The 72,089-nt window shown below is 35.8% G+C and overlaps 1 long non-coding RNA gene across 1 annotated transcript; it reads left to right on the top strand.

The window, feature by feature from the left end:
* The first annotated feature begins 14,451 nt into the window (after nt 1-14,451).
* Nucleotides 14,452-15,134, top strand: LOC128133056 (uncharacterized). Its single transcript, XR_008231247.1, has 3 exons — nt 14,452-14,632; nt 14,720-14,807; nt 14,930-15,134. It is a non-coding gene; the product is annotated as an uncharacterized LOC128133056 (long non-coding RNA).
* The last annotated feature ends 56,955 nt before the right edge of the window (nt 15,135-72,089 follow it).

Genomic DNA, 72,089 nt, shown 5'->3' on the forward strand with positions numbered 1-72,089 from the left:
ATTATCTCCGATCGAGATAGTAGATTCACTTCAAGATTCTGGCAGTCACTACAAAGTTCCCTGGGAACTAGGCTAGACATGAGTACAGCCTACCACCCACAAACAGACGGACAAAGTGAGAGAACAATACAAACTTTAGAAGATATGCTGAGAGCCTGTGTGATTGACTTTGGAAAGGCATGGGATATCCATTTACCCCTTGTCGAATTTTCATACAACAATAGTTATCATACAAGCATAAAGGCTGCTCCGTTTGAAGCCCTCTATGGTCGAAAGTGCAGATCCCCTCTATGCTGGACTGAAGTTAGCGATACCCAGTTAGCTAGAGGAAGAGTTCCTAAAAGCACTCTCACCGATCCGGAAATCATACGAGAAACGACAGAGAAGATCGTTCAGATTCATGAACAATTGACAGCCTCTAGAGACCGACAGAAAAGCTACGCTGACCAAAGGAGGAAACCTTTGGAATTCCAGGTAGGAGACCACGTCTTATTAAAGGTCTCACCGTGGAAGGGTTTAATACGCTTTGGAAAGCGTGGGAAACTAAATCCAAGATACATAGGGCCTTTCGAGATTCTTGCCAGAATCGGCCCTGTGGCTTACAAGCTTAACCTACCGCGCGAACTTAGTAACATCCATCCAACCTTCCACGTCTCAAACTTGAAAAAGTGTCTATCCGATGAGACTCTTGTTATTCCACTCGAAGAGATCGAGATCAACGAGAGCCTCAACTTTGTGGAAGAACCAGCAGAAATCATGGACCGAGAGGTCAAACAAGCAAAACAAAGTCGCATACCCATCGTGAAGGTTCGCTGGAACGCCAAGCGGGGACCTGAATTCACATGGGAACGCGAAGATCAGATGAAACAAAAGTACCCTCATCTCTTTCATGTTCACTAGTATCTTTACTACTTTAAATTTCGGGACGAAATTCTCTCTAACAGAGGGATGATGTGACAACCCGATATTTCAACTCTTTGTAATGACCTAAAAAGGTCAAAGTATTGTAACCACTTTTGAGTAATAAAATTTACTTTCATAATAAAATATACAAATAGTTCTATTTAAATTCCTTCTATGTTTAAATTTCTTTAAACCATGATCGTACGTAAAAAGAACGCCCAAATCTGACTTCATATATCGAAGTTATGATTTTTCCAAGTTCAGCTTAGCATCAGACAGCTAAAAACTCGAATCGGAGATCGAGCGACTTTTGGCCGGAATGACCTAAACGAGAATCGAAGGTCTCGGCAATGGTATTTCAGCGGTAAAAAGTCTGGCAAAAACCGACATCAGATAAAGAAGTTATGAATTTTCAAAGAAATTCCTTAAACACGATGAGTTATAAAATAAATAATAAAAAAATAATTTCGGAATTTGCCAACGAAGTCTAAACGAAAGTTGTGGAGCGTAGTCTCACCTATGCGTGGATATAAAGACCATCGAAAACGGAGTTCGTATGAAGAAGATATGAATTTTTGAAGTTTATTAAATAAATTATATATTTATTTAAATCAAAATTCAAGCCTTATCCGAAGAGGAGTCAGCGTCCTCATCCGAGGTACGCGCTGCATACCCCTGTACGCCCTGCGTACCCGAGAGACTTCGCCTCTGATCGTCCACGTCGCCCTATCCGAGGCTTCCGACCCGTCCGACCGACCCGTCCGACCCGCTGTCCCATCCGACCCGCCGTCCCATCCGACCCGCCGCCCCATCCGATCCGTCCCATCCGAAGCCGAGGCAGTCGAGGCTTCGGTCATGCATGACGTACGCGTACGCGCTGCGTACGAGCGTACGCCCCGCGTACGAGGCTTCTCAGACCCTCCTATAAATAGAATGCGAGGGCTTCCGAGAAAAATGCTCATTTCTCTCCTTTCTCTCACAATCCTGCCTCGTTTTCCGTGCCCGTTCAAACCCGAAGCTCTAGTCTTTTTGCTCAAGTCCCGAGGGTCGATTTTACTCCCGAGATTCCCGAGAATCCCGAGAGAAATCCGTTTCCCGAGACGAAACTCTGCCCGATTTTCCATCTCGCTATCTCCAAACTTTCAAGTGAGTTCATACCCCTTAATTTACCTTTTAAATATTTTATAAGTTCTTTTATATGCTTTCAAGGGGGGATTACAAGTAAAACACACGAGTATTATCGTGTGTTACATAAAGAACTCTTTTATATGCTTTCATATATTCAAATCACATGCGATTTACAAACTTTTAAGGAACTTTCATATATATAACATATGTTAAAATAGCATTCTATCTTTTGAAATATAAATTTGTTGTAATGCATGTAATAACTAAACTTTTCGTAGATTATACTTGTCTATCTTAGACTCTACACCAAAAATCTATGCTTTCATAAACAAATGATTCCTTTTCTAGGTATTTCTAAACAAACGAGACACACTGTTAGAAAACTATAATAGGTATAGTTTTACGAACAAATTTCTAACTCTTATGTACTAGAGACATGAATTTCAAGAAGTCACTTTCATATACAAGAACAAACGTAACATTTTAACAAGTAGATCTGTTTTTATACCACGGTTTTGTGAGACACTAACTTCATGTACGTTCGAGTACACATTTCAAGTCCTGTATTATATACCAGAATCCCTTGGAGGGGGAGCATGGTGTTTGTGTATAGATCTATAAGGGCTTGACAACCCGCACCCTGACTGTTAGCTGCAGTCCACCGTTTGGGGTGACAAACGTCATAACATTCCAACGCCTGAAGAACGTTGTGTATAGGCATTCCGAGTCAATAGTATGGTTATAAAACTCACAAGGGGTATTAAAAATGCATTGATTTACGAGGTTTTCAAACACATTGATTATTTTACACTTACATACATTCTAGAAACAAACAATGGTCTTGAGTGAAGGCTACTTTTATACTAGTAGAAAATATAGGATTTTCTAAACACAAACAAACAAAGACAAAACATTTCATTTCATACAAACATTGTCACTTAAATACTTATGAAACTCACCAGCTTAAATGCTGATCTACTCTTTCAAAATTACTTGTATGTCCCAGGAAATCAGTAATTTCAGGTATTCATTACGCTTTTGATGAAGGGATGCTGCGGCGCCAGTTTAATCTCGTATTTGACATCATATTGTAATTGGTTTTGAACACTTAACTTTTGACAAATGTAAACTTTCAATTATATATATGATGGTTGTATTGCTTTCTTTACTATGTAATCAATTGTTACGTTACCACATGAAGTCATCCGCTCCCGAACGTTTCCGCCGTTCAGGTTTGGGGGTGTGACAAAAGTCTAAACCCTAACCTAGTACAAGTGAAACCCAAATTTCAATCCTTGATGCAAAGTATTCTCTATACCTTTAGGGCTTGTTTATAAGCTTGTATTGAAACCTAAGTTAATTTATTGTAGTATAATGCAACTTATGAAAAAAAGCTAAGGTTTAAAACCAAAATAAACACCATTTTAGGTTGCGTTCGGTTTTGGGAATCAAATCCCATTGCAAAACCAAATTCCTTTCCTTCCATTGAATAGAAACCGAAATCACCTCATTAAGCCATGCTAAAACCGAATCCCCACTTCCTTTTGACTTGAAATAGATGTCATGTAAATCATTCACTAGAAACTGATTTCTAGTGAATGTATCACACTTTAGGGCTGAATTCTTCATGAATTTGATCATGTAGGACCGAATTCCCACCCTTAGAAGCCCATTAAGTCCGAATTCACTTCTTATATTTAAGGTTTCAACCTAATTCTAAACTCATTTCTCACATTTCTCAACCGAATTCACTTCATTTAGCTCTCGAGTATCATCCGAATTCCCTTCATTTTCCCTCAACTATCATCTACTTTACCCAAAAACCCTTGAAGATTTATGCAAAACACCCATAACACACCAAAAACACCAAGAACAATCTTCAAGTCTTCAAACCTTGACCGAAAACCCTAATTTCTCACCGAAAACGCTTGGAACTTATTCCAATTAATTTCTAAGGTTATTGTAAGTATTTCTTAAATACTTTAGTGTTTTCTAACACTTTAAATTAATATGTTATTAATTTAAGTACGATATCGTGTATAATTATTACTAGGATACGACTACAACTACGTATTCTAACCTGAGGATCATTCGCAATCCCTTCGAGTCCGATCAAACACACACATTCGAGGTGAGTTCATACCCCTATGTTTTTACTATTTTTCAATGTTCAGGGGGGTGGGGGTAATACAAGTAAAATAGAAGAATCTATTGTGTTAATATTAAAATTATTTCCAACTGATTTAAACTACTTTAAAAGAATGTTTCAAACTACTTAAATTGTTCTATACTTTTACTTTTCCAAAATACATGTTTATATATATATATATATATATATATATATATATATATATATATATATATATATATATATATATATATATATATATATATATAATTAGGATCCAACAGGCTTAGGACTGAGGTTTCCACCTTAACTCTTGCTCCTTGTCTGGTTGTGAACTAGGCATAGAAGCACTTGTCCAACTGTCCTATTGATCTCAATTGTATATGTTATATATATATATATATATATATATATATATATATATATATATATATATATATATATATATATATATATATTAATACAAAAATTATTTAAATAAAGATTTTAAAACCTTTTGTAACTTGTCGAGCAAAAGATATTTTTCCTCAAATTATTTCATTTTGTTATACAAACTGTTAAATTACTGAGATGAATAGTTAGCACAAGCATATAAGTTGAAGTTAATCTGTTCCTTTTATCCTATGAGGATTAAAAGCGATATCTTGGGCCCCTCGACGATTTTGTTTTGACTTATGTGTTGGGCCCAGTCAGAACTTTATTGATATGTTCAACTAAGTTCTATGTCAGACAAATCGGAAATCGGGAAACAAACTGAGGAAAATAAGTATGACTATGTTCCATGTATTTTTCTGCATGATATCTTGTAGAACAGAGGATTATATGATCACTTATCTAATGGACGCATCAGAGTTCGACAACGGTCTTTTGAGAGCTACGATTGCTAATCGGATTTTAAGGTACATTGGCAATTATAGTTATTAGACTTACCCAAGTGGGAGACTGTTAGAAAAGGTGTCTATGACCATAACTATAATTGGTATGTACTTGACCCGATAGTAGTATGGTCCATTTGGGTTGCATTCATCAAAGCAATATGTTAGGAAGGATATTTGAGTAAGAGGTTAATTATGATTATATATATATATATATATATATATATATATATATATATATATATATATATATATATATATATAATACATAAGCGTATGATCCAACCATTTGATTTGGATAACCACTTCATGGACTAACCCATAAGCCCATCACAAATCAATCATGGATCATTAGCCCAATCCATATGTATTAATTTTATTAGTCTTTTTTGATCACTAATTTAATTCTTAAATTAATTCTTGATCAGTACTAATTAAATAATATGATTCCTTAATTAATATATTATACTTAATATATATATATATATATATATATATATATATATATATATATATATATATATATATATATATATATATATATATATATATATATATATGTGATGGGCTTATAGACTAGGGTTACCCATGACCTTTGGACTAATGATCCATGATTGATTTGTGATGGGCTTATGAGTTAGTCCATGAAGTGGTTATCCAAATCAAATGGGTGGATCATACGCTTTTGGGTATGGACTAGGGTTAGCCATGACCCTTGGAATTATATATATATATATATATATATATATATATATATATATATATATATATATATATACATGTACTAAAATCGGTTACACGATATACTCCAAGAAAAGAGAACCGATTGTTAGTCTCCATAACCTCACCATATTCATCCTAGTTGTTCTTCGTGTTTTCTGATTGTATTTGAGACATCACACTATTGGTGTTAAGCTTTCTAGAGGCCAATTTATTCAAGCTACTACACAAGGTAATATTCTAACTAGTTTTTATGATTCAAATATCACCTTACATGCTAGTTTAGGCTTCATGCTTTGGAAAATGTTTATTGCATCTATAATTATAGAAAACTTAGATCTAAAACATTAGGCTTGTATGTGCACCATAGGAATGTTAGAGTACATAAAACCTAACAAAATGAAGAGGAGGAAGAAAAATATTACCATGGTACACAGTTGGACTATGATGATATAGGTACTCATGGTTTGGAGGGGGAATTTGGGCGTACACCTACGCATGTTGAGCCGTCATCGGACGTGGGTGAACATCACACAAAAGAAATGACTCCTATTGTTAGGTCACAACAAAAGAGGGGTGTTGCATGGTATTAGCGGATTTCGTTCACAATGGTACAAAACTCATCTTTTAAATTTGGTATATTTATAAAATATTATGTTGTTTATAATTATTTAACATGTTAATCTTTTAGTTGCAATCCACACCAAAATTGAAGAAAATCACCAAAACAAAGAAAAAAAAAGTAGTGGAGGTCTGTCAACTCAGTTATGTGGAATGACAAGTCAGTAACGCGGACTGTCAAGTTAGTTATGCGGACTTTGAAGTTAGTTATGAGGCCTTTCAACTCACTTATGCGGACTGACAAGTCAGTAACGTGGACTGAAAAGTCAGTAACGTGGACTGCCAAATCCGTTATGCGGACTGATAAGTCAGTTATGCGGACTGACAAGTCAGTTATGCAGACTGAAAAGTCAGTAACGCAGACTGGTAACTCGTTTTTGCGGAGTAATGAATACTAATTCCTTTTAAATTGCACAATCATTTTCATTTTTCTCAATGTGTCGAAAGTTGTCAAAATGAGTTCAATGAATGAGGTATTCAGAAAAAGTTTCTCCAACCTCCTAAATTTTTTCCATAAATGAGGGTCGGCGAACTTTTCGAGCCTCGGGAGCTTGGGTTTCCTTGTAATTATACGATTTTAGTAGTTTGTTAGTTAATTTATTGCGCGAGCCCGATTCTCATTTTTAGATATTTTGCTCTTTTCTCCTACTAAATTCCTAATTTTGTGAATATAGTTTTCTTTTTCTCAGGTAAATTGAAGAAAGAGGTATAATGTTTCATGAAATTGACGAAAAATATGAATATGGCTTACTACCTTACGAATATAACATTAGAGTCAAGTTGTTATGATGATGCGATTATCATTTTGTGAATACGACTACGTGGAAATGCTAAGAGGTTTATGTTGGTTTTTCACTAAGTAAATTAAAAAAATGGGTTAGAAAAGCATGTGTGTTTTGAATTCAAAATAAACGCAACTATTTCTGGTAAGCAGTTTTGACTTTAGTCGAAATCTATACGTTTGAAAAGAATAAGATCACGGACTAATTATTTGATGTTGCATCGGAGTTAAAGCTATTTTGACTAAATTAAAAAGAACCATTTTTCTTTTAGAGATAAAACCTAGGTGAACCGGGAGGGGAAGGGAATGTAGGGCCTATTTTTTAAAATAAAAAAAAAATAAACACTTAAAGATGAATAAATTAATAAGAGGACTATATATTCATTCATCTTTACGATGGACCAAAAATGTGACATAAAAAATAGCAAAGGATGTTCTATAATAAAAAATTGAAAACTAGTGACTTGATAGAAAAAACAAGTACATAAACATAGGGACCATTTTGTATTTTAACTTGAATTGAAATATGGCGTGTGCTTGTCTATGTTAAATATGAAGATCCACTGGTGATTTGCATAAATGCATGCTATGCAGAAACCATGGTGGCGATGATTAACAGAGAAAAAGTTTGGCTCTGTGCTCATCTCGACGACGAAAGGTAACATCAACCTGAGTTTCTTATTTCAGAAACATTCGTCGTTTAGAAAAATGTGGCAAGAGAAACTGATTTTAGCAAAATTTATTTCAAAATGAGGATGATAATGTTAAAATGTTTGTGGCGATGAAAGATAAGCGTCCGTTGCCTTCAATAGCTGATTTTAACCGGTTATTGCATGCTTTTGGCCAAAAGGAGAAGCATGATTACTATTTAAATGCTTTCAAAGAGCTAATAGCTCTTCAAGTGTCTGTTTCTCACTTCAATATCAGCATAGTGCTGAAGAATTGCTTCCATATAAACTCAAAAGTTACATATACAATCTTCGGGTACACTACAAAGAAACGGACCTATGCAAACGACACTTATCCTGATGACACATGTCGTCGCTAAAAGTACCCCTATGAAGACGACATGTCGTCGCCATACCTTTTGCGAACTTTGACCAATTTATTTTGACCTGGAACCTATGTCGACGACATGTCTATGGAAAAAGTCTGGCGGGAACGATGAAAATACTGGCAGTATTCTTAAATTGAATACCGACAACAAGTCGTCGGTATAAGAATCAAAATATATATTTTCCATTTATTTTTAATCCATGTTCTAGAAAAATAAAACGATGTAGTTTTGCGATGTTGGAGGGAGAGTTTAATTGTTTGATGGACACATCTTCCATTTATGTGCCTAACAGGCTTCCTCAGGCTAAGGACGTGAAACGTCCTCCATTATAATTTGTTTTTTTATTAGATAATTTTTATGCAGTCGAGGAAGTAATTGCAACAATTATATATATATATATATATATATATATATATATATATATATATATATATATATATATATATATATTTAAAATTTTTGAGCTCAAACAAAATCCAAATTGAACTTTATGTGAACAATAAAATCCAGCGTTGCGTATAAGTTTTCATTAAATACAAAATGAATATTTCGAAATTATTTTTGCGAATAGTATCAAAGGTTAACGTTTTTTATTTATTTACTTTTTTTTCAGTTTATGTAATAAAATTGTCATTTTTGAAAATATGCGACTTTAATTATGATTTTTTTTTCTTTTTTCTATTTAATTCAATTTTTACCAATTAGATAAATTGAAGGGTAAATTTCATAAATGGTCCATATGGTTATATTTATTTTTTTGAATTAAATCCCAAGTTTTCAATTTGAACATGAAACGTCCTTATGGTATTTTTCTGTCATAGTTTTGGTCATTGACAAAGATAAAATGACTATTTTTTCCTTTTTAGTTTTTTTTATTTGTTTTTATTTTGTTTATTATTTTTATGTGAAAAACATGATGGACCCCACCCTCCCATCCAACCCCTCCTCCGTCTCTTTGCTTCTTCCTTCTGTCTTCTGGTTTATCTCCATTACAAAATCGAAGACTCTCCTTCTCCCTTCGATGCTGCTGACAATAAATGAGGGTCGGCGAACTTTTCGAGCCTAGGGAGCTTGGGTTTCCTTGTAATTATACGATTTTAGTAGTTTGTTAGTTAATTTATTGTGCGAGCCCGATTCTCATTTTTAGATATTTTGCTATTTTCTCCGATTGAATTCCTAATTTTGTGAATATGGTTTTCTTTTCTCAGGTAAATTGAAGAAAGAGGTATAATGTTTCATGAAATTGACGAAAAATATGAATATGGCTTACTACCTTACGAATATAACATTAGAGTTTGATTGTTTGATGGACACATCTTCCATTTATGTGCCTAACAGGCTTTCTCAAGCTAAGAACCTGAAATGTCCTCCATTATAATTTGTTTTTTTATTAGACAATTTATATGCAGTCGAGGAGTTAATCATCAACAATCTTATATATTGTTTTAAAATTTTTGAGGTTAAACAAAATCCAAATTGAACTTTAGGTGAACAATAAAATCCGGCGTGGGGTATAAGTTTTCATTAAATACAAAATGACTATTCTGAAATTATTTTTGCGAAGTATCAAAGACTAACGTTTTCTATTTATATACTTTTTTTTTAGTTTATGTAATAAAATGGTAATTTTAGAAAATATGCGACTTTAATTATGTTTTGTTTCTTATTTTTTAATTCATTTTTTGCCAATTAGATAAATTGAAGGGTAAATTTCATAAATGGTCCCGACGGTTATATATTTTTTGAATTAAATCCCAAGTTTTCAATTTGAACATGAAACGTCCTTATAGTATTTTTCTGTCATAGTTTTGGTCCTTGACAAAGATAAAATGACTATTTTTAGATTCTTAGTTTTTTTTATTTGTTTTGAATTTGATTATTATTTTTATGTGAAAAACATGATGGACCCCCCCTCCCATCCAACCTCTCCTCCGTCCCTATGCTTCTTCCTTCCGCCTTCTAGTTTATCTCCATTACAAAACCGAAGACTCTCCTTCTCCCTCCGATACTGCTGACAAAAGCTCTTTTTATTACTAGTTTTTTAGCAACAGGTTGGTTAATGGTTGAATTTGACACAAGAAAAAAACGGAACAATAAATGAGGGTCGGCGAACTTTTCGAGCCTCGTGAGCTTGGTTTTCCTTGTAATGATTCGATTTTAGTAGTTTCTTAGTTAATTTATTGCACGAGCCGTTCTTTTTTAGATATTTTGTTATCTTCTCCGACTAAATTCCTAATTTTGTGAATATGGTTTTCTTTTTCTCAGGTAAATGGAAGAAAGAGGTATGATGTTTCATGAAATTGACGAACAATATGAATATGACTTACTAGCTTACGAATATAACATTAGAGTCAAGTGGTTATGATTATGCGATTTTCATGTTGTGAATACGACTATGTGGAGATGCTAAGAGGTTTATGTTGGTTATTCACTAAGTAAATTAAAAAAATGGTTTAAAAAAGCATGTGTGTTTTGAATTTAAAATAAACGCAACTATTTCGAGTAAGCAGTTTTGACTTTAGTCGAAATCTATATGTTAGAAAAGAATAAGATCACGGACTAATTATTTGATGTTGCATCAGATTTAAAGCTATCTTGACTAAATTAAAAAGAACCATTTTTCTTTTAGAGATAAAACCTAGGTGAACTAGAAGGGGGAAGGGAATGTAGGGCCTATTTTTTAAAATAAAAAATATAAAATCTTAAAAATGAATAAATTAATAAGAGGGCTATATAGGCATTCATCTTTAAAGATGGACCAAAACCGTGACATAAAAAGTAGCAAAGGATGTTCCATAATAAAAAAATTTTAAACTAGTGACTTGATTGAAAAAAATAAAAAGTACATAAACAGAGGGACCATTTTGTAATTTAACTAGAATTGAAATATGACATGTGCTTGTGTCTGTTAAATATGAAGATCCTCTGTTGATTTGCATAAACGCATGCTGTGTAGAAACCATGGTGGTGATGATTTAAAGAATAAAGTTTGGTTATGTGCTCATCTCGACGGCTAAAGGTATCATCAACCCGAGTTTTTTAGTTCATAAACATTCGTCGTTTAGAAAAATGTGGCAAGAGAAACTGATTTTAGCAAAATTTATTTCAAATTCGTGTGGCGAGTTTGGGTTAGATAAGTCTAGGTCTAGGTCTACAAATTGGGATATTGTAAATGAGAATGATAATGTCAAAATGTTTATGGCGATGAAGGATAAGCGTCCATTGCCTTCGATAGTTGCTTTTAACCGGTTATTGCATGCTTTTGGCAAAAAGGGGAATCATGATTACTGTGTAAATGCTTTCAAGGAGCTAATAGCTCTTCAAGTCTCTGTTACTCACTTCACTATCAGCATAGTGCTGCTGAAGAGTTGCTTCCATATAAACTCAAAAGTTACATATACAGTCTTCGGATACACTACAAAGAAACGGACCTATGCAGACGACACTTATCTCGACGACACATGTCGTCACTAAAAGTACCCCTATGCAGACGACATGTCGTCATCATACCTTTTACGAACTTTGACCAATTTACTTTGACCTGGACCCCTATGCGGACGACATGTCGTCGGCAAAAGTCTGACGGGAACGATGAAAATACCGGCGGTATTCTTAAATTCAATATCGACGACAATATCGACGACAAAGTCGTCGGTATAGGTATCAAAATATATATTTTCCATTTATTTTTAATCCATGTGCTAGAAAAATAAAACAACGTAGTTTTGCGATGTTGGAGGGAAAGTTTAATTGTTTGATGGACACATCTTACATTTATGTGCCTAACAGATTTCCTCAAGCTAAGGACGTGAAATGTCCTCCATTATAATTTGTTTTTTTATTAGACAATTTATATGCAGTCGAGGAAGTAATCGTCAACAAACTTATTTATATTTTTAAAATTTTTGAGCTTAAACAAAATCCAAATTGAACTTCAGGTGAACAATAAAATCCGGATTTGAGTATAAGTTTTCATTAAATACAAAATGAATATTCTGAAATTATTTTTGCGAATACTATCAAAGGTTAACGTTTTCTATTTATTTACTTTTTTTAAGTTTATGTAACAAAATGGTCATTTTAGAAAATATGCGACTTTAATTATGTTTTTTTTTTTTTTTTTCAATTCATTTTTTGCCAATTAGATAAATTGAAGGGTAAATTTCATAAATGGTCCATACGGTTATATATTTTTTGAATTAAATCCCAAGTTTTCAATTTGAACATGAAACGTCTTTATGGTATTTTTCTATCATAGTTTTGGTCCTTGACAAAGAGAAAATGACTATTTTTTCATTCTTAGTTTTTTTTTATTTGTTTTGAATTTGTTTATTATTTTTATGTGAAAAACATGATGGACCCCACCCTCCCATCCAACCCCTCCTCCATCCCTATGCTTCTTCCTTCCGCCTTCTGGTTTATCTTCATCACAAAATCGAAGACTCTCTCCGATGCTGCTGACAAAAGCTCTTTTTATTACTAGTTTTTTTGGCAACAGGTTGGTTAATGGTTGAATTTGACACAAGAAAAAAGGAACAATAAATGAGGGTCGGCGAACTTTTCGAGCGTCAGGAGCTTGGTTTTCCTTGTAATTATACGATTTTAGTAGTTTGTTAGTTAATTTATTGCACGAGCCCGGTTATGTTTTTAGATATTTTGTTATTTTCTCTGACTGAATTCCTAATTTTGTGAATATGGTTTTCTTTTCTCAGGTAAATTGAAGAAAGAGGTATGATGTTTCATGAAATTGACGAACAATATGAATATGGCTTACTAGCTTACAAATATAACATTAGAGTCAAGTTGTTATGATTATGCGATTTTCATGTTGTGAATACGACTACGTGGAGATGCTAAGAGGTTTATGTTGGTTTTTGACTAAGTAAATTAAAAAAATGGGTTCGAAAAGCATGTGTGTTTTGAAATTAAAATAAACGCAAGTATTTCTGGTAAGCAGCTTTTAGTTTAGTCGAAATCTATATGTTTGAAAAGAATAAGATCACGAACTAATTATTTGATGTTGCATCGGAGTTAAAGCTACTTTGACTAAATTAAAAAGAACCATTTTTCTTTTAGAGATAAAACCTAGGTGAACTAGAGAAGGGGGAAGGGAATGTAGGGCCTATTTTTTAAAATAAAAAAAATATAAAAACTTAAAGATGAATAAATTAATAAGAGGGCTATATAGGCATTCATCTTTAAAGATGGACAAAAACCGTGACATAAAAATAGCAAAGGATGTTCCATAATAAAAAATTGAAAACTAATGACTTGATTGAAAAAAAAGTACATAAACATAGGGACCATTTTGTAATTTAACTTGAACTGAAATATGGTGTGTGCTTCTGTCGGTTAAATATGAAGATCCTCTGGGTATTTGCATAAACGCATGATGTGCAGAAATCATGTCAGCGATGATTTACAGAGAAAAGTGTGGTTCTGTGCTCATGTCGACGGTGAAAGGTATCATCAACCCGAGTTTCTTATTTCATAAACATTCGTCGTTTAGAAAAATGTGGCAAGAGAATCTGATTTTAGCAAAATTTATTTCAAATTCGTGTGGCAAGTTTGGGTTATATCATTCTAGGTCTAGGTCTACAAATGGGGATTTTTAAAATGAGGATGATAATGTTAAAATGTTTGTGGCGATGAAGGATAAGCGTCCATTGCCTTCAATAGTTGCTTTTAACCGGTTATTGCATGCTTTTGGCCAAAAGGGGAAACATGATTACTGTGTAAATGCTTTCAAGGAGCTAATAGCTCTTCAAGTCTCTGTTTCTCACTTTACTATCAACATAGTGCTAAGAGTTACTTCCATATAAACCCAAAAGTTACATATACAGTCTTCGGGTACACTTTAAAGAAACGGACCAATGCAGACGACACTTATCCCGACGACACATGTCGTCGCTAAAAGTACCCTATGCTGACGACATGTCGTTGCCATACCTTTTGCGAACTTTGACCAACTTACGATACCTTTTGCGAAATTTGACCAATTTACTTTCACCTGGACCCCTATGCCGACGACATGTCGTCGGCAAAAGTCTGGCGGGAACGATGAAAGCGGTATTCTTAGATTCAATACTGACGACAAGTCGTTGGTATAGGTGTCGAAAAATATATTTTCCATTTATTTTTAATCCATGTGCTAGAAAAATAAAACGATGTAGTTTTGTGTACCTTATACCCGACGCCTGTCGTTGCCATAGGATTTTAATTTTTAATATTTTTTTTTTGTTTCAGCAAATAATTGAAACGACATCGTTTATGTGACCCTATACGGACGACTTGTCGTCGACATAGGGGTTTACCCTAAAGAATGATGCAGCGTTCGTTCATTTGCACAACGACACAGATGTTTCTATCCCTCTGACGAAAAAACGATTCCAGCCCTCTTAGCCAACGATTAGCCCCAGGTAAACCTTTTCTACTCCTATTTCATTGAATATTGATGTGTGCTAATGATTTTTACCCCCAATTTGAGTGTTTTTTTTGGTGTTTAGATGTTTTCACCGGTGGTGAAGCACCACCATCCATTCTGCCGCCAGAAGCTTCCCACCGCGAGTTGTTCACCGACGCCCATCGTTCCAGGTTATTTCCTCACCACCCTTCGTATTTTATTGTTGGAACCCAACATTGATTTTGAACGTTCGGAGGAACAACTCGTGAACTTGTTTTTTTTTCTGATTTTTTTTATCTCTCATGACCACCAGCCACTCACCATCGATCTTCACAAGAGGAGTCCCCATCACAGCAAGAAGAACTACAAGAAAAACAACCACAGGTTGTTTTTTTTTATTGAAATTGAAATTGAAATTATATATATGCATAAGTTTTCATAAAATTGAAATTGAAATTGAAATTGTTCCTCTTTTGGTTATAGACTTATGTTGTTTGGTTGGTATATGTATGATTGTGTTGTTCGTTTGGTATATGTTTGATTGTTGTTTTTTGTTTGGTATATGTATATTGATTGTTGGTTTGGTATATGTATATTGTTTGTTTGTGTTGGTTTATATGAAATTGAAATTGTATGAAAATCAAATTTGTTTAGGTACATATGAAATTGTGGTTAAAATATTATATGAAATTCAAATTTGTTTAGGTTCATATGAAATTGAAATTGTATATATACAATGTTATGGTTGTGTTATTTCGTTAGTTTATTAGCTTAAGTGCATCAAAGTACAATGTTGTAATTGAAAAAAAAATAAAATGTATATATACTATAAATACAATTTAATGACGTTTGACAAGAGTTTTTTTTTTCTGTAATTGAAAAAAAAAATGTATATATATTAAAAGTACAATGCTGTAATTGAAAAAAAAAACAAAATAATATTCCGTCCGTTTTTTTCTCAAACAATAAGTCATACAATTTAACTTTGTATGCAATCTAATTTTTAAGTTAAAATGTTTTTCATTAAGAACAAACGTTCTTAATAGCAACATAAAATAAAATATAAAAATATTTAAACTAATAAAAATACGTTTATTGAGAGTAAAGTTTATTAAGTAAAAAATATTTAAACTAAAAAAGTTATTAATAGCAACATACTCTTTTATATTGTTTATTAAAGTATTTTATTTTCATTTCTATTAGAAAGTTATAACATAAAACAGAATAATAAAATCACGTTGTTATTAAAAGTATGGTGCTATAAAAAAACAAAAAAAAAACAAAATAATATTAAAAGTACAATGCTGTAATTGAAAAAAAAAATGTAGATATACTATAAATACAATATAATGACAATCGATAAGAGTTTTTTTTCTGTAATTGAAAAAAAAATGTATATATATTAAAAGTACAATGCTGTAATTGAAAAAAAAACAAAATAATATTCCGTCCGCTTTGTTCTCAAACAAAAAGTCATACAATTTAACTTTGTATACAATCTAATTTTTAAATTAAAATGTTTTTCATTAAGAACAAACGTTACTAATAGGAATATAAAACAAAATATAAAGATATTTAAACTAATAAAAGTACGTTTATTGAGAGTAAAGTTTATTAAGTAAAAATATTTCAACTACAAAAGTTATTAATAGCAACATACTTTTTTTTATTGTTTATTAAAGTATATTATTTTCATTTTTATTTGAAAGTTATAACATAAAACTGAATAATAAAATCACGTTGATATTAAAAGTATGGTGCTATTAAAAAAAACAAAATAATATTTAAAGTACAATGTTGTAATTGAAAAAAAAATAAAATGTATATATATACTATAAATACAATCTCATGACGATCGATAAGAGTTGTTTTTCCGTAATTGAAAAAAAAATATGTATATATATTATAAGTACAATGCTGTAATTGAAAAAAATACAAAATAATATTCTGTCCGCTTTTTTCTCAAACAAAAAGTCATACAATTTAACTTTGTATACAATCTAATTTTTAAGTTAAAATGTTTTTCATTAAGAACAAACGTTACTAATAGCAACATAAAACAAAATATAAAAATATTTAAACTAATAAAAGTATGTTTATTGAGAGTAAAGTTTATTAAGTAAAAAATATTTCAACTACAAAAGTTATTAATAGCAACATACTTTTTTTTATATCGTTTATTAAAGTATTTTATTGTCATTTCTATTTGAAAGTTATAACATAAAACAAAATAATAAAATCACGTTGTTATTAAAAGTATGGTGCTATAAAAAAACAAAATAATATTTAAAGTACAAAGCTGTAATTGAAAAAAAATAAAATGTATATATACTATAAATACAATTTAATGACGATTGATAAGAGTTTTTTTTTCTGTAATTGCAAAAATATAAAATGTATATATATTAAAAGTACAATGCTGTAATTGAAAAAAAAAACAAAATAATATTCCGTCCGTTTTTTTTCTCAAACAAAAAGTCATACAATTTAACTTTGTATACAATCTAATTTTTAAGTTAAAATGTTTTTCATTAAGAACAAACGTTACTAATAGCAACATAAAATAAAATATAAAAACATTTAAACTAATAAAAATAGGTTTATTGAGAGTAAAAGTTTATTAAGTAAAAATATTTAAACTACAAAAGTTATTAATAGCAACATACTTTTTTTTATATTGTTTATTAAAGTATTTTATTTTCATTTCTATTTGAAAGTTATAACATAAAACATAATAATAAAATCATGTTGTTATTAAAAGTATGGTGCTATAAAAAACAAAAAAGAAAACAAAATAATATTAAAACTAGAATGTTGTAATTGAAAAAAATAAAATGTATATATACTATAAATACAATCTAATGACGATCGATAAGAGTTTTTTTTCTGTAATTGAAAAAAATAAAATGTATATATATTAAAAGTACAATGCTGTAATTGAAAAAAAAAAAAACAAAATAATATTCCGTCCGCTTCTTTCTCAAACAAAAAGTCATACAATTTAACTTTGTATACAATCTAATTTATAAGTTAAAATGTTTTTCATTAAGAACAAACGCTACTAATAGCAACATAAAACAAAATATAAAAATATTTAAACTAATAAAAGTACGTTTATTGAGAGTAAAGTTTATTAAGTAAAAAAATATTTCAACTACAAAAGTTATTAATAGCAACATACTTTTTTTTATATTGTTTATTAAAGTATATTATTTTCATTTCTATTTGAAAGTTATAACATAAAACAGAATAATAAAATCACGTTGTTATTAAAAGTATGGTGCGATTAAAAAAAACAAAATAATATTTAAAGTATAATGCTGTAATTGAAAAAAAATAAAATGTATATATACTATAAATACAATCTAATGACGATCGGTAAGATTTTTTTTCTGTAATTGAAAAAAAAAATATGTATATATATTCAAAGTACAATATTGTAATTGAAAAAAAAAAACAAAATAATATTTCGTCCGCTTTTTTCTCAAACAAAAAGTCATACAATTTAACTTTGTATACAATCTAATTTTTAAGTTAAAAGGTTTTTCATTAAGAACAAACGTTACTAATAGCAACATAAAACAAAATATAAAAATATTTAAACTAATAAAAGTATGTTTATTGAGAGTAAAGTTTATTAAGTAAAAAATATTTCAACTACAAAAGTTATTAATAGCAACATACTTTTTTTATATTGTTTATTAAAGTATTTTATTTTCATTTCTATTTGAAAGTTATAACATAAAACAAAATAATAAAATCATGTTGTTATTAAAAGTATGGTGCTATAAAAAAACGAAATAATATTAAAAGTACAATGCTGTAATTGAAAAAAAAATGTATATATACTATAAATACAATGTAATGACGATCAATAAGAGTTTTTTTTCTGTAATTGAAAAAAAATGAAATGTATATATATTAAAAGTACAATGCTATAACTGAAAAAAAAAACAAAATAATATTTCGTCCGCTTTTTTCTCAAACAAAAATATAAAAATATTTAAACTAATAAAACTACGTTTATTAAGAGTAAAGTTTATTAAGTAAAAAGTATTTAAATTACAAAAGTTATTAATAGCAACATACTTTTTTATATTGTTTATTATAGTATTTTATTTTCATTTCTATTTTAAAGTTATAACATAAAACAAAATAAATAAATCATGTTGTTATTAAAAGTATGGTGCTATGAAAAAAAAAATATATTAAAAGTACAATGCTGTAATTGAAAAAAATAATATGTATATATATACTATTGCAACATAAAATCTTTTTCATTAAGAACAACCGTTACTAATAGCAACATAAAACAAAATATAAAAATATTTAAACTAATAAAAGTACGTTTATTGAGAGTAAACAAAATATAAAAATATTTAAACTAATAAAAGTACATTTATTGTAACTATGTATACAATCTAATTTTTTATAATGAAACAGTTGACTCTGAAGACAAAGTGCGTTGTCCGTGCATAAAGTGTGTGAATATGTGTCGACAGTTGTTGAGTACGGTTTACGCTCATATACATGACCGTAGGTTTCTAAAATCATATACTATATGAATTTATCACGGTGAGAAGCATTTTGTTTCGGATTTGGGCTACAATTCGACTCCAATAAACATTCCAACAACTAATGAGATGTTTGATGTAATTAATGATGTTATGGTGGAACAAAATACAAATGAAGAAAATACATATGATGAAGGACTAGGCATGGGCCCAAAATTTGATCTTTTGTTTGAGGAGCTCAATACCAAGTTATACCTTGATTGTGAGATGTCTTCTTTAAACTTTTTGGCAAAGTTGTTGCATATTAAAGTGATCAATAAATGGACAAATAGTTCATTTGACCAACTTGGAGAGTTGCTTTCCCAAAGAGCAAGATTCCAACTTCACACGATGAAGCTAAGAAAAAGTTGTGAAAGATAGGGTTAGGATATGAGTCCATCCATGCTTGCAAATATGATTGTGCTTTGTTTTGGAAGGAGAATGATTCCATGCAGAATTGCCCGATTTGTAACGAGAGTAGATGGGTGGACACAACCACAAAGGGGAAGCGAGTACCACAAAAAGTGTTGCGGTACTTTCCTTTGACTCCAAGACTTCGACGGATGTATAATTCCAGATTCACAGCTTAAGATATGATTTGGCATAATACTGGAAGATCAACGGATGGTATGATGTATCATCCGGTAGATGGGAAGTCATGGCAAGAATTTGATAAGAGATATCCGGGGTTTCCCAAAGAACTAGAAATGTTCGTCTAGGTTTAGCTGCTGATGGCTTTAATCCATTCGGCAACTTTAATAACAATTATAGTATTTGGCCGGTTATATTGACTACCTACAATACACCACCATGGATATGTATGAAAGAGTCTTCTTTCATGCTAACTTTGCTGATTCCTGGTCCTAGATCACCCGCAAAGGACATTGATGTTTACTTGAGGGCTTTGGTGGATGAGTTGAAAATGTTGTGGGTCGAAGGAGTCCAAATGAGAGATGCATCAACCAATACTGTATTCAATATGTGTGCGATGTTGTTATGGACTATCAATGATTTCCCAGCACGTAGCAGTCTGACTGGATGGAGTGGTCAAGGTTATTTAGCATGCCCTACTTGTAACGAAGACACATCTTCCATTTATGTGACCAACAAGATATCTTATGTTGGTCACAGAAGATTCTTGAATATAAACCATAGTTGGAGGGAGAGTTTATTGTTTGATGGTCAACCTGAGACAAGACCGCGTCCTAGACGATTCAGTAATGCAACTATATTAAAGCAAGTAAATTGTCTCTTTGATCGAATTCCAGGGAATTATCCTGATTATGGGGGTAAAAAAAGAAAGCGCGACGATGAAAGAAAAAATAGAGAGTTAAATTGGACGAAACGAAGTATCTTCTTTGAGCTTGAGTATTGGTCTTCCCTCGACCTAAAACACAATTATGATGTTATGCATGTTTCAAAGAATGTGAATGAGAGTGTGTTGAATACTGCACTGATGAACGATAAAAGCAAAGACAAAAAAGAAGCAAGAATTGACTTGAAAAATATGGGCCTTAGACCAGATTAATGGCTAAAAGAGAAAGTCAAGAAGATGAAGAAACACAACAAGGAAGAAAACAAGAAGAAAGAAATACTCCCACATGCTTCTTATTCTTTCAAACCAATTGATCGACAACGTTTCTGTCAATTCATTAAAGGAGTGAGACTACCTAATGGTTTTGGATCGAACTTTAAGAAGAAGGTTAATGACACTGAATCAAATTTGGTTGGGATGAAGTCTCACTATCATCACGTCCTCATGCAACGATTGCTACCTATAGGGGTTCGAGCATGTCTCCCACCAAATGTTTCAAGAACAATCATTGACATGTGTACATTCTTTAAAAAAAAATTGTGCACGGTTATTGGATGTTAACGACATGAGAAATGCCAGAACAGAAGTGGTGAAGATCTTATGCAATCTTGAGTTGATATATCCTCCAACATTTTTCGACACACTGATTCATCTTATTCCTCATTTACTTGATGAAGCCATTCTTGGAGGGTCTGTACACATGAGATGGATGTATCCTTTTGAAATATATATGAAAAACTTAAAAATTATGTCAGAAACAAAGCCAAACCAGAAGGTTCAATAGAAGAGGGTTATGTTGCAGACGAAGCTTTGACATTCTGCTCTATGTATCTTGATGGTATGCAAACTAAATTCAACCGTGCTGATAGAAATGATGATACTGGCCTTCCAAAAAGGCAATTTTCTGTGTTCTCATCACAATGTCGAACAATGTCGGCTAAGAAAATCGTTGAACTGTGTAAAGAGGCCAAAAAAAATCATTGGATTGGTTTGTACTAAACAATTGCGATGAGGATGATATGAGAAGCTACAAATCGTAAGTTTCTGATCTATTAACTACCTTTTCGATAGTGTTTTAACTACTCTAATTATTTTGTCCCATATTCAGTGAATTCAAATCCGAATTGCCTCAAAGTGATTTCAAAAAGGAATTTCCTTCATGGTTCAAAGAAAAGGTAAGTATGTTATATATTTATATTGTAAAACTAATTTATTACTTAAACATACAATCTTATATTTCCTTACAGATTTATTGTCTCCAAAAAGATGTGCCTTCGGATTGTACTGACGAATTAAAGGCGTTGGCATATGGTCCGTTGCGTGCATATTCTTACACTGCGTGCATAGTAAATGGTGTCCGATTTGTCGTGAATGGTATGTCGGTAAAATGTGGTATGATGATCAACAATACATCTTAGCCACACAAGCTAAACAAGTATTTTATCTCCAAGATCCCACTCAAAACAATAACCAGAGAGTTGTGGAAGAGGTTCATCATCGAAAACTTTGGAATCATCCAAGTATCGGTGTTGTGAATGAGATAGATGTCGTGAACAACACTCAATCAACTGATTTTACCTTGGTTGTCGACTTAGGCACCTTACCTATGCAAGCGACTTTAGGTGAAGTTGGTGAATCAAGTGTGGTTGCTAGGAGGAATGTTGCTCCTAATATAAACGATGGCGATTTCATTAACGGTGACAATGACGATGATGATAGATACTCTTCAGATGAAGAAATAAATAATGAAAACTATGACAGTGATGATGATGTTGTACATGTATATTGTTCTAGTGATGAATCTGATTGACGGTATGTTATTGTTAATATATATCCTGATTGCTTATAATATTTGTTAACTTTTGAAATGTTTCTTATTTGTAGCTTTATTATATATTCTGAATGTTTATAATATTTGTTAAACAGATGACAAAAGTCGTGAGGGGACACAGAGGAGACGGTGGGGATAGACCTCCACACAGGATTGCACGCGGTGTACCATCGGGTTGCCAATCTTGTAAGTTATATGAAATTTTTAAGTATTAGATATATTAAAGTTTTAAATTTTTAAATTTTTTAATTGTATATGTAAATATAGCACAAGCGAAGAATGTGAATGTGAATGTGCGTGGCAAAGGGAGAAACTTAAATTTGTACGATGAGTATGAAAAAAACAAGTGTAGGCCTTTGGATTTGAGAATTGATATCTCCGGGCAAATGTTTGTCAGAATGATCTCAAATCTGGTGGGATCAAAGGTACCGTTGCATTATCATACTTGGCGTCGTGTTCCTACCAAGTACAAAGATGATTTATATCCCGAGCTAGAGGTAAGTATACAATATATTTTATATGTATTGAATTTTACACTCATTAAATATTTTTTACTAATCAAATATGTTTTTCCTTTTGCAGACTTATTTTGATATTAATACGTATCGGGGCACAAACTTGTGGGAACCCCTTCGAGTGGGTATCCAAGCAGATATACAAAGAGCTTATCGAGAGCGCAAGTATCAGATAAAAAAACAATTTGAAAGAGTTGGTGGATATCATAATGTGGAAAGGGAAAGAAGACATCCACCGCCTGATTGGACCACCCAAGTTTGGAACGATATGATTGATTTGTTGTTTTTGACCGAGGAATACAGATGCACGTCGGACAAAAATAAAGTTACTAGGTCGAAACTTCCGCACATAAGTGCTCACAGATGTAGACCCTATGCGCAACGACGTTATTTAGAGGTAATAAAATACATTAGTATTATTTAAAATTGTTATTAACATTTGTACAAATATATTTATTGTTTTTTCACTTATTATAGGAAAAAATGGGAATCAAGCCGCAACATATTGAGGGTTGGAGACAAATGCGCTACAAAGAAGGTTCGGGTTGGTGTACAAGTCGAGTAGAAGAAGACTGGGTAAGTGATAAACGAAATGAATATTTAGTTGTTTGTTTTAATTAACGTATGTTAATTGTTTTTTTTTAGGAGAAAATTCAAAATGAATATGAGCAAATGCAAAAGGAGGTTGGGGAAGGAGGAGAAGTAAACGAGAAAGAATGTTTAGAACGTGCCCTTGGGACGAGACGTGGACATGCTCGCGGGGTGGGTAGGAGACCAACTGCCAACTTCGGTTTAATTCCAAATGAACGGCCTTCCACTTCCAAATCGTCTCAATCTCAATCCCAGTTTGATGCACAACAAATGCAAAAATATTTGCAACAATATAATGCATCATTGGCGGCATGTATTATGAACTTCCAACCACCACCATTTCCTAACTTTCTATTCAACTATAACACACAAGCAAGTACCTCTCAACAATTTGCCGAAAGGATGGAAGAAGAAGAAGAAGGAGAAGACAATTATGACAATGATGGTTGATGTTTTTTAGTATTATGAACAATGTTAGTTAACTACTTATTGTAATATTAAACTTGAATTTGATGTTTTGAATTTGAACAATGATACCTAGTTAATGTATTTCAATTTATATATGCTGCAATGTTTTTTGGATTTGTTAAAAATGCAGGAATAGTAATGTACAAAACCTGTAAATCTAAAAAAAAAAAAAAAAAAACAACCAGTAGCTATCCCGACAACAATTCGTCGCTATAGGTCCATAACTAACAACTGTTAAAAACCCAATAGCGACGACATGGCGTCGTAATAGCTTTAACCTGTCGCGACGACTTGTCGTCGCTATAGGTTTCCCGATGACATGTCGTCGCCACAGGTTTTGAATAAAACTTTATTTTTTTTCCCCGAAAATATCGTTGACAAAAGCTATACTAACAACATGTTGTTGCAATAGGAGTTTTTTTTGTAAAAGTAGGAGTTTTTTGTAAAAGTAGGGTGATGTTTAAATCAATTGGTAGAAATAGGTTTGTTCGGAAAACCTTTGTAGAAATAGGTTGTTTTTTTAAAATGGACCCACCAGTTTTATCAATCTAAGGGTCCTGACTCTTATTTCTGACGTTTCTAATTAAAAACTATATATATATATATATATATATATATATATATATATATATATATATATATATATATATATATATATATATATATATATATATATATATATATATTTCTAACCTTCATATGTTATAATGTTATAATTTTTGCCCTTCAAAATTTATCTACTTTTTATTTGCCTTTTTTATTATTAAAAACACCAAGTTTTACCATTGTTATTAATTACGCACAATTAATTTATTTAAAGTATATAATTATAATTTATATATTATTTTTAACAAGTTAAATAATAAAATATATCTCATCAATAACTTAAAATACACAACAATATTAATAAAAGATTAATTAAAACATTAGAAACTCTGTGAAATGTCTGAAATTAATGTTTGAAATGTGTTTAATTTATTTAAAGTGAATAATTATAATTTATATATTATTTTTAACAAATTAAATAATAAAACATATCTCATCAATAGCTTGAAATACACAACAATATTAATAAAAGATTAATTAAAACATTAGAAACCTGTGAAATGTTTGAAATTAATGTTTGAAATGTGTTTAATTTATTGTAAAAAATGTCCGAAATGTATTCCTAATGATATAACTATTTAAAAATATACCAAATGAAGCAAAAACACTATATTATAATTTTTTACGATTTTGAAACTATATTTAAAAAAAAAATTGAATATCACATTTTTCCGATTTTGTTCCATATTGACATTTTCATTTTTGTTCGATGGCACAAAAGACACGTCGTTTCCTCCTTTTTCGACTATGACATCATATTATCCAAAAAAATTTTTAAATTCATTTTTTCATTTTTTTATTTTGGCGATATTGACATTATATTTTCCAAATCACCATGAGAGGTCTCGATAAAATAGTCAATATATAACAAAATTAGAAAATACGATATCAAATTAAAAAAAAAATAATAATGCAATGCCACAATCAAAAAAATAAAAACATGTCATCTTTTTTTTTTTTTTTTTTTTTTTTTATTTTGTTTTCTTTGAAAAATAATACATAAATTGTAATATTTGTTATATATAATTAAACTTTATGTATTATTTTTAACAAGTTGTATCATTAAATATATCTCATCAACAAATTCAAATAGATATCACTAGTGAATATATTAAAATGTTACAAAATTACATTATCAAATAAAATAAAATAACAATACAAAATAAACATCAAATTTAACTAAAAACTATATTATAAGAATTGTAAGGGCGGGTTTTTTCATTATGGTTAATTCGAAATATGAGAAAATCTTGATTCCGAAATGTTCGATATGTATACTCTAAAATGTCCAAAATACACTTCTATAGTCTGAAAACGTATGAAGTGTCGGTAATTTATAGTCAGAAACGTCTGAAATATATATTCGTAAGAGAGATAATGTGGTTTTATTAATATTGTATTCCAAGCCGAGCGGTATCAAGTGGTATCCTCCTTCTTGAGGTCGAGTGTTCAAGTCTCGTCATGAATATAGGTGAATTTAGGAATAGATTCTATATTATATTTGTCGGTTCAAAAAAAATACTGTAATTTAAAGCTTACTTCTTATGATATTGTGGTTTTAAGATCTTTTAATCAATAGTGGTATGTATTTAAGATGTATTTTATGACTTGGTTTGTTAAAAAACAATATATAAATTATAATTATATATTTTAAATAGATTAAATTATTCATGATATATAATAGAGGTAAAGGTTGAAGTTTTATATATTAAAAGAGGTAAATGAAGAGTAAGATCAAATTTGAAGGGCTGAAATTGTAAAATGTTAGTGTTGAATATGCAAATACATATCATTTTTTAGTTACATCGTTAGTAAGTAACAGGGGTTATAACCGATAGAATTGTGGGTCCCTTTAACAACTAACCTATATCTACAGAGGTTTTTTAAACAAACCTATTTCTACCAACTAATTCAAAAAAAACCTATTTTTACAAAAAACTCGTTGCAATAGAGTAAGCTATGCCGACGACATCTATTCCGACGACGTAACAGACCTATGCCTACACGCCTGTGCCGACGACCCTTTTCCAACGACTTGTCGTCGCCATACCCTATACCGACGACTTGTCGTCTCGATACGGTCTGAATTTGTGGTCTCCATATGGTCGGATTGTTGTAGTGGTATAGCATAAAGGCTGGTTTACCTAACGTTCCTGTATATACCACTATGCTCCATGGACTGCTAAAGAACTATGGACTCAATAGTGCTCAAGTATTCTTCAACAAAATCTTGAGGGAGGGGTTATGCGAGCCTGATCAACACATGTACAGTGTAATGATCGGAGCGCTGTGTGATAGGAATCTATTTGGTACGGCCAATCGTATGTTACAAACCATGTAGGAAACGGGTTGTGAGCCAAACTTAGTTACTTACAGCACGATCATCAATGGCTTGTGCCTGAATGACAGGGTACAAGATGCATTGGACCTGTTTAGGCTTAGTATATACATCCTTAATCAGAGGTTTATGCATTAAAGGGTGGTGGGATGATTTATTGGAACTCATGAAGGAAATGGAAGAAAGGTTTATCCCCTTTGACGTCAAAGCTTATAACGTCTTAGTTGATGGATTGTGCATGGAGGGAAGGATCGAAGATTATGTACGTGCATATTCAAACTCTTTGAAAAACTTTTGGGTGTAAATTTAAGGCAATGGTCATTATCATTATCATCACATCACTTCACCTTCAGTGTATACTTTAAGAATTTCTAGAAATTTCATCCGAATACAAAACCAAATTTCACTCTAACTTACATGTGTAGATTTCGTTGCCCTAGTCACAAAATCTTCAAAATTTGATGCTATTTCTTTAAGATTATTATTAACTTGCAAAGATTATGCATTACAAAAAAACTAAAATGGCAACATTTTATTAACGTGCTTAACTTGTATACATTACTAACTATAAAAATTACAAAAACAAAAAACCCAAAAATGCATTGTTTTATTAACATTCTTAACTTGTAACTATAAAGTATAATTTACAAAAGTTTTTCAATTAAAAAAAATGCATTTGCTTTGAAAAGACAAACAAAAAACCAAGAAAGCATTATTAACAAAATAGTGTGCAAAGGCCTTCCAGCATAGAAAAATAAAGTCCATCAAAAGCCCATTTACTTCAACTTATTTCGGGATGTAAGTAATGTGTTCAAACACCATTATCCATGCCAGTTGCCACCTTGAGTCCTTGACCTTGTTGGGTATCCTCAAAGCTTTATGCAAACTTACATACACAAATTGCATAACTATTACAATAGTATTAAATCAAATGTTTGTTTCTCCTTTATTTGCATTGGGCTTTAGTTTTACTCTAAGATCAAAGTCGGGTTACTCGCAAATTTGAATCAAAAATTGACTTTCTCGGCCTTTATACCCATACTAGGCGAATGTCCGCGCGTTGCGCAGAAACATCTATATAGTTGAAGTCTTTACAAATATATGATTTTTTTAAATATAACAATAACGTTGTTGTTAAATTTGATATAATAATTTGTATATACTAAATTGATATAACATATTGATTATTTTGAATTATATGATAATATATACATTTATTATAACTTCATAATCTCAATTGTTTGAATGACTTTTACCCGCGAGTTACACATGAATAAAATTAAATATAATATATGATTTGATGTTATTTATAGTTGTTTTTATTGTTAATTGATTTTTTTTTAAATTTATTTGCTTAATGTTTTAATTTCTATCATTATAATTATTTAAAACATCAAACATTGTTTTTTTATTTTAAAGCCAACAATATAATCATTTATATAGAGTTGTTTTTAACTATTGTTATTGTAAGTTATTTTAAGTTAATTATTTGGAAACTTTTAACGATTATAAAAATATATTTAAGAAGTATTTTAGTGAAATTAAGATTACAATTTAGTTTTTTTTTCTTTTATCACTACAATTTATCACTTTTTCCTATTTACAAAATATTCTTTAGTTTTTTAAATGGAACTGAAATTTATATTTGAGTTGACATTGTAATGCGCAGAAAAACTTATATAATTGAAGTCTTTACAAATATATATATTTTAAAATATAACAGTAACGTTGTTGTTAAATTTGATATAATAATATGTATATTAATTTGATATAATATATTGATTATTTTCATTATATGATAATATATATACATCTATTATAACGTCATAATCTCAATCGTTTGAATGACTTCTATTCGCGAGTTACATATCAATAAAATTAAATATTATATATGATTTAATATTATTTATAGTTATTGTTAGTTTTAACTAATTTTTTAAAATTTATTTGCTTAATGTTTTAATTTCTATCATTATAGTTATTTAAAACATCAAACATTATTTTTTGATTTTAAAGGTAACAATATAATCATTTATATAGAGTTATTTTTAACTATTGTTATTATAAGTTATGTTAAGCTACTTATTTGAAAATTTTTAACGATTATATAAATATATTTAGGAAATATTTTAGTTAAACTAATATTACAATTTAGTTTTTGCATTTATTACTATAATTTATCACTTTTAACTATTTACGAAATATTATTTGGTTTTCTAGTGGAACTGAAATTTATATTTAAGTTGACACTGTAATATTATAGTTAAATTAACAATTTAAGTATTTTGTCCAAACTGTTTAAAAGTTGTAGTTTTAAACTGATAACGGTTTACATCCAACAATATTTTAAATCAAAAAAATTAAGTATAATATGTTAAAATTTAAAGACATAACTTGATAAATAGAAGTAAAAATATTATTTTAAAATTGAAATTTAGTTTATTTATGATTACACTTTAGGTTTGATATTTATTTAACCTTATTAACCAACTTATAATCATTATTAGAAAGACACTACAATTTATCACTTTTAACTATTTATAAAATAATCTTTGGGTTGTTTAAGTTAAATACTTATATTTAAGTTGAGCCTATAATGTTATATTTTAAATAATAATTTAAGTATTTTATACAAATTGTTCAAAAACTATACCTTTAAAATGATAATGGTTTACATCCAACAATATATTAAAACTAATAAATTAAGTATAATATGTTAAAAGTTAAAAAATATAATATTATAAGTAGAATTAAAGATATTATTTTAATATTGAAATTTAGTTTATATATGATTACACTTTAGATTTGATATTTTAACCTAATTAACAAATTATAATTATTATTATAAGGAAATTGAAAAGTCATGGAAGTTTCAAATGAATGTGGTGAAAGGAAAAAAAAGAATGGGGGTTTCAAATAAATGAGATTCAAGAAAAAATGTTAGCTTTATAAGTATGTATGACTTGGAAATATAATGAAGTTTGTTGGTTGCGCTTTTAAAAAGGTTTAAACTTTAAATCATTGTCTATCCCATCACGCTTTATCATTTTCATAAATCATGTAACTCTATTTCTCTTCTGTTTAAGCTCCAAAAATTTGAAAATATATATAAGATTGTTGACTATTATTTTCTCGTAATTACATATAAATTATCCAATAAAAAAGCAAATTATAATGGAGGACATTTCACGCCCTTATCTTGAAGAAGGGTGTTATATTAGAAGATACCTAAAGTGCAGGAATCTTCTGTAATCTAATATTGACATAACATACAAAGTTGACTTTTTGCAAAACTATGGTGAATTTTTAAACCCTTTATAAAAATAGGATGTTCATAAATCTCTTTACAAAAATAGGACAATCTGAATTGGACACACATCAAAATCAACCTTTCTTTTCTTAAGTAAGTTTCTTTTAGAACCTAAATTGTCTCTTTTACCCAAAGTGTTCATTTTTATGTTAATTTATGCCTCATATTTAGATAAAACTTTTTATTTATGCTTTTTTTTTATCCGGTCACCAAGCCAGTTGGGACGCTAACTAGATTGAAATCGCTGGCAAGTGAGCTGACGAGGCAAACTCCTTTATTACCTATATTGTCTCTTTTACCCAAAGTGTTGATTTTTATGTTCATTTATGCCTCATATTTAGATAAAACTTTTTATTTATGCTTTTTTTATCCGGTCACCAAGCCAGTTGGGACGCTCACTAGATTGAAATCGCTGACAAGTTAGCTGACGAGGCAAACTCCTTTACACCAAAAATATCGACGCTGCAAAAGAAAACGAGAATCGAACTAAAGACCTTGGATTCATGTTAGGCGTGTCAAACCTAACAAATAAGGGTACAAAATGAATCCAAAACACTGTTACTTTGCACTAAAAATGTAATACAAGATAAGTAGGGTCGATCCATAGAAACATGGGACAAGTGCTTATACCTTTTTGCGTAAGGTACAAAAATGTTTACAGAATGGGGGGAATTTATAAGCAATGATTCAAATAAAGAACTAAATTAATAAGTAAGCAAATGATTAAGTGAAATAACTTCAAGATTTGTAAGTACTCAAACTCTATGCAAGACTAATTGATATTATGATTCAAGTATGAAATGATATTTGTTTAATTCTATCTAAATTGGTATTTAAAAATGCTAATAAGCTCTAACAATTCTCATTCGCCATGTTATTTAATCAAACTAAGCTCTTTGATTAATTCTAATCTAACCAATCTAATCTAAACAAGCTCTTAGAATTAGGTGGAAAGATTGTATTATGCTTTGTGTGAATTTTATCAGCAACATTCAATACTCCTCATCGACATATAAACACCAAATTCAAATATGAATAAAAATATGCAAACATGAGGCATAAATAAACATAAAAATCAACTTGTTGCAAACTTACGAGCTTTTATGGCATTAATCCTTTCGGCTTCAACTTCTATGATATCTTTTTTTATCTTTTACTCTATACAAGTATTTTTACCCTAAATACATGTAATATATAAACTTGTTTATCTAAATTAGTTAGATAAATCTACTTATTATGTGTAGGAAATTACTATTACAAAACATTTGTTTTATATATATATATATATATATATATATATATATATATATATATATATATATTCAGGTTTATTTGAAACCATGTTAATTTTGTGAGACCGTGAGACGAAATATAAAAATAATTTTAAAATGCAAAATAAAAGGAAAAATGCGAAAATTCTTTTTTTAATTATTACTTTTGTCATTTTATTCACCTAAAAGTTTAAAAAAATGATGAAAATAATAATAAATAAAAATTACTGTTTTTTTTAAAAAATACGTGAAATATTCTAATAGAATATTGTAAATATTTTAATGTGATTTTTAGAATGCTAGAATATTCTAGTATTCTACTAGATTTATAAGACATGTAAAATATTCTAATATTCTACTAGATTATGTAAAAAAACGGTAATTTTTTTTTATCTTTTATTTATTTTTTGGAAAATATAAATTACGAAAAAAATATTTGAAAAAAATTCGAAAACTTTCAATTATTTTGCATTTTAAATGTTTTTTATCTAGGAAATGAGTGGCTAGGATTACATATCACGGTCTCATAAAATTAGGTCATCCCACATGAACCTAACTATATATATATATATATATATATATATATATATATATATATATATATATATATATATATATAGTAGTCGTTACCCACGCAAAGCGGCTGCAGCGAATATTTTTTTCGACAATTAGCTTCTTTTCGGGACAAAAATTATGTGGACAGTAATGAAAAAAAGCCAAAGACAAAAACCATGAATATGAGAAACGGGCTAATGTCACAAAAGTCCTCAAATTTGTATGAAATTGTTGGTTTCTCCCAAAATTGAAATTTATGTTCGTTAATGCCTCAAAACTAGCTAGATTTTGTCATTTTTAGACATTTATCCGGTTTAAAAAGCCGGTCACCAAGCCTCCTGGAAGTTTACTTAAATTCATTTGGCTAACGTGGCAGCTAACGTAGCGTGCCACGTCAGTTTGGTACCCTCATAAAAATAGAAGCTATTGCAGAAGAAAATAGGCGAGGCTGGGATTGAACTCATCACCTATCACATACTAAGCCTTAGCCTCTACCATTCAAGCTGGCGTATTTGTTGATACCTATTGCTCTTAGAGGTGGCAATCGTGTCGTTCCGTGTTGGGTTCGTGTCGTGTCGAAACACTAAATGGGTTGAAAGTGATTGACCCTAACCCAACCCGTTTAATTAACATGTCGTGTCGTGTCAACCCGTTTATTTTCGTTTTTGGTTCGTGTCGGGTTCCGGGTTAGAGGTATACCTTGAAATATGTTATGTTATGTGAGGTTAAAAGACTGAGCATGTTGAAAAAGTAGGAGTTGGGTAGGCAGAAAAGAAAAAATAATAGTTTGGAGACAGAATAGATGAAGTCATAGCAAGTTCAAACGACTAAATTGAAAGAGTATGAGTTGGGGAGGTGGAGGACAAGATCATGAGTATGAGAGAGTGATAAAATGAACTATATAGTTTGGGAGAGAATGAAAAACTGAAATTGAAGTCTTGATCTAGATGACTAAGTCATTTCAACATTACAAAATAACTCAATCAAAAGGTTTTCTTTTACTTATTGTTTTGGTAATGTATCTTTCTAATTTATTTTAAAGAATTCAAAAAACTTGCATATAAATAAACGGATCATTTTCGAGTCATATTTGAGTTGAAATTCTCAACCCTAACCTTACATGTTTAGTTTTCGTGTCGTGTCGTGTCAACCCGTTTATTTAAACGAGTTGAAATATGTTACCTAAACCCGTTTATTTCGTGTCGGGTTTCGTGTCGTGTTAATTTGTGCCACCTCTAATTGCCCTGACTTGATATATATAGACCAAGCTGCAAAAATAGTCTCTGTTGTATGCATTTTTTTGGGGTTTTAGTTCAAACTACGGTTTTTTTTTTTTTTTTTTTTTTTTTTTTTTTTTTTTTTTTTTTGCTTCGTGATCCTTTTGGACTAGTTTGTATATGAAAATAGTCCCTTCGAAAATTGAAATGACTATAATACCCTTGGGGTATTTATTTTTCATTTTTCTTTCATTTTTTAATTTAATATTAATTTATTTATTTTAATAATCAAAAAATAAAAGACATCTCTCTCTCTCTCTCTATCTCTCTCTCTCTCTCTCTCTCTCTCTCTCTCTCTCTCTCTCTTTCTCTTCTCTTCTCTTCTCTCTCTCTCACTCTCTCTCACACACACATACACACACACACACTCTCTCTCTCAAGGAATGAAAATGGTATCGTATTCTTCAAAACCCAACTTATATCAGCCCCTTACCGGTCACCACCTTCCCTCCTTCCAGACACCACAAATCATCGACCAAAACTCGATCACAAATCAAAATCACTCCACCTGTTCTTGTTTCGTTGCCACCGGTAGAAAGTCCACCGGACATCAGTCCACCACAACTAAACCTGCACTCCACTATCAGATCGCCATTGGATCTACCTCTTTCTGACAGATCACCTATTTACCCTTTTCTCTCACGGAAAATGCTCCTACCTCCATTCTTTACTCGGCCTATTTCTACTCTACTATTGCAAAACCCCGATACCCTTTACAAATCATGTTTCTCTATTCTATATGTACCACCGACGACGAAGTCTTGCTAGAGAAGATGAATATTGCCGGTCGCCAGAGCTCTCAGGAAGGAGGAACCAGTTGGGGGGATTTAACCTAGATCTTTTTTTTACCTATGTACCCAATCACCCAGATGCGCGTTCCACCCATCTCCCTCTTCTTTGTATCTTCTCTTCAAAACTGATTTTACAGGTCATGAGATGATGGTGGCAATGGCGATGGGTTGTGATGACGAAGGTGTGTGGATGGTGAGATCTGAGAAGATAATAACATAAACAAACGAGAACAGGGGAAGAAGATTGTGATAACTGATTTTGCAGGTCTAAATGGCTTGTAAACAGAGAAGGAGAAGAGGTGTATCAAGATGATTTCATTGATGAAATAAATGAAGACATAGTTCTTGTCTCGCCTCGAAATTCAAACTTTTAAGATCGTCGCTGCTAGGCATAAACTCTCCACACCTATGGAGGGAGCTTGAGTGACAATTCTAGAGAAATTTTGACCCAGATCAAAATTTTAATTTCTTCTGGGTCTTTTCGTAGCTTATAATGTTCTTTCTGGAACCTGAATCTGTGATATTCGTCTTCCCAATGAAGATGATTTGGGGTTTTATTTCTCTTGGTGTTTAGGGTTTTAGTATTTAAAATCTCTCTAATTTTTGCTAATCCTACTGCAACATAAGGATAAAGAAATATGTAGAGGAAATAGGAAGAAGATGAAGAAAAAAATTATACATCGGGGTATACGGTGGAGAGAGAGAAAGAGAGAGAGAGAGGTGGGTCCTTTAATATTTTTAATTGTTAAAATAAATAAATAAATATTAAATTTTAAAAAATGAAAAAAATAAATACCTTAAGGGTATTATAGTCATTTCAATTTTTGGAGGGACTATTTTCACATACAAACTAGTCCAAAAGGACCATGAAACCAAAAAAGTCGTGGTTTAGACTAAAACAAAAAAAAATGCATACCACAGGGACCATTTTTGCAATTTAAATACAAAGTCAATGAAGATCAATTTTATGGGTTGGTGTTAAGCAAATTGATTTCATGGGGTAATATGATTTCTTATGGAGGTTTGAAGGATGATTATGGATGCTTGGTATTTCAACTACTTTGTAAGATTGCATGGTTGAATAAAATTGTCTTGTCCATATTAGTTCATCGTAGAAATACAAAAGGAAAGAGAAGAAAGAGATTATTTCAATAAGAAATACATTTCTCTAATTGAAAACCCAAATGATCTTCATGCTCTTAAGTTTGTTGAAGTTCAAGACAATGGAGTTTAATGTGATGTTCTTGAATAAGAAGATTCAAGTTGATTTTCATGATGAATTTTTTTTGCTCTATTGGAGTTTAAACCGATGATATTTTGTGTTCTTGTGATTCGTTTGAAGGAATGATTCCTTATCTGAAGCCGGTGAGTCAAGAAATTCACAAGTATCACACTCCAAAAGATTTGATTCAAATTCACAAAGTTGAAGTTGTGGAAAGTGGGTTTGCTCATGAAGTCAAGTCTTCAAGATGCAAAAAGATGAGAATGAAAAAGAAGAAGAAGATCAATCGCAAAAATAAGCGGGTTTACTCACAAAAATCGTCAAATGTTGTGAAGCCGAAATCCGTGAAACAAATTTGGGTTCCAAAGCAACAATCTCCAAGTGTTGCATTGAATTTGAAGTCAAAACCCAAAAGTGTTGGTGGTTCTTTTGTAGATGTTATTGGTTTGATGAAGAACACGAATAACAAGTTGTACATCACACATAGTGGGTGGTACAATGTTTGATTTAGAGATTTTCTCATTCCAATAAAAGAACCAAGATCTTCTAAATTTGATTCATTTGTTGAACACGAAACTCGATTTGTCAAAAAGGTATCTCAAATTCTCAAATGGATTCCAAAACATCCATGATTTTGATTCGTGCTTTGCGTTTTGCATTTTTGATCATTTTGATTCGTTGGATCTAATTTCGTTTCAACCTCATTGTTGATCCAACAATTTTTTAGATCAAGCCCAAAACAAATTTTGTTTTGATTAAATCTTGAACTAAAAATCATTTTTTTTCAATAATCATGTGATCCGATTCGTAAGTCTAAACCAAATCTGTACTATTCATCTTTTATCAATATTCGAATTTAGCCCAAAATAAAATTCGATACTGTTCATCATACAATCATTTTCTAAAATCGATAATGTTCATTACACCTATATGTGCGAGCCTAGTAACTAATATTTCATAAGCCCAAATGATAATCCATTATTGTTCTTTATCTTTTTCATATATCTATATTCATTTGGATCGTCAGTGTCTACATCCAGCAAAGCAAAATTAAGCATATTTTACTTTTCTTATTCTTGATCGACTTCATCTTATGAATCTATTTAGAGTCAAATTTGGAGATTGCTTATCTGAAATCAGGTCTCAATATTCAAAGCCTGGTTTGTCTTCAACAGTAGGGGTCGGAAGAACGAGTTCGCACTGATTGAAATCAAACAAAATTGTCTTTGATTAGAGATAGTATTCGCAGTCTGAAATTTGTTTTGTTGATTGAAACTGGAGTCGAATGATCTTAATTGATGTTAGTATCGATTTCGATTTTAAAGTTGACTTTTTGGAGTCAAACTATTTTATCTCATCTGTATGAATGATAACGAAACTCGGTATCGAGTGGTGTTATGAGAGGCAGTAAAACGAAGCAGATAGATGAAGTAATTTGTTTTGATTTCGAAAGTTTGATGTTTGATGTTTGACTGTGCTGGGAATTGATTGTTAATGTCGAAGGTTTAAATGATTGATTATGGTTTACTGGATGATTTCGAATTATGTGGGAAGACTTGATTTTGTGTTACGATGTCTTTGGAATCGATAGGTGATGAAAATTAAGTGGGCGTCGAAATCAAGACTGAGTTTGATGTCGAATGATTCTGGAAGCGTCTGATGTTGATTTTGGGTTGAATGAAAATCAAGGGTTCTATAATAAAAGCAAAGAACGATAGACGATTGAAGAATTTGGATTAGACTGATTTTCAGGTAGACTGGGGAGTCAATTATTGAAATCTTGGAGAGTGATCAATTTCGAAGGGTTGGAGGGTCCTTATGTGAAATTGATTTCATAGGCTTGATATATTGATGTTGATTTTGGTCCATACTTGGTTATTGATATCAATAGTCGATTTGGGAACGAATCGTGAAAGGACAATGACTCGATGGTTGATAAACTACTTTTTAGCCTTAGTAATCTAAACGAAAGTCGTAGTATTCGTTAAACCGAGAAGTTCGATAAAAAGAACGCCCAAATCTGACTTCGTATGAGGAAGTTATGATTGTTCGAAGTTTCAGCTAAGCAGTAGACAGCTAAAAACTCGAATTTTAGATCGAGTGATTTTTAGCCGCCACAACCTAAACGAGAATTGAAAGTCTCGTCATTAATAGCACAACGGTAAAAAGTCTGACGAAAACGGACGTGGGATGAAGAAGTTATGAATTTTTAACAGATTTCTTGTCCCGGTCTGTTAAAAATAATAATATAAAAATTAAATTCAAAATTAGCCGACGAAGTCTAAACGGAAGTTGTAGAGCGTAATTTTAGCTACGCGTGCATATAAAGAACGTAAAAAACGGAGCTCGTATGCGAAAGTTATGGATTTTAGAAGTTTTTGCACAAAAATCGAGAAAATTCGCATAGTCACGCTTTGTCCACGTGTCCTCGCCTCGCATATGCCACGTGGCGAAATTTGCTGAGTCACCCTCGCATGAACAGTAGCCACGTGATCCTCGCACGCAACCCACGTGATCCGACCCGCGTGTCGCTTGCTGATTGGACCGAGGGTGCGGTCTAATGATCTTCCGACGCCTCGCTTCTGACTCATCATCCGAGCCTCGCTGGCCCAATCCGAAGGCGACACGTGCCCTTCGCGTGTCCGAAGCTCGCACCCGCCACCTGTCCTCGCTCCACGGATGCCACCTGCCTTCGCTGACTCCTCCTTCTCGGCCGAACCCTCGCAGCTCTCCCCTATAAATAGTGGCCTTGCGAGATCTTCCGGCTACTTTTGGAAAATGACCATTTTTCACCCCTTTTTCAATATTTTAGCCATTTTCGCTTCCCCCGATGCCCCGAGATCGTTTCCAACGCCCGGAACACGCCCCGGAGTGCCCGAAGGCCCGGAAAATTTATCTTTTCGGTTTTGAAGCCCGACCTTTCGCAGAGCCCGGTTTCTCAATAAAACTTCCGGTTTTATTAGAAACGATCGTTTTAGGAAACGAATTGCTGCCCGATTATCATCAAATCAAGTGAGTGTATATTCACTTTCAATTTACACATAGATATGAAGTATTTACCTTAAAATACGTGTTATGTGTACATATATTAATTGTTTATTTGAGGTGACTGTTGTGTTGATATTCTATACAAGTTTTAAACTGTATATATATATATATTTTTATCTACAAATATGTTGGGTAGAACATGGGTAGATAGTTGGTGTGTGATAAAATAAAGTGAGGAGAGGTATCGATGTTTAAGATGATCTAGTCATCTAACAGAGTATAGACAACGACCACAGACTATTTTAGATAGTCCAGTGGAACGTTAGTAGACTCGTAATAGGTATGTATGTTTGAACTATATGTTCATAAAGTGTTCTTGAACTATATGTTCCTTAGGTGTTTTCAAACTATGTGTTCATCCGTTAATTCTTCTTTTTGACACTATTACGTGTCGGGGTACAGGAGCGTAAGGGAGTACTTTATTAGTATTTTCCCTATGCTTTTATTTTGAAGAGATTTGGAGTCTTCGTTTCTTTTGTGAAGTGATCGGACGAGCTTCATGAGTCAGTGTTTTCCTTTCCGATGCCGGATAGGGGGTGAGTCTGGGGGTTATATACCTCACGATATTCAGACCACAGCCTAGGCAAAGTTCGATGTTGGATAGGGTGCGTCTGGGGGTTATATACCTCACGATATTCAGACCACAACCTAGGAATTGATAACTACCCCTGACTTAATTGTCTTGTGGTTCTTTCTTTTACGAACAAAGGTTCGTAGTTAAACTTAGTCCATTCATTCAATATCTTTATCGATCCTTGTTTGCTGCTAGGGGATTTCTAAAGTAGTTTCGTTGTTAGTTGTTCATATCGATCCTTTAGGCTAGATCTAGTAAGATCACTGTATAAGGTTAGTATGTGGGGATCAATGTTGTTAGTTCCTGTTAAGTAAACCTTGGTGATGATGTGACTTCGTGCCTATTAGGTAAACCCTGGCGACTATGAGACGTAGTGCCTATTAGATAAATCTTGGCGACGATGTGACTTTGTGCCTATTTGACCTTTCGCAGAGCCCGGTTTCTCAATAAAACTTCCGGTTTTATTAGAAACGATCGTTTTAGGAAACGAATTGCTGCCCGATTATCATCAAATCAAGTGAGTGTATATTCACTTTCAATTTACACATAGATATGAAGTATTTACCTTAAAATACGTGTTATGTGTACATATATTAATTGTTTATTTGAGGTGACTGTTGTGTTGATATTCTATACAAGTTTTAAACTGTATATATATATTTTTATCTACAAATATGTTGGGTAGAACATGGGTAGATAGTTGGTGTGTGATAAAATAAAGTGAGGAGAGGTATCGATGTTTAAGATGATCTAGTCATCTAACAGAGTATAGACAACGACCACAGACTATTTTAGATAGTCCAGTGGAACGTTAGTAGACTCGTAATAGGTATGTATGTTTGAACTATATGTTCATAAAGTGTTCTTGAACTATATGTTCCTTAGGTGTTTTCAAACTATGTGTTCATCCGTTAATTCTTCTTTTTGACACTATTACGTGTCGGGGTACAGGAGCGTAAGGGAGTACTTTATTAGTATTTTCCCTATGCTTTTATTTTGAAGAGATTTGGAGTCTTCGTTTCTTTTGTGAAGTGATCGGACGAGCTTCATGAGTCAGTGTTTTCCTTTCCGATGCCGGATAGGGGGTGAGTCTGGGGGTTATATACCTCACGATATTCAGACCACAGCCTAGGCAAAGTTCGATGTTGGATAGGGTGCGTCTGGGGGTTATATACCTCACGATATTCAGACCACAACCTAGGAATTGATAACTACCCCTGACTTAATTGTCTTGTGGTTCTTTCTTTTACGAACAAAGGTTCGTAGTTAAACTTAGTCCATTCATTCAATATCTTTATCGATCCTTGTTTGCTGCTAGGGGATTTCTAAAGTAGTTTCGTTGTTAGTTGTTCATATCGATCCTTTAGGCTAGATCTAGTAAGATCACTGTATAAGGTTAGTATGTGGGGATCAATGTTGTTAGTTCCTGTTAAGTAAACCTTGGTGATGATGTGACTTCGTGCCTATTAGGTAAACCCTGGCGACTATGAGACGTAGTGCCTATTAGATAAATCTTGGCGACGATGTGACTTTGTGCCTATTTGACCTTTCGCAGAGCCCGGTTTCTCAATAAAACTTCCGGTTTTATTAGAAACGATCGTTTTAGGAAACGAATTGCTGCCCGATTATCATCAAATCAAGTGAGTGTATATTCACTTTCAATTTACACATAGATATGAAGTATTTACCTTAAAATACGTGTTATGTGTACATATATTAATTGTTTATTTGAGGTGACTGTTGTGTTGATATTCTATACAAGTTTTAAACTGTATATATATATTTTTATCTACAAATATGTTGGGTAGAACATGGGTAGATAGTTGGTGTGTGATAAAATAAAGTGAGGAGAGGTATCGATGTTTAAGATGATCTAGTCATCTAACAGAGTATAGACAACGACCACAGACTATTTTAGATAGTCCAGTGGAACGTTAGTAGACTCGTAATAGGTATGTATGTTTGAACTATATGTTCATAAAGTGTTCTTGAACTATATGTTCCTTAGGTGTTTTCAAACTATGTGTTCATCCGTTAATTCTTCTTTTTGACACTATTACGTGTCGGGGTACAGGAGCGTAAGGGAGTACTTTATTAGTATTTTCCCTATGCTTTTATTTTGAAGAGATTTGGAGTCTTCGTTTCTTTTGTGAAGTGATCGGACGAGCTTCATGAGTCAGTGTTTTCCTTTCCGATGCCGGATAGGGGGTGAGTCTGGGGGTTATATACCTCACGATATTCAGACCACAGCCTAGGCAAAGTTCGATGTTGGATAGGGTGCGTCTGGGGGTTATATACCTCACGATATTCAGACCACAACCTAGGAATTGATAACTACCCCTGACTTAATTGTCTTGTGGTTCTTTCTTTTACGAACAAAGGTTCGTAGTTAAACTTAGTCCATTCATTCAATATCTTTATCGATCCTTGTTTGCTGCTAGGGGATTTCTAAAGTAGTTTCGTTGTTAGTTGTTCATATCGATCCTTTAGGCTAGATCTAGTAAGATCACTGTATAAGGTTAGTATGTGGGGATCAATGTTGTTAGTTCCTGTTAAGTAAACCTTGGTGATGATGTGACTTCGTGCCTATTAGGTAAACCCTGGCGACTATGAGACGTAGTGCCTATTAGATAAATCTTGGCGACGATGTGACTTTGTGCCTATTTGACCTAAATTGTTGTAGGAAAACAATGTTGTCACCCCTAATGAAAATCCTTAGGCTAGGTCCCTTGTGATAGTTGTTTTAGGGACGTAAGGTGAGGATAACGGGAATGGGTAATTGGGGTAATTTGGTTGATTGATTGATGTTTAAATATAATAAATTTATGTATTGTGGGTTGAAAAACCTATATGCTCGCCAGGCTTCCAAGCCTGACCCACTCAGCTTTTTATGATTATAGGTAGTGGACCCCGAGCATAGTCGGATGATGATGATGAGTGACTTTGGATTATAGGCCATTAGTTATAAATAACTGTTGTAAGGCTTATAATGTCTTATTTATGCTTTTGATCTGTATCGGAACATGACATCCCGAGGTTTTGTTATGAAATAAAAATATATATTTCTTAAAGCAAGGTTTTGATAAATTTTTATCATGTTTGGCTTTGGGAACAAATTCCGCAACACTTTTAATCAAATGATTACTCTGAAATTATTTTAAAAGCATAAATTAAATCGGTCTTTTCTGGCCATGAAATTGGGGATGTCACAGTTGGTATCAGAGCATTAGTTTAAGCGAACTAAGAAATATCCTACGATTTCTAGACTTGAACTTAGAATGCTAAGTGATGATTGTGAGATGAGTATCTACCATAATTTAGACATGAGCACTAGTTTATTTTAGGAAGGATACCTAAAATGCTTCTATGTGCTAAATGTTTTGTGTTATAGCTATAATGATGCTATTATTTGTTCGGATCTATGGTCTGTTGCCGACCGGATCTGGAAACCTTATATGTGTAGGATTCTAAGCGTACAACTACGATATTAGAACTAGCATATAAACGTTTCGGAGTGATAAGGAGATTTATACGTCTATCGTAAATAAGGCTTTCTTATCTTAAATTCTTGCCTGGTACACCGAACGTCTTCTTGGGTGTACAAAACGTTATGGTGGTGACTCGTAGAGAATTGAGTAAATAGAGGAAATGAAAGGCTTATGATAGTGAATGACACCTATCAGAAGATATCGTAAGAGTGGTATCTTGCCTTTAGAATATGTCTAATAAAATAACGAAACGTTTAGAGGGGTACGTTACGTCTGAAGTACACCTTCGATTGGCAGGATGATGGAACGATTGGTGTAATTCTTGAAGTTGTCCCATTGTCTGGAATTTCCATCACCAACCAAGTTGAAGTAGAACTGATGATTGAAGATACTCGTGGAAGAAGTCCTAGTAGAGTCTAGGAAAATTCTATGGTTAATTGGACACATTCGTATGTGTTAAATTGTTTTGTGATTTTAGAAATTGGGGACTGCGAGACAGTACTTGGGACGAGTATGAGTAGGTGTGAATAGTAGTAGAGATCTATACTACTGGAAGCACAGGACTCACACTTGGATCAGGGAAAGTCACAAGGTTACCAAGAAACTAGTGATTGATTCCATTTTATTCGGATATGTCATTACCATCGTTTCAGTAATGACTAAGAAGATGATTGTTATTCCGACCCTAGTGGTCATATCGAATTGAGTCCGACTACGATGAGTTAGTTATGTGGTTCAGAGAACCAAGTTCGATGTAGCAGTTGACTTAAGCCAAATTGAAGTAAAGGCTAATCAAAGCGAACAATAGAAGTATCGCGTTCGTTGTTAAATAAGTTGGGTTAGGTTGTATTCTGACCCAAAGGGATGAAGTGATAGCGTATGAACTGAGGCAACGACGCTGGCTAGAGTTACTCAAGGACTACGACTGTGAGATACTTTACCACCCTGGTAACGCAAGTATTGTTGCTAATGCTCTCAGTCAGAAGGTGAATCTTGAAAAGAAAAGGCCAAGAGCGTTGAGAATTGAAGTTGTCTCTACAATTGTGGGAAGTATAAAAGAAAGCTCAAGAGGAAGCTTTAGAGAAAAATGACCGAAAGAAGGAACGTTTGGGATAAAACATTGGTGTTTGATACAAACGGTCAAAGACTGAAGGTATTCAAAGATAGGATTTGGGTACCTAAGATGGGAGGAGTAAGAGGATTTCTGATGGAAGAAGCTCACAAAACCATGTACTCGATTCATCCCGGCAATACGAAATGTATAGGGATCCAAAACCCTATTACTGGTAGCCGACGATGAAGCTCGAAGTTGCTAAAGTATGTGGCTGAGTGTGTAACTTATGCTAGGGTTAAGGCATAACATCATAAACTATATGGGAGTTTAGATCCTTTACCTGTACCCATGGGTAAATGGGAAGATATCACTATGGATTCTGTGACTAAACTACCCAGAACAGGGAACGGTCATGACATGATTTGGGTGGTCGTTGATCGCTTCACTAAGAGTACGCATTTCATAGCAGCCAATGAGTAATGGTCTATGGATAAACTTGCGAATTCTTATGTGAAGGAAAGTGTGACGCTTCACGGTGTTTCGTTAACGATTGTATCCGATCGTGACAGCCGTTTTACCTCAAGGTTTTGGAGGAGTCTATAAGAGGAAAAGCAGATTATGGGACTTGAAATAGTCCATTAGATTGCTGAAAAGTTGTAAGTGATTAGGGAAAAAGATGTTAGCTGCTCAAAAGAGCTATGCTGACAAGAAAAGACAACCTATATCATTCGAAGTTGGAGAGTCGGTTTCACTTAAAGTCTCGTCGTGGAAGGGAATTATAAGATTTGGTAGAAGGGCAAAGTTGAATCCAAGGTTTATCGGACCATTTAAAGTTCTTCAGAGAATCCGGAATCAAGCTTACAAGCTAGAATTACCGGAAAAACTAGAGAGTATTCATAACACCTTTCATGTGAGTTATTTGAAAAAGTTCACGGGAGGTGTGCCCGACATAATTCCCATTTCTGAATTAAGGTTGGACGAGAACATGAGGTTAATTGGAGAACCTGAGGCAATCGTTAACCGTAAGACTAAGAAGTTGAAACGTAAGATAGTTGATTTAGTGTCTGTACGTTGGAAACATATAAATGGGCCAGATCCCACCTGGGAAACGGAGAGTGAAATAGTGAGTCGTTACCCGTAGTTGTTTGTCGTTGTGTGATTCCGGGGACGGAATCATCCTAAGGGGGAGAGAGTTGTAACGCTCGTGTTTCTAGGCTAGGCATTAATATTGACATAATGGTCTAGGTTAACCTTTGTTACTCATTTAGAAGAAATGAAAAGGAATTATGTGAAATTTATGTGAATTATGTGTTTTATGCTTAATTATTAGGATTTAATTAATTAAGAATAAAAATAAGCGCCAAAATTAAAGTGTGATATAAGCCCGATATCTTTACATAAAGTTGTAGTGGTTGAAACAAGGATTTCGGGGATATAAAGAATGCCGAAATCCGAGTTATAACGAAGAAGTTATGACCTGTCGAAGTTTTGCGACAAAACGACACGGTACCGAATGTCGTAAAAAGTGAGTTTTTGAGAAACTACTTTTTAGCCTTAGTAATCTAAACGAAAGTCGTAGTATTCGTTAAACCGAGAAGTTCGATAAAAAGAACGCCCAAATCTGACTTCGTATGAGGAAGTTATGATTTTTCGAAGTTTCAGCTTAGCAGTAGACAGCTAAAAACTCAAATTTTAGATCGAGTGATTTTTAGCCGACACAACCTAAATGAGAATTGAAGGTCTCGTCATTAGTAGCACAACGGTAAAAAGTCTGACGAAAACGGACGTCGGATGAAGAAGTTATGAATTTTTAACAGATTTCCTGTCCCGGTCTGTTAAAAATAATAATATAAAAATTCAATTCAAAATTAGCCGACGAAGTCTAAACGGAAGTTGTAGATCGTAATTTTAGCTACGTGTGCATATAAAGAACGTCAAAAACGGAGCTCGTATGCGAAAGTTATGGATTTTAGAAGTTTTTGCACAAAAATCGAGAAAATTCGCATAGTCACGCTTTTGCCACGTGTCCTCGCCTCGCATATGCCACGTGGCGAAATTTGCTGAGTCACCCTCACATGAACAGTAGCCACGTGATCCTTGCATGCAACCCACGTGATCCGACCCACGTGTCGCTTGCTGATTGGACCGAGGGTGCGGTCAAATGATCTTCCGACGCCTCCCTTCTGACTCATCATCCGAGCCTCGCTGGCCCAATCCGAAGGCGACACGTGCCCTTCGCGTGTCCGAAGCTCGCACCCGCCACCTGTCCTCGCTCCACGGATGCCACCTGCCTTCGCTGACTCCTCCTTCTCAGCCGAACCCTCGCAGCTCTCCCCTATAAATAGTGGCCTTGCGAGATCTTCCGGCTACTTTTGGAAAATGGCCATTTTCACCACTTTTTCAATATTTTAGCCATTTTCGCTTCCCCCGATGCCCGAGATCATTTCCAACACCCAAAACATGTCCCGGAGTGCCCGAAGGCCCGAAAAATTTATCTTTTCGGTTTTGAATCCCGACCTTTCGCAGAGCCTGGTTTCTCAATAAAACTCCTGGTTTTATTAGAAACGATCGTTTTAGGAAACGAATTGCTGCCCGATTATCATGAAATCAAGTGAGTGTATATTCACTTTCAATTTACACATAGATATGAAGTATTTACCTTAAAATACGTGTTACGTGTAAATATATTAATTGTTTATTTGAGGTGACTGTTGTGTTGATATTCTATACAAGTTTTAAAATGTATATATATTTTTATCTACAAATATGTTGGGTAGAACATGGGTAGATAGTTGGTGTGTGATAAAATAAAGTGATGAGAGGTATCGATGTTTAAGATGATCTAGTCATCTAACAGAGTATAGACAACGACCACAGACTATTTTAGATAGTCCAGTGGAACGTTAGTAGACTCGTAATAGGTATGTATGTTTGAACTATATGTTCATAAAGTGTTCTTGAACTATATGTTCCTTAGGTGTTTTTGAACTATGTGTTCATCCGTTAATTCTTCTTTTTGACACTATTACGTGTCGGAGTACGGGAGCGTAAGGGAGTACTTTATTAGTATTTTCCCTATGCTTTTATTTTGAAGAGATTTGGAGTCTTCGTTTTTTTTTGTGAAGTGATCGGACGAGCTTCATGAGTCAGTTTTTTCCTTTCCGATGCCGGATAGGGGTGAGTCTGGGGGTCCAGACCACAGCCTAGGTGTTAGTCAGTGTTTTCCTTTCCGATGCCGGATACGGGTGAGTCTGGGGGTTATATACCTCACGATATTCAGACCACAGCCTAGGCAAAGTTCGATGCTGGATAGGGTGCGTCTGGGGGTGATATACCTCACGATATTCAGACCACAGCGTAGGCATTGATAACTACCCCTGACTTAATTGTCTTGTGGTTCTTTCTTTTACGAACAAAGGTTCGTAGTTAAACTTAGTCCATTCATTCAATATCTTTATCGATCCTTGTTTGCTGCTAGGGGATTTCTGAAGCAGTTTCGTTGTTAGTTGTTCATATCGATCCTTTAGGCTAGATCTAGTAAGATCACTGTATAAGGTTAGTATGTGGGGATCAATGTTGTTAGTTCCTGTTAAGTAAACCTTGGTGATGATGTGACTTCGTGCCTATTAGGTAAACCCTGGCGACTATGAGACGTAGTGCCTATTAGATAAATCTTGGCGACGATGTGACTTTGTGCCTATTTGACCTAAATTGTTGTAGGAAAACAATGTTGTCACCCCTAATGAAAATCCTTAGGCTAGGTCCCTTGTGATAGTTGTTTTAGGGACGTAAGGTGAGGATAACGGGAATGGGTAATTGGGGTAATTTGGTTGACTGATTGATGTTTAAAGATAGTAAATTTATGTATTGTGGGTTGAATACTCTATATGCTCGCCAGGCTTGCAAGCCTGACCCACTCAGCTTTTTATGATTATAGGTAGTGGACCCCGAGCATAGTTGGATGATGATGATGAGTGATTTTGGATTATAGGCCATTAGTTATAAATAACTGTTGTAAGGCTTATAATGTCTTGTTTATGCTTTTGATATGTATCGGAACATGACATCCCAAGGTTTTGTTATGAAATAAAAATATATATTTCTTAAAGCAAGGTTTTGATAATTTTTTTTCATGTTTGGCTTTGGGAACAAATTCCGCAACACTTTTAATCAAATGATTACTCTGAAATTATTTTAAAAGCATAAATTAAATCGGTCTTTTCTGGCCGTGAAATTGGGGATGTCACATGCGCCCACCTTTTAGAATGGACCGAGGATTCTACGACCTCATTCACAAAGGACTGGCCGATCGAGCTCCTCCGGTCATGGTTAGATAGACATGATGTAACACCGTAAATTTTCAAACAAAATTTTCATTTTTAATTTCATAAAACACATGTCATTTTAAATAAACACCATTTAATAGTCAACAAAGTTTTCAAAACATTATCAAAATCCATGACCCCATTCGTGACTCTTTTCTCTGGTGTGTACAATCGAGCCGCTGTCTTCCCACGATCCTGATAAGAACCTGAAACACATAACACATAACACGGTAAGCACGAAGCTTAGTGAGTTCCCCAAAATACCGCGTACAACACATACGCCACTCGAGGCTACAGTACAACCCTCCAGTCGATGTGTCTCAGCGGGACCCTCTAGTCCCGTAGCTCGTTGGACCCTCTTGTCCCGTCATAGCTTGTTGGACCCTCTGGTCCGGTCATAGTTTGTTGGGCCCTTCAGCCCGGTCTGTGTTGTTGGACCCTTCGGCCCGGTCTGTATAATCATATAGCATACATATAGCACATGGCACAAATCTCATACATAACACATAAGACCCTCCCGTCAGCACATAAATACCACTCTAGGTAACGTATAGTGAGAAGACTCACCTCGAATGATGAACGACTCCTACAAATGTCGACGTTGCGCACCATCCTCTACCTCTGAGCCATATCTACAATGATCTCAAATTAGGATCTAAGTCCCAACCCTCATTCTCTAGGTCTAAAGGTAGTCCACTAACTAGTCCATAAATAACCCCAAAACCCATTGGGCCCACCAAGGCCCAATAATAAATGGACTCTACCGAGGCCCAACTCTCAAGTCCAAGAGGCAAGTCCAACTTAAGGGCCCAAGGCACATATACATATTCCTCTGGTCCAAATCTCTAGCACAACAAGCCCAAACTCCAGACCCAAAACTTAAGGCCCAAATAAGACTTAGCCCAAAAAGTGCACAGTGGGGTTACGCGGGGCATACCTCCCTTGGTACGCTCAGCGTACTCCATCGTACACGAATTTTGATCGGGGACACCAATGTTGGGAAAATTAGGGTTTGCGGTTGAGATCTTGATACCAGCTTGGATCGTGATATCACTTTCCGAATTGATATTTCTACCCTATGCATGGGTTACAAGAAATTTAGCCTAGGATAATCCAAGCGGATACCTACGTTTCTAGGCACAGAAAACGTAAGCTATTATGCTAAAAGGTTCTGTGAATGTGTGATGAAAAACGAGAGCTAAAAACGGCCGTCTTCTAGAAAGGAAGAGTTGTTTATATACTAACCACGATTAGGGTTTCATTAGGGTTGGGCCATCATTACTTGGTTAGGAAGCAAGTAATATTAATCCGGATTAGGGTTACCAAAAACTAACGAGTTTCGTTAGTTTTACCATAATCACCCTCAAGAAATTGAATTTTCCATTATGTTCCCACATGGAAAATATTAGGCTATGGAGCTTAACAACTCATAAAACTAACGAGTTTCGGGACCCCAGCCAGGGGCTCTGCCCCTTGGACCCTGCTAGGGGCGCTGCCCCTAGACCCCGCCAAAGGGGCGCTGCCCCTTTGGAAACCCCGGACCCGGGGGCACTGCCGCCGAACCCCCGAGTAGTCGTCGAACCAGCTTCTGACTCGATCCTATACATGCGTGCACTCCGCACAAACCCGTACATGTATTAGAGTACAAATCATGAAACCCCTTAGCTCACATGTTAGTTCCAGTTACTTAAAATGACATGGTGACACTAAAATCACCAACAACCAATCTAGTACGCGGGGCATACTAGATTTACGCTCAACGTACGCCCAGATTTACCTTTTCAACTCTTTTGGTCTTAATCAGTTAAGACCATAGCTATACTCTTAGATCTGGATTCCATAAAGGCTCACACTCAATAAAGCTCGTGACTTTAAGCCTTTGCATGGCTGATCAAGTCCCAAACACAAAACCTCTCACTCTTTACTACCCAAAATTCTCATATCTCATGCATGGATTGATTCCAACATCCAAGGACTCATTTTTATGAATCCTTTCAACTAGAAACACTTAAAGGGACATATATTAGGCTATGGAGCTTAACAACTCATAAAGCTTCAATATTTGTGACCAAAACCCCCAAAATGGACCCAAAACAAAACTAGTACAACAATAAGCAAGTTTCAAACTTGATACCTCTGGAAGATGCACCAACAAGAGTAAATCATAGATCCAAAAGGTAGATGCTCAAGCTATTCTCTTTCAAAGCTCCTTCTTCTTCAAAGGCCAAACATAATAAGTCATCACCCCACTAGATCCATATGAGAAAACCACCAAGATTCAAGCTTTATGTTTTATGGAGCTAGATCAACATGATTAGGGCTTAGATCCACAAGCTCCAAGCCAAGCAATGCTTCCTCAAGAAACTCCTTCTTCCACAATATGCACCAAAAACTCACTAAATCACCAAAATGCTCAAGAATCACTCAAATGGAGGCTTAGGGTCGATTTCTAGGGTTTAGAGGGATGGAGGCTAAAGGTATTAGGGTTAGGTTATGAGATAAGGACCTTAAATAGGGTCCAAGACCCTAAAATAGCGTTCAGGTCTATTTGGCGTACGACCAATGTTCATATGGTACACCCAGCATACTCTGAAGAACATTCGCGACCCTCCCTGGTCAGTACGCCCATCGTACTCTAAATGACGCCCAGCGTACTCGGCTAAACTACAAAACTTCTGAAGGCCATAACTTCTTCGTTATTAGTCCATTTCCGACGATCCTTATATCCATGGAAAGCTAACGAGAAGCCCTACACTTCTATCAACTTTATTCCTCCTGAATCCCACTCGAACTCAAATCCAAAATTCATGAAAAGCCCAAACCAGTTCCTTAACAATACATTTTGGGCTCTAAAGCACAAACCAAACTCTTTTATCACATAACCTACCTCATCTACACCCAAAAGGGCATAACCTTTCTCTTTCAATGCCTCAAAACATTCTCATACTCGGATTAAGGCCCACGGGCCTTAAATCATAAAATAATCCAAAACAGGGTGTTACACATGAGACATCGGCAATCAGGCCCAGGCCACCGCCAATCAGGTGAACCAGATGAGAGTCGCCGTGGAGCAGGCAAAGAGGCAGAATTAGGAGGTAGTAAGAGACTACCAAGAGTGACAGGCGACACTAGAGGCCAGGTTGCGTGTCACTGAGTGCCAGTAGGCCAGGCTTCAGGGCGCATCTACCTCGTCATCAACACCACCGGAGACCTCCCGCCGTGAGTAGGGCCATCCTACTCACCATTTTCTCCAAATGTTATCTCCTTTTCCTTTTTGCTTTGTATAGGTAGGGCTAACCCATAGATAAGTGATTACACTACTCGATTAGGATGTTATGTTGTTTGATGTTTATCCATGATTGTATACCTCGTGGAGGCAAATTTTCTTATGACATGTACTAAACTTTTACTAGTAATGAAATGAGTATGTTTTATTCGTGATGTTGTTATCTGCTATGTTTTCTATTCTCATTATTTCTTGATATTGTATGATTTCACTTATAAGCACAATCGAACCACCGCAACTACTAGATAACAAGGGAAATGTGTAAAGATATCTGAAATCATTATATACTCATCGTCCTTCTATTCCATGATAAAAGATGCCTCGAAGATATGTACGTAGAAAAAACAACACGATAACACCACCACCACCACCACCTCAGCCGAAGATAAACTATGTTGCATTCCAGGGAATAGTCTTGGGTGCAGTTACTGCAACATTGGCTCACATCCACAACGGTAACAATTGCGGTGGCAATGGTCAAGGAACGGGAAGTTCCAATCATGGAGTCAATCAAGGACCTACAAAAACATGTACCTATAAAGATTTTTCCAATGTGAAACTAATGCGTGCAATTAGCTACACCTAATTTTAATATTTATAATCTAACTCACTTAACTAACTAAATTGCACCTAGGCAGTGTACCTAGTCAAATTATAGGATAGTAGGGTAAGTTGGGTGTCGATCACAGGGAACGGTATTATCTAATTGATTATTTACTACTAAATTAACCTAATTACTAATAAGCTTAAAGGGGTTTTTGTCTGATTTTGCAAGATCAGACGAACTTAACTCAAATTCAATCAATAACTAAAAACACTCCTATTTAGTTCGAATCCAGTTCATCTTTATGGTTAGCTAACAATTATGGATTATCAAGGTTGGTTATTCTTGTATTAGTAATTTAAGTCTAAATTTACCAATATTCAACTAATTCATATAAAACTATGCATGGTCACACACAATCAAACACATAACCAGTTATGGATTATGAAATATGCTATGTAAGATTTATTATGTAAACACAATTATGGTCATAATTTATGTTCTCTAGCACAGCTAAATTTAATTACTTCAGTTACTTATCTAAGATTGGGTCTATTCTAGCTCTAGCAATTCAATATTCACTAAATCATTAGGTTTCAAGTTCATGTAATCTAATAATCACTAAGCTACACAGAACATGAGTTCAAGCAACTAAAGAAACAAATATTAGCATGCTAGGTAGTAACAAATCAAACACAAGCAAATTACCAACTAAACAAATCCATTATTAATTAAGCTAAACCATAAGTCAGAAGCTTCATCTAGCTAAACAAGAGTAGCTAGATTCAGCTGCTCATAGCAACATACAAAACAAAGCAAATCAAAGTAGAAAACATGTTTAATGTACCAAACAAATAAACTGATGATGTACTCTTCTCTCCTTAGGTACTAAAACCCTATTCCAGAACTCCTTCTTCTCTCAAAATCGTCTCCAGGTCTGCCTTCTATCAGCCAAAAGGTCTTCCAAATCGTAATGGACAAGGGTATTTATAATTTCTTATTTTTTTGAGTTCACATCGTGAGCCAATAAGCCTCACGTCCTGAGTATAACGATATGACAAAAGCAAAGAGGGACAAAGAACAAAAAAAGCATATGTGTATCTTATGACAGGCTTTCCATACCAACCAATGATTTGATTCAAAGATTTACAATCAATGAGATACAACAATTTCAGCATGATACACATCAATAAGACTTCAGCCCAAGTGGGACAGAAAATAAACAACTTTTAATTATCATTTTGCTAGAATACACAGGCTTTCAGCCTTACCTAGCCTGATGCCAATGCCAAAAGTGATACGAGTCATGCTCTACATGGCCAAAGGAACAAAGCCAATACCAGAAGTGATACGAGACATGCTCTACATGGCCAAAGACATAAATCAAATAACATAATAATACGAGACATGCTATACATGGCCAAAGGCACAACGCCAATACCAAAAGTGATACAAGACATGCTCTACATGATCAATGATATAAAACCAGGATAATACATGAAAGCACATTGAATATATAACACATAACATATAATTGTCCTTATATTGAACTCACCGTGAAATAAACGAATGATAAAATGATAATTTGGGCAGCACTTCGTTTCTAAAAATGACTTTCTTTGACGAAACCAGGAGTTTTTGTTGAAAATCGGGCTTTGTGCGGGCAGAGTTTTGACTGAAAATATTATTTTCTCGGGGTCTTTGGTGCTCCGGGGATTGCTTCGGGTCTTGGGGTGATTTCCTAGGCTTTGAGGGGTGTTAGGGTAGCTTGAAAGGAAGTAGAGGGTGTGAAAAAGGTAAAATTTTCTAAACAAAATCGAACAACCTCGCACCCTATTTATAGTATCCGAAGCACCTGATTACGTTGGGCGTAATATCATAGTACGTGGGGTGTACTTCTTTACCAGCCACTACGCTGGGAACAGGAAGGGATCATCTCGAACGTGCCATAGCTATGAATACATGTGCAACATGCGAAGGAGTAGGCGATGCGGCTAATTTCGGATCATGAACACGAGTATGCTGGGCGTACTCCGATTTTTCAAACTTCAAAAATTCATAACTTTAGCATATGAACTCCGTTTTGATGTTCTTTATATCCACGCATAGATATGACCGTGCTCTACAACTTTCGTCTAGACTCTGTTGGCTAATTTTGAATTTATTTTTAAAGTTATATTTTTAACAGGCCGGGACAGGAAAAGTTTATTAAAAATTCCTAACTTCTTCATTAGACTTCTGTTTTTGTCTATATTTTTACTGTTGAACTACTATCAACAAGATCTTTGATTCTCGTTTGGGTTATGCTGGCTAAAAATTGTTCGATCTAAGATTCGAGTTCCGGGCTACATACTGATATGCTGATTATTAGAAAAATCATAACTTCCTCATACGAAGTTAGATTTGGACGTTCTTTTTATGAAATTTTTCGGTTTAATGAACACTAAGACTTTCATTTAGATCACAAAGGATAAAAAGTAGTTTATCGTAAACCCACTTTTTATGTCATATGGCGTCGTGCTGGTTCTGTCGCGAAACATCAATAAGTCATAACTTCTTCGTTATAACTCATATTTCAGTGAGGTTTTTGCCTAAAATTTTCTAACGAGATAATTTACAACTTTCAATAACATTAGTTTTACTTATTTCAAACTTCAATTTTACATTTTCGTTAATTTTAGTATTTGACTTTTGATTGGAATCTCATAAGACTTTCCATCACTTTCCGAATGATTCTAAACATAGTTTTACTTCAAATTTCATAAGAATATATTGTTAGAACTCAACGCTCAAATTTATATATTATATAATAATATTCACTTTTAAGTCATCAAGCTTACAAAACATGATAATTATACATGGTTATTAATGTGTATGTTACAACTCCAGTACAGAGTGCAGGATTAATTGGTCTTTGGAACCTAGTCCAGTTTGAAACTAGGTTGACCTTTGTCATCAACGCAAGGTACTCTCTCCCATGACATATCCTGTTTATCATAAATAGAAGATGAAGAAATGTTAGAATAATTAGTTGATTTGGGAGTATGAACCTTTGGTACCCATCTGTAGTTGTGTTTAACCCATTTCCTGTTTGAGCGGATGGATGCCTTATCACTTGCTTTTGAACTTGAAGCTGATCGCCGAGATGACTTTGACCTAACTGGTCTTGGTTTCATTGGAGCATCTCTTGAATTTGGCTTCTTTGCCAATATTTCCTTCTTGACATTGGGAATCTGATTCTTAGCTTTCTTGGCATTCCAGTAACCATTGTTTGAACATGACCTTGAAGGGTTTCTTTTGGAAAATTTTCCTCTTGTCGCATTTTGCCAAATTTGTGCATAGTAGGGAGCATATGCGCGATTTGGCCAATTTCTAGCAATGTGTCTAGGTGTTCCATAGTGAAAACATGTCTTTTTATTCACATAGAAATTGTTTCTTCTTGCCCCTGGTGGAGTGCCCTTTCCTTGTTTCTGATTGTTCCCAATGCACACATACATCAAGCCGGTTGTTTCACTTGTCATGATGGCCTGTATTTACCAAGAACAGGTTGATTAGAAGCAACAGATTTAAAAGCAACAAATTCAGAGTTCATGGATTCATTTGTTTGACAATTAACAGATTCAGTAGAATTCGAATTAATTTTGTTCTCTTTTTCCTCATCCTCCAGTACTTTACCTGCACAGGAAGTAGAATCATTAGTATCTTTCATCTCAACACCCTCAGTTTGACCTGATTGTTCAGTCTTAACTGAAGTTGGTTCAGGGGATTGCCCATACTTAGTAGGTATCTATTCCTCGTTGATCTCAAGGGGTGGGTTATAGTTGTCATTGAAAGGAGGTGGAACACTATGATAACCTAAACCCTTAGTTTGATTATCTTTAAATATTAATTGTTTCTATATCATGGATGCAACTACCTCACTTGACACATCAAATTTCTTAAAGTTGAATTCAACAACTTTATATTTAGCTTTTAATGCTTCAAGTACGGAAGTCAATTTACCAAGCTGTTCCTTAACATAGGTATAATTCTCACATTTGTTGTTGTATTGTTCTTGAAGTTTTCTAAAATTCTTGGTTTTGGCCTCTAGTTGTGCTTTTAGGGGTTTTTGACCTTACCTAAGGGTATAGCCTTCGTATTTAAGATCCTTATTTTCACTTTTTAATAAATCAATTTGATCATGGATGCCCAAAACTGCAACTAAAACCCAAAGATTTACTAAACCAGCATGTCCACCAAATATAAGCAGAGATTCCCCCAAGCTCAAAATCACGCCCACTAACAGAGAATGAAGATCAATACATCATAACCAACCGGTTTGAGAAGAGCTGGCTTTCTAGCTTAAAACTTAAATCCCACAAATATGTCTATTTCCTAAGAATACAAGGCCTCCCTCAACCTCATCCATATTGACCAAGACTAAAAGGTCTGATCCCAAACAAAACCATTCTGAACCTTAGTATAGTGACCCAATTATGATGATTAATGTAGAATTGTAATGATAAATTGAATCAAATTATATCAACAATGCACACAAAGTAAATAAGACAGTTTAGGCTCTTGTTAATCTAGTAAGCTATTACAAAGTGGGTTATGTAATGATTCCCTCACTAGACTAATCTCTCAAATGAGTTCTTAAATAAAATGAGAACCACTCACTTCCTCTTTATAGGAAAGGCTAAACCCATTACACATCCAAAGAGGGTAAGCCACATCCAAGGAGAACTTTGCACCCTAACATTCCCCCCCTCAAAGTTAGGATTGGATGTCTCGACGTCAATATCCAAACGAGCTCCAAGAAATGAAGACCAACTCCCCGTCGAAGTAACATCGATATTTAAATCCGCTTTGAAAAAGAATATCAAATAATCATCGAATACCCATTTCAACATTTTCCCCCTTTTTAATCAACAAATGATTACAAAACCCGCAAGGTTATGAGAAACATTCAAGGAATAAACCATACAGAACTCTCCCTTTATGTGTGAGAAAAATGAAACCACGAAAGTCTTGAACGAAAAAAAATCAGGAAAAGACAAGGAAAAAATATTCAAAAGTTGTGAAGATGTCGAATTTTGGGTGAAAGTTGCAAGAAACTCGAAAATTAGGTAAAACTATCATTTTCACAACTATTGCAGGACCAGTTGCGAAAAATTATGTTTTCAGCTTCCCAGTTTCTCTAGATGCGAAAATACTCCCTAATATTAAATTTGGGTAAAAATTGTCAGTTTTGCATATTCTTTAGGTACTAAAGTCGAAAATCTGTTTCAATTTCACAATAATAGCGAAATCAACCCTCTTATTGAAAATGTGTTGGAAGTGTAAGTTTCGCTAAAAATGCAATGACCTGAAATGAAAGTTTTTATCTTCTTCTCCAATTCGTTCCTGATGCAAACAAACAGGTACCAACAATTAAAATCAACTCGAAAGAACTCAAATCAAGTTTCGACTCCAAGCGATGTACTTTTGACTATTAACCCTAAAATACATTGGACTCCATATGCTTTCAACTCACAAGAAGATACCATGACAGTCAAACTCTTATTCTCCACAAAATCAAGATTTCAAATCTCGATTCAAAATCAAAATGTTCATTTTCGATCATCTATGTGGGTATCTACTATGTGTCTTTTGATTTCAAACAAATTTTTGATTCCTTAAGCTTTTACCAATCGAAATCCATGTCGAAATTAATTTCGACTATCAAGCAATTCATGTTCGATTCCATAGTTCTAGATTTCGATTCCAACCTTGAACGTTCGACTCCATGAATTGATTTCAAAACAATCGAACTACAAAATACAAAATAGCAAGTATCAAACACTCCTAACACTGCTACTATCATAATGGAAACTCATAATCATCCCTTTGATATACCAAAAGCGATACCCAATATCAAGCATCCTCCAATCGACTTGAAAACAACCAATACTTGTAACTGAATGCTTAGTTGCGAAAATCCAACTCAAAAGCTCTACACTTAAATTCAAAATAAACATCCAAAATCAACATCAATCCATTCGATATCAGTAAAATTCACTACTCTTTACGATTACCCATTTACAATATTAAACATTTGAATATCCAGACTCGATATCGAATATAATCCACTAACAAATTAAGCTATTCGACATCACATTCAAAATCACTATGAAAATTTTAATAAGCCCTTGTTGGATTAGGTGTCTAAGCCTATAACTATAATTGGTATAAACTTGAACTGATAATAGCATAGTCCTTTTTGGTTGCCCTCAAATCTAGAAATTGAATAGGAACTTTTAAAGAGAGAGAGAAAATGATTTATTAATTTATTACTTGGTTAATAAATTAATCAAATGAATGATTTGTTAATATATTATGAGAATAATATACTAGTTAGAAAAAGGAATATTTAATTAAGATTTAATCAGAACTTAATTGGAATTAATTGGATTAATTAAAAGTACCGGGGTTATAGCGTAATTGTTTAATAGTAGAACAAGAGGCATTCTAGAACCATCCTATAGCCTTGGTTGTTTTTCTATGGTTCTAGAGGATCTAGAATATCTAGAATTATCCTTTGAGGATAATTCTAGTGTTTCTTAGTACACTACATAAAGCCTCATAAGCCTCATATTTTCAGCCACTCTATTTCTTAGAGGTTTAGGCCGGAATTCTACTTCTCTCCTCTCTCTCCTTAAGCTCCTTAGTCACTATGGTTTGGGTGTGAACCAATAGAGGCATGACACTTGTGGCGCTTGCTTCCAAGAGTCTTTCAAGAAGGAATTCAAGGTTGTTTACAATAACAATCTTCAATGTATGTTTCTTATTCTTATGAGTTATTTTGCATTGGAAAAGTTTTGTAGATTAGCCATTCATAGTATGTTGATATACGTGAAAGACATAGTTCCAATTAGATTGCATGTGCCCTAATCATTTGAATTGTTTAATTGTTTTCCGTTTAGTGCATTGTGTTGTAACCTTCAATAACTCATCAGTGGTATCAGAGCCTAGGGTTTTCTTTCATGTATTTGCACATTGGTGAATCGATTTTCTGAAAAAACCTATCATACGACATAAGCATAGTTCTCACGATGTGAAGCTTGATTAAATCAGAATTTGATAGCTATTTGACTGGAATCACAACGTGAGCTTAAATGCTCATGATGTGAGCTCAGAATTTTTCAGGATTCTGTTCACAAAACATTTGTTCTCATGACGTGAACTCTGTGAATTCCAAATTTTCGAATTTTCTTACCTAACTTGATTTATTGTGTTGTTATTTGATAGTTATCTTTTACTAAATCTACCAAAATCCAAGTTTTTGTAATATTGGATAGTTAAATAAGAGCTAAATGTTAGGAGATAATTATAGATTAGATAATGATGTATTTATTTGATTAAAATTATCCTTATGGATGTTATTAATAATTTAATTAAATTGATTAACTAAAAGATATTTAATACGTCCATAAAAAGGGTCAATTTAATTAAATGAAAAGTTTAATTTATTAAAAGATTGAACCCTTGCTATTTTAAAATGTTTTAAAATACATCTTATACTATGTATACTATTACACATTTAATATAGATTATATGTATAAGAAAAGTCAGTCGAACCACTTGTACGCCTCATTCACGAAGCCGATCTATAAGGGGGTAAAATTAAATTACCTATAAAATGGTAGTTGAATAGGTGTCCACTCTCACCCACCGCTTCCTGGGTTGGTGGATGATCGTTAGCTGAATGGGTTTTATAGGACAAATAATTCTGATTAATAAGTATAGTGAATTATAAAGTAACTAAACTATAAATATATATATATATATATATATATATATATATATATATATATATATATATATATATATATATAATCACACTCTTAGTTACTTCAGGAAAAATATGAATTTTGATGTTAATCCATGAAATCGCACATTACACTTTATAAGTCGTTAGTGGACCCTGTGTAGTTAACCGGAACACTAATATGGGACTAATAAAGATGGTAATGGGTGTATCGAAAATTATCGGAGATTAATGGAGCGTGTGCAGTTAACTAGCACATTAAAATGAGATGATAAATTACATCGAGAGTACCACGCTAATTTTCATGGTTATTCAATTCTCGTTTGTGATCCTCGACATATCAGTCACAAAAGTGAGAGCATAACGAGATTTAACATGTCATTGATTAGATTTAATGAATTTCAAATGATTTAGGAGTTTCATGAGATTGAAATTGGTAAACACTTTATCTACCAAAAATAGATTTGAATTTTATTATGGCATCCCTCTTCAAAGTTCAAATCGAAAATATAGATCCTAGCCTTAATTTAAATTTATGGGTTAATAATTAAGGATTAAAATCAACTAACTTGAATTCTCTTTTCTCCTATTATACATGTCAAGTTCAGACAACAATGATCTTCCTCATTCTTCTAGAAATGTTTTTCCTTTACCTTCTGAAGATGATCTTCCACATGTTAACCATGGTGAAAGAATGTTCCCTTCTTCATGCAGTGGCGGAACTTGAAATCATGCTTTTCTAAATCTTTTTCCTCCTCCTCCTCCAGTGACTCTCCCTAAGTAATGTTTCCTTCAAGCTGAAAAATATGAAGTCACTTAAGCCATGTTGGCATGTAAACATCAAGATGGAAAGTTTGTGTGTATGCATTTAATGAAAATGAAATTGCACAATGATAGATTAGGGATGTTGGGTGTCGTTTTCCCAAGGGAGCTAACCATTGACATGGTTTTAATTTCGCTTCTCGAGTCATATAATTAGTTCATTAAGGAGTACTAGGTGAGGGACCATGATGTGACCCTAATTGATCTAACATATATGTTGATTATTGCTGGAGCAAAAATGCTTAAGAGCACAAGTCAAGAAAAAGTGTTTGAAGGATTTGTCTCCAAAGTTTCCATGGACATTACCAATGGTAACAATGGTAGTCCAGAAAAGGTTTCTCTTCCCAATGAAAAGTGATCGGCCAAGGTCAAACTGTTTGACCATATGGTAAAGAGAAAGGCTATTTTTGAGATAGTTCCATCTTCTGATCCTAAAGAGTCCATATGTTTCGATTGCCAATGAGGGGACATTGGATGCGAAGCTATCCTGACTACTTGAAAGATTGTAGAGATGGTAAAGTCAAGTCCTATAAATCTACTTTAAGTACATCCACTATCTAACTCCATTATTTATTTGGGTTCCTATTCACAGATTCTTAATACATGATGTGATAATCACATTTTGATGTTTTGCATGATCTAAGGTAAATAAGGAAGCTTAAGAAGAGTAAGTTGAATCTGACCGTGAGAGATGGATTTGGGTTGCATTGTTCGATGATCAGATATTTGAATCTACTACTTAGGAGTTATGATAGATTAATATATTTAAGTTGAATCTGATCGTGAGAGACGGATTTCGGTCGCATTGTTCGATGATCAGATATTTGAATCTACTACTTAGGAGTTATGATAGATTAATATATTGTGTAGGAAATGTCTGCATACATAGTTTTCAGTTTATGCATTGTAAGGACAAGTTCTAATTTTTTTTATTATCAATAAAAGTGAAAATTTTAATTTATCTAATTCGTTTACTTTATATTTCCTTACAATGATATTTATGAAAATTGGTGGTTATATTTCCTTTATTAGCAATATTAATTATGGATATGATTCTTAAATTTATCATTTGTGTCATGATTAACCAAGTAAAAAGGAATTCTCATCACCAAAGTTTTAGTTGGATAGAAACTTGGAGTCATACTATTCAAATTGTGTGATATATAAGAATCTTGATCTTTGGAAGATTATGACTAATTCGTTGATCACATGTTTATGTGAGTCAAGTGAAGGACTATAGGATCTGGTACACATTGATGGCGACTCTTTAGATCCACCATAAAGCACGAGAAGACTATTCATCATGTTTTACTGATGATTCAGTACATATGGTTGTGTTTATAAGATTAAACATAATTCTAACACTTTGAAAGGTTTTCAAAGAGTAGTAGAACGAATATGAAGAATCTGTTAGGCAGAAAGATAAATTTTCTCCAATCTAAAAGGAAAGGAGAGTACTTTAGTATCGTGTTTCAATGATTGTGAAACTATGTCACAAATGATCAGTGAAGAACATCGTAGTGCAATTGTTTGACTACGAAAAGGAATCATATATTTTTTAAATGGTTCAATCAAGAGATGATTCATACTTCGTTTCCAATCAAGTTAGAGGCTCATAATCTAGTAACTATAAATCATATCTTGAAGCTTGTTTCATACTAATTAGGTTTATAACACCTCATGAAATGTGGATTAATAATGTTTTCTTACTCTAGCACATTGGAATGGGAAGTTGTGATGTTTTGGTTGAAACAAAGGATAAGCTTAGACCAATTATATGAAGTGTTTTCTTGTCAAGAATCCACACTAGCTTTTGAATATGTGTTTTTGTAACGACCCGTTTCCGGTATGTTAAATAATTTGTTTTGGGCTAAGTTTTCAAGAGGGACTCGGCGAGTTCTAGCCTGACTCGCCGAGTCGGGTCGCGCATCTTGTGCACGCGGGAGCCGGCGACTCGGCGAGTCCATATCCTGGACTCGGCGAGTCCGTCCGTCTGGGTGAAACCCTAACTCCCCGGGTTTGCTCACTATTTAAACCCCATTATAGCCTCCATCTCGTCACTTTCCCCCTGAGAGCCCTGTGAGAAACCCTAAACCTTCCTCTTGTGAGCTTATATGTGATCTTGTCCCATTTTGTGAAGGAGTGAAGAAGGAGAAGAAGAAGGAAGCAAGGAAACGTGTTCTAGTGCCAAGATCCAAGGTCAAGGGTGAACTTATTGAGGTATTTTCGGAGTTCCCTTCTGGTTTCATGCTTAAACTTCCATTAGAGCTCTTTTAAGGGCTATTTGATGCTTGTTCCAAGCTTTATGCTTGCTTGATTGTGTTATTGAGCCGAAATACCTTTGGATCTGAGTGTTGGGGTATTGAAGAGTCCAGATCCACTGTCTTTTTGGAGTTACATTGCTTATTAGCCATGGATCTACCCTTATTGTGCATATTTTAGTCTTATTTCCCTCATTCATGTGGTTGTGCACGTAAAGTTGGAAACTTTACGTGGTAAAACAGCTTAATGGACCTGGATCTATCTTTTGCATGTGTTGGATTCAAGAGAAATCGAGTAAAAATTATGTTGCATGGCGGCGACTCGGCGAGTCGGAGGAACGACTCGACGAGTCAGGTCGCGAGTCCCGAGTTCTTCAGTTTCTTCAGTGTCGAGTGTACGAGGTGAGTTAGAGAGTGGACTCAGCGAGTTAAGAGTAGACTCAGTGATGGAGGGACTCGGCGAGTTTGTTCATACAACTCGGCGAGTCCAAGGCAATCTTCTTGAGGATCAAGAACAACTCGCCGAGTCTGTTCATCTGACTCGGCGAGTCGGATGAAGATCATCTGAGTTCTTGGATCCAAAGGGTACTCGTCGAGTCGATGCCACACTCGACGAGTATCAGCATGTAAGAGTTAAGTGGAGAGTCTAGGACTCGGCGAGTCGGATATCCCGACTCGGCGAGTCGGCCCTGAGTAAGTCAACTCTGACCAGGGGTAAAAGAGTCATTTTACCCTGAGTGTAGTGCTAGTGATTGATTGAGTGTGTTATGGATTTGTAGCCGAGGAGACTCAGGAGCAGCAGCCGTTAGCTTTCCGAGCCGCACTCTCATCCGCTAGCTTACGAGGTGAGTTTCCTTCCCGTAGGGGCGGGTCTAAGGCCACAATGCCGGCCCGTCCAGTTAATAGTAGTTCTCGGACTTCGGTCCGATGTAGTAGTTAGTATGTTTGATGCCTTCGTGGTTCAGACATAATTTATGTGCTATGTGTGTGTTTATGTTCCGGGCCACGGCCCGATGCAGTATGCAGTATAAATTGTTATGATATGCTATGCTATGTGCAGTCAGTCCCGGACCTCGGTCCGATGCAGGGGACACGGTCCCAGTTAGTTCCGGACGTCGGTCCGATGCAGTTAGTTCCGGACTTCGGTCCGATGCAGTCAGTTCCGGACTTCGGTCCGATGCAGTTAATTCCGGACTTCGGTCCGATGCAGGGGACAAGGTCCCAGTCAGTTCCGGACTTCGGTCCGATGCAGTTAATTCCGGACTTCGGTCCGATGCAGGGGACAAGGTCCCAGTCAGTTCCGGACTTCGGTCCGATGCAGTTTTCCGGGTCTCGACCCGATGCAGTGGGCAAGGCCCAATATGTGTTTATATGTTGATTGGTATGTGGTAAGTTGGGGGAGCTCACTAAGCTTCGTGCTTACAGTTTCAGTTTTGGTTTCAGGTACTTCCGCAAGCAAAGGGAAGAGCTCTGGATGACGGCATCGCACACACCACCGTTTCAAGTTTTAGTTTGGATTTGATCTAGTTGTGGTCTTGGCTATAGCATGTTACATTTTCCGCACAGTACTTTGTTATCTTTTGGGACATATCACGCGTGGTCTATTTATATGATACTCTGATTATAGTTTTGATGGTATTAAAAACGAAATTTTTGGGTCGTGTTTTTGAGTCGTTTCAAGTTGGTATCAGAGCCCTGGTTTGAGGGATTCGGATACACTCTCGGGTGTATCTGAACTCAAACTAAAGGGAAATAAAAGATTTTTAATAAAATGTTTTTACAAAGGAATTTTGAAAACACTTAGAAGGAAAAGAATGGCTTTAAGAAAAAGGTGTGTGCATGCGGTCAACCGAGCTCAAGTAAGTACTCCCAAATTACCCATACAAGTTATTTGTTCAATTCCAGTTTAGTAGAACAGCATGCTAGAATAGGACTAAGGGTGTAGGCGAACGCCTTATGTGCCTGCTTATGTGTTACAGCTCTATGAACATTGCATGCTAGAATTGAGTAGACAGCAGTAGGATAGCCTGTTTAGGTTATGCCTGATAGTATGAGCTTAGCATCCTATGCTAGTACAATTTCTTGTTATAAGAATAGCTTGCGTGAGTTTGTTTCCCTTGTCCGAATGCTGCTTGCTTAGTGCTTAGTGGGATCCCGAGTAATGGGAGTTAGCCATTAGGTGAACACGCCACACCACATGTAATCAGGTTTGAATAATCTCAGAGTGCTGGAACTGGCCCTACTGCGCAGCTCTTGTTTGAGTCCAACCGTTGTAGGGACGGATCTTTTACTTGAAGGATTACTCGATCCTCGTCACATGTGATGGTGTTCAGGTGATGGCTAACTGGCAGTGCGAGGAGACCTACAGCAGCTGAGGACCAGTCGTATTGAGCTCGAGTTTCCCTAGGGCAAGTCTAGGACGAGAGTAGCAGAGAATAGCGGCGATAGAAGTGACTTGGGGAAGTCAAGGCGGTTCTTGAGGAAAGTACGGGTAGATGTGGAAGGTAGTAGGGGCCCATACTACTGGAAGCAGAGGATCCGTACTCGAATCAAGGAAGGCCAAGATTAAACCAGGAAGCTAGTAGTCGTTTCATGACCCCCTTGAAATATTCCAGTGTCCTGATGTGTTATGTTGTGTTTCAGAATGGTAGTTTTGCGTCCGAGGCCAGCAGCCGGCAGTTCAGATGCCGGAGGGGGATCAGGATCGGGATCCGACCCGGAGGTCGGACAGATCGATGAGCAGACCAGAGAGTTCCTTTCTTCTGAGATTACTCGCATCATACTTGAGCAGACTCTTGTGATCTTCGGTTCGATCAAGGAGGGCATTTTGGAGATGATGGATGAGAGACTGAGTACCTTCCGTACTGAGATGGCAGCCGTGATGGGGTTGCGCACACTCACTTTCAGGGAGTTCAGGGCATGCGGGGCCCCTGACTATCACGGGGCACGGGACCCCATAGCGAGTACCAGGTGGTTGGCGGATGTGGCCAACGCATTCCGCACTAGCAGATGTCCCGAGGGGGACAAGGTCAGATTGGCGTCCTGTCTCCTGAAGGACAGGGCACGTGACTGGTGGGAGGAGGTAGGACATACCATCGGGGATGATGCGGCATTGGATGCCATGACCTGGGCTGATTTCTCTACCAGGTTCAGAGCGGAGTTCGCACCGGTCATCGAGGTGCAACAGTTAGCCAGGGAGTTCCAGGATCTTACCCAGACTACCGAGACAGTGGCGGAGATCACCGCCAAGTTCAGGGAGCGGGCCCTTCTTGTTCCTCAGTATGCAGCAGACGAGGAGATGAAGAAGGCCCGTTATCACGAGATGTTGCGGAGCGACATTCGTATGTTTGTGAGCCGGTCCAGTTGCAAAACACTGGACGACATGATTGCTAGAGCCAGAGAGAGGGAGATTGATCTCGAGATGGAGAGGAAGAGGAAGCCGGAGGCGGTTTCGGGTGCAGGCAGTGTGGGCAAAAAGCCCAAGGTTTCAGATCACAGGTCCAGGGGTCAGCAGAGCCACGGTCGATGTGGCAAGTGTGGGAGGTTGCACGAGGGGGCGTGCAAGGCAGGGAGTTCCGGCTGCTACAAGTGCGGTCGGACCGGGCATATGAGTAGGGATTGTACGGCCCCTGCCACTACGGCTACAGCATCGGATCTGATTTGCTTTCAGTGCAATCAGAGGGGACACAAAAGGTCCCAGTGTCCCAGTTTAGCTGCAGCAGGGAAGGTGCATGCACCCGCCCCTGCTACTTTGAGGATCACAGATGGCCGTCAAGGCCGAGCTGATGCGCCGGTGGCGAAGAGCAGGGCATTTCAGATGACAGCAGAGGAGGCGCGAGCGACTCCTGATGTGGTGACGGGTATGTATATTACTTTCATCTCTTAATTATTAATATATCGTTTGAATATTATTTGATGGTACGCTTTATTTAGGGTCGTTCTCGGTGAACGGCATCCCTGCTTTGGTATTGTTTGACTCGGGGGCCACCCGATCATTTGTATCGCTTGCGCTTAGCAAGAGATTTAGCAGAGCTCCGGGGGAACTGGATTGTCCGTTAGAGGTTGAGATAGCAGATGATAGGACCGTGAGGGTCGACAAAGTATATAGAGGGTGTTCCCTTCAGATATTTGAGGAGCAGTTTTCAGTGGATTTAGTTCCGATTCCCCTGCGCGGGAATAAAGTTATTGTGGGAATGGATTGGCTAAGCCCCAATGGGGCGGTGATTGATTGTGAGCTTCAGCTAGTGAGGATTCGCACACACCACCGTTTCAAGTTTTAGTTTGGATTTGATCTAGTTGTGGTCTTGGCTATAGCATGTTACATTTTCCGCACAGTACTTTGTTATCTTTTGGGACATATCACGCGTGGTCTATTTATATGATACTCTGATTATAGTTTTGATGGTATTAAAAACGAAATTTTTGGGTCGTGTTTTTGAGTCGTTTCAAGTTGAGAGATAATGGTTCAGGGCGAGAGGCCCCAGCGAGGATTGACCTTCTGCTCTGCCGCTAGGGCGAGGCGCTACGTTCAGCAGGGTTGCGCCGGTTATGTAGTCTACGTCTTGGATGCCCAGGATAAGGGCAAGACGACGATCGATGATGTTCCTATTGTTCGAGATTACCCGGATGTGTTTCCCGAGGATTTTCCGGGAATACCTCCTGAGAGGCAGGTTGAGTTCAGGATCGACCTGGTCCCTGGTGCGGCTCCGATAGCCAAAGCACCATATCGACTTGCTCCCCCTGAGATGCAGGAGTTGTCTACACAGCTTCAGGAGCTGTTAGACAAGGGTTTCATTAGACCGAGCAGTTCGCCTTGGGGAGCGCCGATCTTATTTGTGAGGAAGAAAGACGGGTCGCATCGGATGTGTATTGATTACCGGGAGTTGAACAAGGTAACGGTGAAGAACCGTTACCCACTCCCGAGGATAGATGACTTGTTTGATCAGCTCCAGGGAGCGTCTTGGTTCTCCAAGATTGACCTACGCTCCGGTTACCACCAGATGAGGGTCAGGGATGAGGATGTTCAGAAGACTGCTTTCAGGACCCGGTATGGTCATTATGAGTTTGTGGTGATGCCATTTGGGCTCACCAATGCCCCAGCCGCGTTCATGGATCTCATGAACCGCGTGTGCAGACCGATGCTGGATCGGTCAGTGATAGTGTTCATCGATGACATATTGGTGTATTCCAAGACGCAGGGACAGCACGAGGAGCACCTGCGGGAGGTGTTGGAGACTTTGAGGAGGGAGAGATTGTTCGCTAAGTTCTCCAAGTGCGAGTTCTGGTTACGCGAGGTGCAGTTTCTTGGGCATCTCGTTAATCAGAAGGGTATTTTGGTCGACCCGGCCAAGATTGAGGCTGTGATGCAGTGGGAGGTCCCGAGGTCTCCATCTGAGATTCGGAGCTTCCTAGGATTGGCAGGGTATTACCGGAGGTTTATTCAGGATTTCTCCAAGATAGCAGTGCCGCTCACCCGACTAACCAAGAAGTCGGTAGTTTTTCGTTGGGGGCCTGAGCAGCAGGCGGCGTTCGAGACTCTCAGGCAGAGATTGTGCGAGGCTCCGATCCTTACCTTGCCAGAGGGTGTTGAGGATTTCGTGGTCTATTGTGATGCTTCGATCACAGGTATGGGAGCAGTGTTGATGCAGCGAGGCCACGTGGTGGCTTATGCCTCGAGACAGTTGAAGCCTCACGAGGCTAATTATCCTACCCACGACTTGGAGCTGGGGGCAGTTGTTTTTGCCCTCAAGATTTGGAGAAATTATCTGTATGGGGTCCGCTGTACTATCTACACGGACCACAAGAGTTTGCGATACCTTATGGATCAGCCGAGTTTGAATATGAGACAAAGGAGATGGTTGGACGTGCTAAAGGACTATGACTGTGAGATCCTGTATCATCCAGGGAAGGCCAACGTGGTGGCCGATGCCCTGAGCCGCAAGGTGTCGGCGGCCCCTATCAGGGATTTGTGTATGAGGATGACGGTAATCACTCCTTTGTTGGAGCGGATCAAGGAGGCTCAGATGGAGGGTCTCAAGGAGGAGAGGCAGAAGTGCGAGAGGATAGTGGGTCGAGTAGCTTCGTTCGACTACGACAGTCGGGGTTTGATGACGCTTCATGGTAGGGTGTGGGTACCGTACTGGGGTGGGGTACGGCAGGTATTGATGGACGAGGCTCATAAGTCTCGATTTTCTATCCATCCAGGGGCGACGAAGATGTATCGAGATCTTCGACCTGATTATTGGTGGCCCTGCATGAAGCGGGACGTCGCTTGGTACGTTGAGAGGTGCCTGACCTGCCGAAAGGTCAAGGCGGAGCACCAGAGACCTCACGGCAAGATGCAGCCGTTGGATATTCCCGTGTGGAAATGGGAGGACATCACCATGGATTTTATCACCAAACTTCCCAGGACCGCACGTGGAGTGGATTCGATATGGGTAGTGGTGGATCGGTTGACGAAGAGTGCCCATTTTATCCCGATCCAGGAGAGTATATCGGCGGAAAGGTTAGCCGATATCTATGTGCGAGAGATTGTGGCACGTCATGGAGTGCCGGTATCGGTAGTGTCGGACCGAGATGTTCGCTTCACGTCCCGATTCTGGAAGCGGTTTCACGACGAGATGGGTACTCGTCTCCATTTCAGCACCGCTTTTCATCCTCAGACTGACGGGCAGAGCGAGAGGACGATTCAGACTCTCGAGGACATGCTTAGGGCATGCGTTCTGGATTTTGGGGGCTGTTGGGATACGTATCTTCCCTTAGCGGAATTCTCGTATAACAACAGCTATCATGCGAGCATTGATCGACCTCCTTTTGAGATGTTATATGGCAGGAAGTGCAGAACCCCGATTTGTTGGGGCGAGGTCGGTCAGCGGGTTATGGGGAGCACTGAAGTGGTGCTCAAGACGACGGAGCTGATCCAGCAGGTCCGTAGCAGACTGCAGACTGCGCAGAGTCGACAGAAGAGCTACGCCGACAAGAGGCGTTCAGACTTGGAGTTCCAGGAAGGTGACATGGTTCTTCTGAAAGTCTCACCTTGGAAAGGTGTCATTAGATTCCGGAAGAGGGGCAAATTGGGCCCCAGATTTATTGGTCCTTTCAGGGTTTTGGCCCGGGTGGGTCGGGTCGCTTACCGGTTAGATCTTCCTGAGGAGCTCAGTTTGATACACAACACCTTCCACGTGTCGCAGTTGAGGAAGTGTCTAGTGGACGAGACAGCGGTCGTTCCCTTGGAGGATATCCAGGTCGATAGCGGCTTGAATTATATTGAGAAGCCGATAGCAATTTTGGAACGGAAGACCAAGACCTTGAGGAACAAGGTAATTCAGCTGGTAAAGGTGCAGTGGCAGCATCGGAAGGGGTCTGAGTGGACATGGGAGGCTGAAGAAGAAATGAGAACGCACTACCCAGAGTTATTCGCAGATCCAGCCGTAACAGACTTCGAGGACGAAGTCTGAAACAAGTGGGGGAGAATTGTAACGACCCGTTTCCGGTATGTTAAATAATTTGTTTTGGGCTAAGTTTTCAAGAGGGACTCGGCGAGTTCTAGCCTGACTCGCCGAGTCGGGTCGCGCATCTTGTGCACGCGGGAGCCGGCGACTCGGCGAGTCCATATCCTGGACTCGGCGAGTCCGTCCGTCTGGGTGAAACCCTAACTCCCCGGGTTTGCTCACTATTTAAACCCCATTATAGCCTCCATCTCGTCACTTTCCCCCTGAGAGCCCTGTGAGAAACCCTAAACCTTCCTCTTGTGAGCTTATATGTGATCTTGTCCCATTTTGTGAAGGAGTGAAGAAGGAGAAGAAGAAGGAAGCAAGGAAACGTGTTCTAGTGCCAAGATCCAAGGTCAAGGGTGAACTTATTGAGGTATTTTCGGAGTTCCCTTCTGGTTTCATGCTTAAACTTCCATTAGAGCTCTTTTAAGGGCTATTTGATGCTTGTTCCAAGCTTTATGCTTGCTTGATTGTGTTATTGAGCCGAAATACCTTTGGATCTGAGTGTTGGGGTATTGAAGAGTCCAGATCCACTGTCTTTTTGGAGTTACATTGCTTATTAGCCATGGATCTACCCTTATTGTGCATATTTTAGTCTTATTTCCCTCATTCATGTGGTTGTGCACGTAAAGTTGGAAACTTTACGTGGTAAAACAGCTTAATGGACCTGGATCTATCTTTTGCATGTGTTGGATTCAAGAGAAATCGAGTAAAAATTATGTTGCATGGCGGCGACTCGGCGAGTCGGAGGAACGACTCGACGAGTCAGGTCGCGAGTCCCGAGTTCTTCAGTTTCTTCAGTGTCGAGTGTACGAGGTGAGTTAGAGAGTGGACTCAGCGAGTTAAGAGTAGACTCAGTGATGGAGGGACTCGGCGAGTTTGTTCATACAACTCGGCGAGTCCAAGGCAATCTTCTTGAGGATCAAGAACAACTCGTCGAGTCTGTTCATCTGACTCGGCGAGTCGGATGAAGATCATCTGAGTTCTTGGATCCAGAGGGTACTCGTCGAGTCGATGCCACACTCGACGAGTATCAGCATGTAAGAGTTAAGTGGAGAGTCTAGGACTCGGCGAGTCGGATATCCCGACTCGGCGAGTCGGCCCTGAGTAAGTCAACTCTGACCAGGGGTAAAAGAGTCATTTTACCCTGAGTGTAGTGCTAGTGATTGATTGAGTGTGTTATGGATTTGTAGCCGAGGAGACTCAGGAGCAGCAGCCGTTAGCTTTCCGAGCCGCACTCTCATCCGCTAGCTTACGAGGTGAGTTTCCTTCCCGTAGGGGCGGGTCTAAGGCCACAATGCCGGCCCGTCCAGTTAATAGTAGTTCTCGGACTTCGGTCCGATGTAGTAGTTAGTATGTTTGATGCCTTCGTGGTTCAGACATAATTTATGTGCTATGTGTGTGTTTATGTTCCGGGCCACGGCCCGATGCAGTATGCAGTATAAATTGTTATGATATGCTATGCTATGTGCAGTCAGTCCCGGACCTCGGTCCGATGCAGGGGACACGGTCCCAGTTAGTTCCGGACGTCGGTCCGATGCAGTTAGTTCCGGACTTCGGTCCGATGCAGTCAGTTCCGGACTTCGGTCCGATGCAGTTAATTCCGGACTTCGGTCCGATGCAGGGGACAAGGTCCCAGTCAGTTCCGGACTTCGGTCCGATGCAGTTTTCCGGGTCTCGACCCGATGCAGTGGGCAAGGCCCAATATGTGTTTATATGTTGATTGGTATGTGGTAAGTTGGGGGAGCTCACTAAGCTTCGTGCTTACAGTTTCAGTTTTGGTTTCAGGTACTTCCGCAAGCAAAGGGAAGAGCTCTGGATGACGGCATCGCACACACCACCGTTTCAAGTTTTAGTTTGGATTTGATCTAGTTGTGGTCTTGGCTATAGCATGTTACATTTTCCGCACAGTACTTTGTTATCTTTTGAGACATATCACGCGTGGTCTATTTATATGATACTCTGATTATAGTTTTGATGGTATTAAAAACGAAATTTTTGGGTCGTGTTTTTGAGTCGTTTCAGTTTTTGCTCGTCAAGGTATATTCCTTAAGAGAAAAACTTATATTTCAAGAAGTCAGTGGGTAACTTATCGTGTTAAGTTGTCACATTCATGATTCTATGCATATTCTAGTTGATATGGCAA

Source organism: Lactuca sativa, chromosome 3 (assembly GCF_002870075.4).
Source record: "Lactuca sativa cultivar Salinas chromosome 3, Lsat_Salinas_v11, whole genome shotgun sequence".
Taxonomy (NCBI): domain Eukaryota; kingdom Viridiplantae; phylum Streptophyta; class Magnoliopsida; order Asterales; family Asteraceae; genus Lactuca; species Lactuca sativa.